At 49.6% G+C, this 50,925-nt stretch overlaps 1 protein-coding gene and 1 pseudogene across 2 annotated transcripts; one reads left to right on the top strand and one right to left on the bottom strand.

The window, feature by feature from the left end:
- Positions 1–296: 296 nt before the first annotated feature.
- On the bottom strand, positions 297–35,430 carry LMO1 (LIM domain only 1). Its single transcript, XM_080913623.1, has 4 exons — positions 35,284–35,430; positions 4,975–5,188; positions 2,164–2,289; positions 297–702 (listed from the first exon to the last, which is right to left on the bottom strand). The coding sequence occupies exons 1-4, from the start codon at positions 35,303–35,305 to the stop codon at positions 597–599; spliced, it is 468 nt and encodes a 155-aa protein (XP_080769749.1). The 5' UTR covers positions 35,306–35,430; the 3' UTR covers positions 297–596.
- A 5,859-nt stretch (positions 35,431–41,289) lies between these two features.
- LOC308417691 (large ribosomal subunit protein eL8-like) lies at positions 41,290–43,818 on the top strand (annotated as a pseudogene). Its single transcript has 2 exons — positions 41,290–41,313; positions 42,999–43,818. The product of its transcript is annotated as a large ribosomal subunit protein eL8-like (transcript).
- The last annotated feature ends 7,107 nt before the right edge of the window (positions 43,819–50,925 follow it).

Below are 50,925 nucleotides of genomic sequence, written 5' to 3'. Positions count from 1 at the left end.
GACAGAGGGGGTGGGCTAAAAGTACACATAGTATCACAGCACCCCTCTACTTGGGGCTTTGCATAGGGCCAGAGTGTATGCTTTGCAGGGAGAGAGGGACACCCCACTTCTCATGCATGGCTAGGACACTCGAAGTTATTCCCTTCTTCTGATCCCCAAAGCCATGCTTGTGTGTCCCTGGTTGGCAAGAGCATATGGTGGAGGTTGGAGGTTGCGTCTCCATGCCTTGCCCACCAGAGGCAGAAGGTGGGGGAGGTGCAGTACTGTGTCAGTAATGTGAACCATGTAGTCATGTCCCCGGAAACATTCATAAGTTTAATCCACGCCAGTAATAAAATCGCATTACATTTCTCATAAAATAAATGTTCCCATTTATATACAGAAGACAGACTGTACAGGCCGAGCCTGGCCCCAGGAGGGGTCCCACAGAAATGGGGGGTGGTGGTGGAGAAAAGCCACCTTCCCATTGAGGATGAAGTTCTAACTTGTAGGACAGCGGCTGGCCAGCCCACGCAGGCAGAGTGGCCGGCCGGCCTGCCAGGCAGATGGTCAGGTAGGCAGACGGACAGGTGGATCTGGAGGCCAGATGTTGGGCGTTACTGAACCTGGGATTCAAAGGTGCCATTGAGATGTCCCTCCTCATAGTCCATCTGGCACAAGATCATGTTGTTCTTCAGGAAGAATTTGTCTCCCACGCAAAATCTAGAAGAAAAATCAAGAGAAAAGGGGCTATAGGTGAGGTCCCAGCTGGACCAGGAAGTGGGACGTGCACGGGAGATGATGATGCTGACAAACTGGCTTCTGGAACCTCTCAGGGCCACTGCAAGCCTGGTTAATTACTCTCAGCAGACCCCTGCAGCCTGGGGTGGTGAGACAGACTGTCAAGCCACAGGCCACCCACCAGCAGGTCATGCAGATGCCTTAGCTCAGTCCCAGAGAGGGTGCAAGAGACAGTTGGGACCCAGACTAGACAGAGTGGAGGGATGGAGAACGAGAAGGGAGCGGAGGTGGGGGAAGGAGAACATGGGTACTTCCATCTCTCTGCCCTCTTAGCTTAGGGATCATTTCCTCTAAAGAGTGTGACCCCAGTTCACAATTTATTCTCTAACCCAGGAAGATCACATTTGGGTCTCTTAGTCCTCTGGACAGACTGAGGAATTTTCAAGCTTCCCCTCAAAGATGTCCCCTGGTGGTCCAGACTTTAAGTCCCTGGGTCACAAACTCAGTCCTAGTAGTAGATCTCAGTCTGACCACCAGGTGGCGATGGAACTTCACAGAGCCCTGCTGGTAGGCAGTCTAGCCAGAGCACTCAGCCAGCCTAGTGTTCCCTGCAGGTCCCTCTGGACCTCAGCCTGGGAACATTATATGAATTCCTACCTGACCTGAGGGCTCCTGAGAAGATTTCCTGCTTTTTGGTGGTAGGTTCCAAGCTTGGGGGAAAATGCCTTAAATCCCCCAAGTTATCCCTCAGGACTGGGATAATGAATAGGGCCCAGAAATTCATGGGGGTAAGGGAGCCAGACTCGTGGGTAGAGTCAGGGAAGGAGGCGGGAATGATATTTCCTGAAGAGATCTCTTACCCTATGGGTCTGGGAACCCCTTCTCTCAAGACAGAACACAAAACCACATGCACACCGATACAGTATACTCGGTATACACAGTTAAAACATGCACAAAATTCTCATCTCATCATGTTCATATAGTATGCACAAACTCTTACGCATGCATGATTACAGTTACATGCACAACTAAACAGTCTCATGTACTAATATTCACATGCACACAAACATTTAAAATATAAATGCATATATACTGGACATGTAGCATAATCCCAGCAACCATGGCTACATATCAAGTTTAGGGGTGACCTGGGGCACATGAGATCCTTATGCAAGCTCCTTCGTCAAATGTACAAATACTTTTACCCTATGTATAATACACACACACACACACACACACACACACACACACACACACACATCCAACCATCAGATGTAGACACACGCATACACACACGTATGGTAAGGACAGCATACATACGCAGGGGCATACATAGAAGTCGTTACACTTGTACGAATGCCTCTTCAGCACTTCTGGCCTAACCAGAGGGCCTCAGGCTAGGGTCTGGCAGTGTGCTGAGCCGGCTGAGGGTGTGGCACTCACCTCTGATTGCAGAGCTGGCAGGCAAAGCAGTCGAGGTGGTACACATTGTCTCGGGCCCGCATCACCATCTCGAAAGCTGGGATCAGCTTGCTGCAGGCAGCACAGTTTCCTGTGGTACCAAAAAGCCTGCCAGGGGAAGGGCACAGAGGACGTAAGGGCCTGACCAGGAGCTGCCTCCACCCAGAAGCTAGCCCATTCCCTAGCTCGTGGAATAGTGAGTGGGCCTGGTCAAGAACTAACTACCGTATCTAGATCCTTCCAGATTAAGCTTTAAAACCCTGGCATCTCACTTCTTGGGGAGGCCATGTAACTTACAGTTAAGTGTTAGACATCATCACTCTATGCCACCAGAGTCCCTAGAGCACCTGGATGGCCCCTTAGCAAAGGCTCCAGACCCACACAAGACTAAATTTCAGAGGCAGTCTAGTCTGCCCGTGGGCTGTGTGTTCCCATGCAGTCTCTTGGAGCCTCCCAGAGCCCCAATTATCTCAATGCCAAAGACCAAACCACATCCCTCACTGGACAATGCTCTTAGCAATGCCTAACCTTAGCCCCAGCCGAACCAGTGGCTCACGGGCACGCTAAGAGCTCACAAAAATCACCTCATCGGATCCCAAGGCAGTCTTTCGAGGTCAACTCTTATCTCATCCCCATGCAAAAAAAGAATGAGTCACAGAGAGATAAACAAGTCACCAGGGGGACATGTCTGGCTCCTCTGGGAGAGTGATCTATGCCACTGGTGAGGTTTCTTGCTTTTAAAATTACAGCGCTTTCTGGGGCTGCAGCTCAGTTAGTAGAGTACACGCATGGGGCTCTGGGTACATGAGCACCCACGTGGTTGTCCGTGTCTGAAACCCTAGCACTTATGAAGTAGAGGCCGGAGGAATAGGAACTGAAGGTAATCCACGTCGACATGGGGAGTTCGAGGCTGGCCTGCCTGTCCCAAAATTAGATAAAATTAGTGTTTTATGAAATCGTATTCTGCTATAATTTCACTGTGCCATTCACCTGTGTCTCCTTTTCCTTCTTGGGATCTCAGCTTATCTTTTTGGAAAATGAAGCTGCCAGGGAAATGCAGCCTGCCTAAAGATGCTTCTCACCCAGAACTGATCCCCAAAACAAGTTCCAAGGGGACCGGACACAATGGTCTCTTTGAGAGGGCATCCCTCTCTCAGCTGCTGGCTACAAAGCTCTCGGGACAGGAGGACGGGAAGTTCACTCCCTCCCCATTCATGGCAATTCTTGGCTACGTGCTCTAATGGTCTGAGCTGACCAAGCTTCTCCTTGCTGCCTTTCTGCTGAGCAAGCTCCGAAAGAGCCGGGTGGTGGGGGCCTCTAATCCCCGATTTGTCTGATGCAGGCTCAGACACCTGCAGACCAGCTTGGCTCCATTATTCATTGCCCTGAGCTGCCTGGTGACTCAGATAAAGGCAGACAAAGGCTGGGCCACAGCATCTGCCTGCCAATGGGGGCCTTTTCTGCCACCAGCAGTTGTTGTAAAGGCCCAGACTCTGGGCAGCCACCCTCTTTCTAACCTACTGGCCTACCTGGCTCCAGAAGTCATTCAGTACCTCTCCCAGAGTAATGGGGGGGGGGGCAGAATGGCAAACTTCCAGCCCCTGTGGCTGGCAGGGCCCAGAAGTGGGTGCTTGGAGTTCCCGACAAGGCCACAATTCACCATGGTGCTCCTCCCAGCCCTGATGGCAGGCCATTTGTTAGTCACCTCTCCCTAGCCTGATAATTCAACTACCCAGGTAGATATCATAAACCTTTAGACTTAAAAGCCCCTTTCTAGGTCCTCAAGGGGTGACTTCCCAAGAGCATCCTTAACCCTTCCTCCCAGCCTCAGTTTCTCTCTCTACCGTACAAGCACTGAATACCAACACTTTTTAAAAGATCTGATGTTAAAGTTAAAGACAACAGTTGAAAGGAAAGGTCCAAACAGGTAAATCTCAGGGTCTCTGGGGAAGGTGGGAGTTGCCAGCTAAACCTGCCCCCTTTGACTTGTCCTGACTTGAGCTCAAATCCCACCAGCTCTCACCCCCATCCTGCTAATTAATGCAATGGGTCTTTCTGCCCCATAAGGCTGTCCAGCCACCATCCAGCAGCTAGTGACAGAGCCAAATGCAGGTGCTGGGCCTCAGCCAAGGCCCCTGCTTCATGGCCTCCTTCCAGCCTTGCTGATGTCATAAATGGCCTAAGGGAGGGTTAATTGGGGGAAGGCAGCCCCAGGGGATGAGATCCAGGTTGTGGGGGAGATTCGAAGCTCTGAAGAATGCAAGGTGGACTATAGGGGTTAAACAGAGAGAGGTTCAAAAACTAAAGACTGGGGGCTGGTTCAAACCCAGATCTTTTAAAAGCACTGGCAGTCCTTGTCCTAGGGTATGGCTCCCTGCCAAAAAGGCAAATGAGAGCCTAATCCCAGTGCACCTGGAGAGGACTCCAGGGGGAGGTGGGCAGGAGACTCCACTGGGAAGAAGGCCCAGGCAAGTCTAGACTACCTCATCTGCTCCTCCGGGCCTCCCCGCTTTGAGATGTCCCCTCCTGGATGTCTATAGGAGATGGGTGAGGCTGAAGCCCAGGCTGGTGGGAAGATTACCTTTGTGTCCAATACTTTACTAGTGCCTCAGTAGATACTGTGGGGCCAAGTCCGAGGAGGTGAAGACATAACCCTGCTTTCGGGTGGCTCTCAGGGCTGACATAAGGCAGCGAGGAAGGAGCAGTCAGACAGTGCACACAGGCTGCCTGGTTTAGAGCTGGGGGCCGAGAAGGATGGAGGCTGTTCAAAGAGGGCAGAGCAGCAGTACCCACCTCAGGTAGTCTCGCCGGCACAGGATGAGGTTGGCCTTGGTGTAGAGAGTGGAGCCCACCTCACCCAGGCGACAGTCACAGCAGGCACACTTGAGGCAGTCCTCATGCCAGTACTTGTCCAGAGCCTTCAGCAGGTACCGGTCCTTGATCTTGCGGTTGCAGCCTGCACAGCCCTTCTGCTTCCCCTTAGGTTGGACAGAGAGCATCGGCACACCTGTGGAGGGGGGAATGAGACGGATGAGTATGGGACTGCCCTGGAGCCCTGGGTACCACCCCTTCCAGGGAAGGGGGCAAGTATGACTTTCTCTTCACTGTTTCCTCTAAGTAAAGGTTCCCAGAGCCCTCGTTTCTATTTCTTCTCCAGGCCCCAAGCCTGGCCTATTGGGCAGCATGTCATAGCCTATGCCTTGGTCCTGTCAACACCCCACCAGAAGCTGTTGGGCTTGCTGGACTCTTCTTCCTAGTCATTGTCCCCTGTGTGATCTCATGTGGGCAGACCCATGTTCTCCTGACACAGCTACAGCTGGCCACCATAGGTCTAAGAACGAGGTTCATTGCGATTCCAGACCATTCTCATCCTCCTCACTCTTTCTTGAAGTGAACAGTCACTATGCATTGGACCACCCATGACAGACAGAATGGTGGTGCTGGGAGGAAAGTGACTCGGGGTAGTGGCTGGGAAGCCACACGAGAACTCTGCTCAGGAATGCTTTGCTCAAAGCCAGACTTCCATGTGGCCTGGTCTGAGAGAAAGAGGGAGGATCCAGAGCTTGTGAAGTCTGGTCCAACCCCCCAGTTTAGGAATCTGCCTGCACCATCTCCCTTTCGGCCCGTGCAAACTTCTCAATATATAAGAAGCAACAAGTCACAGGCAAGACTCGGTGTGCAGTTATTGAGGGCAGAGCCTGCTGGTCGGTCACATGTTCCTGGCCTTTTCACCTGGAATCACTGTGCAGGGCGGCTGAGGAGGAAACAGGCGGGGGGGGGGGGCATAGTGGCCAGGGGCAAGGAAACTGGAAATGCTGGGCAGGTGGCACAGAAACCCAGTCTGTGGTCTTACAAAGAGGCCTGCAGGAGAGCACGCCTCTTGAGAAAACACAGGGTGGGTTAGAGGCAGTTTTTATCCACAACCAAGGCACAGCCAGCAAAGTCCACCCTTCCTGGATAGCCAGCTTCCAAAAGACCTAGCTAGAGTCTCTGCCTCCACCTGCCTTATCCTGACCCAAAGACCCAACTATGTTCTTTCCAGGCATAGCATCAGTTCCATCCTTGGGTATCTCTCCCAGCCCCAGCTCAGACTCTGTGCCTACCCGAAGCCCCAGCTGCTGATATGCATCCCTCCCTTTCCCTTCCCTCTTCAGGAAGGAGTATGCCCATTGGCTTCACGGGAAACCTTGGATTCATCGATATCAGTGTTCCAGCCCTCAGTGTTCCAGGCAAATGCTCTCCTCCTACAGATGGGGAAACTGAGGTTCAGTCGTTAGAGGGATGGTTAAACTACCAGACCACTGATGGGGATGACTTGAGAATTTGTTTCTCAACCCAGCCACCCGCTCTGACCTCTACCGGAAAGGAGAACAGCCCCTAGGACAGGGAAGCCCTCTCTGCAAGGAGAGAGATCAGACCTACGACAGCACAAGACCAAAGGGACAGGTGAGGGCACGGAGGAGGAGATCCCGTAGATGCCCCTGGCAGACAAAGGTCGGCTCCCTTTTCCCTCCCTCCTTCCATCACCATCGGACCATCTGTTAGCTGGGAAGCTCACTGCCTAATTTCCTTAATGCAGCTCTAAAGGTTAATTGGTCTGAATGAGAGATAGTATTCAGGATGGCGGCTGTCCCAGGGTCAGCCTGTGTCTCCTCTGACAGAGCCCAGATCCACCCATGAAGCCGCCGACCTCAAGAGAAGTTCCTTCTAAGGCCTGGCCCATGGCGAGGGATAAAGTGTAGAAAAATAAAGGAAGGCCTGGGTTCCAAGGATGGGAACACTGTCCCTTGGGGCCTGTGGAGGGGCACCTGTCCAGGGGAGCTGTCCATGTAAACAGTAACTCAGACCCCAAGCCAGAGTGCCTCAGTGAGACTGCAGTCCTCATTCACCTGCTATGCAGAGGGAGGGCTTGGTCCATCTAGGGCTCAGTACTTGGGCTCTCAACTCCTGTCTCCCCAACCCCCTCTAGCCTGCCAGCCAGCCAGCCCCCTGCAGACCTTCCTACCCCTCCTCTGCTGGCTCTGGGAGCAGAGCCTGGGGCCATGCACTTTCCATTAGGGAGATAGCAGCCCTCTGCTGAAGTCCATTTGGGATCCATTTTAGCGTTATCTAAAAATCAAATCTACATGGTAATCCTTTTAACGTACTCCCGACTTCAGGGGGGAAAACAGCTTTGCACGCCTTCAGGAAAGGCTTTAAAGCATTACCCAGTAATTACTACTCACGAATGAAACCGCCCATCTTTAACAATGGAGACTGCTTGTGCCCACACACATGCCCAGGCACATGCTCAGGTACATAGACTAGGCCTGGCAAAATAATCAGTTCACTCAGCCCACGTGCCACCCTCAGTCCCGGGGAATACAGGGAATGATATGTGGCTGGAGACAGGCTGAACTCCTGACTCTCCATGGCATGAAGACAGGTAGCAGGCCTGATGCCGTGAGAGAAGTCTTTCAGGTGAAGTCTCCGGGTCCAGTTCATCAGCATCTAGTTACCTAAGGGGTCTGTGCAAGGCTCCGGGGCAGTACAAACTCCGATTCCTGGGCTCTGCAGAACTCTGACATTTACACTCAGCTCTACAATGCAGGGCAAAGTCGGACACCTCAGTAATGAGGTAGGACTCACAGAGGTCATCAGTCCTTCCCCTTACCTCTCCCCTTGCCCTGGAGAGAGGCCCTCTGCACAAGAAGCTGCCTGCCAACCAGACCCACAGCCTCGGCGACCCCTACCTATGCAGCCCAACCTAGGCTCTCTCCCCAGTGGGATGCAGGCTTCTCCAAACAGCAAAGCGTGTGGGCTCCACTATGACAGGCCCGGGTCACAGGAGAGCATCCTGCCCACCCCAGCTGCCTTCTGCAAGGTCAGCTTTGCATCCTAGTGTGTGCACTTCCCCCTGAGGCAGGTCACTGGAGGCCACACCTCAGGAATGCCCCCCACTGGGCTGTACTATTGTCGGTGACTGAGACTGCACCAGCTCCGGACAGAATCCTGGTATCTTTCTCCTACTAGCCCACCAGGGGACCTTCCTTAATCCTGCTCCAAGGGTGGTACTCACCACTACTCTGGGAGAAATACCATTGTCCAGGCTATGCTTTTTATCCCCTAAAGAACAGAGTCAACAGTGGGCTCTAGACTGGGGGTTAGGAGGGCAGACCTTGGGGAAGCAGGCCCCTCCTTTCTGACCTGCACCTGAAACACGGGGCCATGAGGTCTTGTTCAAAGACCGTGGTGGATCAAGATGAAGCTATGAATCTAAGGCCATAGCCCAGAAGCTAGAATGGGGTAAAGGACAGCATGCACTCCATGAGAATGCTATTCCTTTGGGCACTCATTTCTTTTAAACTTTTTATCATTTTGAGCTTCACACCTTTTAAAATCAATCTTAATCTTGTTCTGTGTGTGATATGTGGATATGTGCATGGGGACACTGGTGCCTACGGAGACCAGAAGCACTGAACCCTCTGGAGCTTGGAAGCAGTTGTGAGCCATCAGACATGGGTGGCCAGGATATGACCCGAGGGGACACTGGATCCCCTGGAGCTAGAGTTGCAGGCTGTTAGGCGCTGCCCAACACAGGTAGGGAACTGAGCTCAGGTCTTCCTTAAAACCCTTTCTTAAAAACCCTACCACTGAGCCATCACTCCAGATCCTTGTTGGCTTTTCATGTAGCCCATACTGACCTCAAACTTACTATGTCATTAAGGACAACCTTGTTCCTCCCACCTTTGCCTCCCAAGTGCTCAGACCACAGGCTTGTGCCACCATGCCTGGCTTTCTTTTTGACTTAAAATAATCTTTCAGCTCCCAGAAAAACTGCAATAACAGGAATAATCCCCAAGTGCCCATCTCCTGTATCCTCTTCCTTTTATTTATACTTACAACTTTTTCCCCATGAATCATCTAAGAGTCGATTTCAGACATAAAGTCTCTAAACTCAAGATGCTCTGGGTGCATAAAATACCAGTTGCTAAAAACAAGGGTAAAAACAGCCACAGCGCTAGGAGATGGTCACTGGAATCCTGTTTTCCAGTCTGCGCATCTATCTAGATTTCACCAGTACTCCCAACAACACCTTTTATGGCAATGTCATTGCGCAGTGGCAGTGCACACCTTTAATCCCAGCACTCGGGAGGCAGAGGCAGGGGAATCTCTGAATTTGAGGCCAACTTGGTATACAGAGCAGGTACCAAGACTACACAGAGAAACCTTGCCTCAAAGACAAACAAACAAAACAAAACAAAACAAATGGACAATGTCCCGGGTCACTTGTCACATTCCCTCCTGTGCTGACTAGTTTTATGTCATCAACTCAACACAAGCTAGAGTCACGGGAGAGGAAGGAACCTGAGAAAAGGCTTCCATAAGACTTGGCAAGCATGTAGGGCATTTTCTCAATTGGTGATCAATGTGGAAGGGCCCAGCCCATTGTGAGTGGGGTCATCCCTGGGCTAGTGGTGCAGGGTTCTAAGAAAACAGGTTGAACAAGTCATGGGGAGCAAGCCAGCAAGCAGCATGCCTCCGTGGCTTCTACATGAGCTCCTGCCTCCGGGTTCTTGCCTTGAGTTCCTGTCCTGACTTCTTTAGATGATAAATAGTGGTGTGGAAGTGTAAGCAAATTAAACCCTTTCCTTCCCAAGTTGCCTTGGTCATTATGTTTCACCACAGTGATCATAACCCTAGCTAAGACATTCCTTCACTTGAATCTAAAGGAATTCCTGAGTCTGAAGGCATCAGCACTTCTGAGACAGAAAGGGCATCTATTTCTGGAGTACCTCTGATTTGGATTTATCTGATACCAGTCCCTACAGATTTCATTAACCCTGGGCCTTAGTTTTCTTTCCTCTTCGTAAAATGGGTACAAAAACCACGTCTTGTCAGGCATAATGGTGCATGCCTTTATTCTCAGCACTTGGGAGGCAGAGGCAGGTGGATCTCTGTGAGTTTGAGACCAGTCTGGTCTACAAAGTGAGTTCCAGGACAGCCAGAAACTGTTTTGAAAGAAACCAAGAAGAGAAAGATGGGAGTGGGGTGGGGGAAGACTTCTCAGAGAGTGCCAATGAGTAGTAAAGGAGTCTTTAGGACTAGCTGAGCCTGGCAGTCAAGTTAGATGAGTGTAGCTGACTCAGCACGCAGCAAAGTTCACCTGTCATAGCCCCACCTCAGGGTCCTGCAGTAGGGAGAGACACTTCCTTTGCAGAGCAGCTAATGGATAGGAACTTGCCACTGTCGTCAGAGTCACATGGGATCTAGCCAGAGTTCAGTGCCACCCAGAAGCCAGTCAAGGAGTCGGAGCAAGCATGTCCAGGAGGCAGCCAGCTTCATTTATTTGTCCAAAAGGCAGCTCCAGCAGCCAGATAAGTGGGAGAGGATGGCCGTGGGGCTCAGAGGAAGTCCCTCAGAGGTGCTGAGCAGTGTTCTGGGGGCCCTAGGTATAGCCTGGGCACGACTCATAATCCCTCAGCGGATGTCTGTGTTGGTTCCACAGTAGGTCAGAGACGTAGGAAACTCACTTGCAGGTCCTGCCAAGACCATCATAGCACAAGGATGCCTCTTGCCTTCTAGGCTCCCCTTTGTTACCATAAGCACCCATGTCCCTGTGACAGGCAGGGACTCTGGGATGGGCAGTCTGACCTAGCACCTTCCGATAGTTACACGCTGCTGTGTAGCTGCCATCATTTCTCCCGTTCTAAAACGTGGCGTGCAGAAAAGGTTGCCAACTTGTCTGTCAGTGGGAGAGAGAGCTGGGATTTGAACCTTGGGAGTCTGTCTCTGGGGCCCAAGTATGTGACGTCTCTGATCCAAGGCATAGGAGACTTCATGAAGACTGGAAAAGACTGCCAAGTATAAAGACACGCTCAGGCACAGGCCACATGGGGAGGGCATACAAATACTCCTCCACAGAAATGGAATCACACAGGCCCACAGGGCCACACACGAGGGCTTGTGTCTGTTTCATTCCCCCCACGTCAAATCTGTCAGTGACACACACCAGGTGTTCAGCAACACACCTGAAAACACAACTCACGCTTGCAAGTGTGCATACGCATGGTTGGGGCCAGACACATGTTGGCAAACTGATGTCAATATACGTCGAGGCACAGGTGCACACGGATATAGGCTGTCACAACCGTCACTCTAAAAACAAACTCCGATTGGAACAAAACCGGGCACCTTAGAGACGGGAGGAAGCAGAAGTCACATGGATCCTTGTAGAACATGACAGCCGACTCAGCCCTGTCTTCCCCTCCCACCCTAGCTGCTGAGACCAGGGCTCAGAGGGCTTCCCAGACTGGGGCTCTTGCCATCCACCTGGGCATCCCAGATGTGGAGCTGCAGAGAAGTACCCCAGCAGAGCCAGTCTGTGCCCCTCCTAAGGCATCAAGCCCCTTGCATAAGGCAATTTGAAAGTGTAATCTAATTCTGCCGCATCTCCCCCAATCTCGTTTTCTCAGAAGTAACTATTCTGCACAGGCACGCGCAGTCTGCGAGAAGGCTTCCATTTCACACTGGTTTTATCTCCACAATTTCTCGTCTCAGTGAACTCCTATCCTGGGCCCCGCCACGTGGCAGGTGAGGCCAGAACTAATAGCATTTCCTACTCATTTGGAATCAAAAGCCAAGGGGAACGACTGTTGGACACCTAGTCTACCGGCTCATGATGACCTCTCTGTGAGTTCATTTGCAGCATGGTGTTTACCAGGTCAAGGAAGGGATGGAAACTGAGGCTCCCTTAGCCTCCAGCTCCCTACTGGGGCAGGGAAAGTAAGGCTAGGAGGCAGGACTTGACTAATGAAATGGCGGTTAGCTCAGCGGAGGGACTGGCACCTCTGAAGTCAGAGAGAGGGTAGATAGGGAGAAGGCATTTGAAGACTCATAGCTTAGGCATGTATTCTGGTTGTCATTTTTCCAGTTTTACCTCAGTTTACTCAGTGACTAAATGAGGAGAGACTATGTTACATCCTGCTGCAGAGGCAGAGCTGCTGGGGAGAGGGCTGAGCTCCAGCACAGGGTAACAGAGATGGAGGGGAAGGCTTGACTCACAGCTGAGGGCTTGTGTGTGGATGATGACGGAAGGGCCCAGGAAGGTTGGGGGGAGGGGAGAGCTGGCACAGGACAAGACACTGAAAAGTAGCCCTATAACACATGCCTTCTCTAACTTGCCAAGCCCCGCCCCCAGTAGTCTACAACAGAAAGGGCTGTCTGGCAGTTTCCCTAGCACCTGCTGCCAGCCGGGGGCTCACACCCCATCCCTTCCTGAGTGCTACAGGGTCACTGTGAGCCAGTGGCCAGAGGTCCCATGCAATCTGCCCCATGACAAAGCCGGGAGTGACCACATGGGGCAGGGACACAAGCTGCTGTCAGGAAGCATCCATTCCTAGCCAGCTCTGTCCTGGAGCCCTTGTGGACCTCCGCTTAGAAAGAAAGCTCTGGGGCACACTGCGGGGACAGCTAGGGACAGGGTGGGCACTTGGTAGCTGAGTGCTAAGACTCAGCAGAGTGGAGACCCCTGGGAAGCAAAATCCAGTAGAATAAGAGCAGGAGGCACTTATGCAACGGGCTTTGGGGGAGGCCAACTGGCCTTAGCATCTTGCATCCGAACCCCCAAACCACTGTGACCTGGTGTGTCTAGAGGTGGAAAGCTCTGAGGCCCTTGTTGGGAAAGGAAGCTAGGCCCTGCATGGCCTGAGTGTGGACTAAGAGCCCTGTGGCCTTCATCCACCTGGGCACTTCTGACAGAGCATCAAATTAGTGGCTTGGAAACAACAGGTTAATTTTCCCACACTAGGGCCTGGGAGGGTCAGAGCCAAGGCACTGACCTGTTTATTGTCCGATGAGGGCCTGTGTCTCCTATCTGCACTTCTGGGGAGCTTGGGATTAAGGTCAGGGATTTGGAGGAGACCCATACATTCCAGGAGCTGCCGGCTGAGAACTTTCAGACACTCCCTAGGTCTTCTTTGGTCCCTAACCAGGACCCGGATGCACAGAAAGCTGTGCACACTCACTGAAGTTCATTGACTGGAATGGCATGAGAATCCAGTGTGGCCTCTCCCTCTCTGTGACAGGAATGGGTATCTTTTTGTTTATCTCCCCGCAGTCTCAAACATAGCTTAAAAGCTATAGATCTAGGAAAGGCGGTGATGGTGGGACAGGCCTTTAATCCTAGTTCTTGGGAGGCAGACAGGTGGATCTCTGAGTTCAAGGTCAGCCTGGTCTACAAAGCAAGTTACAGGACAGCCAGGGCTACACAGAGAAACCCTGTCTTGAATACAAACAAGCCAAAACTAAGCTAGGAGCCCTGATTACCAGGCCTCAGTGCCCTTCCCTCACCTCTCCTTCATAGAACACATATAACACACACACACACACACACACACACACACACACTCACATCACACACTCACACACACCCCACACACACACACACCCCACACATACACTCACACACATACACATACACCACACTCACACACACTCACCACACATACACACATCACTCACATACACCACACACACTCACACCCCACACATACACACTCACACCCCACACATACACACTCACACACACACCACACACACTCACATCACACACACGCACACCCACACATACACTCACACACATACACCACACACACTCACACCACACTCACACACACTCACACCACACACACCACACACACTCACACCCCACATACCACACACACACACACCACATACACAGCACACACACTCACACACATATCTCCTGCTCCCTATCCTAACCTAGCTTGTTCTTATAGCTCTTTCCATTTACAGAGCCGAGCCACAGATTTTTTTTTCTTTTTCTTTCTTTATTTTTTATTTTTTTTATTTTTATTTTTTGGCCAGTGTCTCCTATAGCCCGGAATGGCCTGGAACTCACTATGTAGCCGAGGATGACGTTGAATTTCTAATCCTTCTGCTTCTACCTCTAGAGTGCTGGAATTAAAGGCATGTATGACCAATACCCATCTAATATAGTGCTAGGCATCGAACTCAGGCCTTGACTCTGAAGTTCACCCTGAGCCCTCAATTCCCACCCTTCACTGTACTTTGCACACAGGTCCCACAAGCCTACTGTTCCACAACTCCCTCTCCACTCGGCAGTGGGAGAAGCTTTTCCAAATAAGCCAGGCTGGTGGCTGCACCCCTTGGAACCTCTCCACGCCTTTCGGTGCAGTGAGCACAGCACACCTGCTCTGCATCCAGCCTTAAGAGCTTCGTGTGGTATGGCCCCCGCCTCCTCACCCCACACTGAGCTCCACCACACTCCAGATCTACCTCCTGCCTCGGGGTCTTTGCACACACAGGCTCTTCAGGGCTCGTTGCCTTCCCATCTTGCAGCTTAAATATCAACAGAGAGGACTTTTCCACCCGCCACACCCTTTTCCTTATGTAAACCACCCACCCTCCGCCCATGGTTTCCTTTTGAGTTTTCAATAGCAACTGGTCATTGCTTCTTGCCTTCCTTCGGAAGGTGTACTTCTTGAGGCCTGTCTTCTCTGCTGCTGTTCTCCTAGCACTGAACCCGACAGAAGTCCTAGGCATTGCTTCAATAAATGAATGAGGAGACTTAATGGCAGCTATCCAGATGTTACTGGCAAGCATCTCTGGCTGGAGTGGGCAGATTTATGCAAGCAGATCCCCAGAGATGGAGGGGGGGACCCTGATGGCATACTGCTGTCCCTCTGCCACATAGCCCAAGACACTTGTGGCTCTGTGGTCCGAAGGGACAAGAAGAGACGCCTAAGCTATAGTAAATAGTATTCAGTCCTGCCTGCCATGAACATTGTCTCTCTCATATGTGTGTATGCATGCATGCATGTGTTTTTAATGGGGGCCAGGGAGCAAACATGGGACCTCGAGTTCATGTTCCTACTTTACTAACTGAGCTCTTTTGATGTGGATTTTTGAGAGGCGAATCCCAGGGCTCCACTCCACTATGACTTTACACATAAATACCCTGACCTGCTCAGGGGGTGGCAGGCAGAGCTGCAGGGGGTCGTGGGTCTGTGGGAGGCCCTTTCCTCTTCAGTTCTGTCCTGAACCCCTGGCTCCTTGCTTTTCTCTGGGTGTATAAACATGGCCACTTTCCCCTTGTAGCCTAGGCTGGTGGGGAGAAAAGGCTCCTGAAATTCCCTAGAGAACTCCAGACCCAAGCCTTTTTCTGTCCGGAGTCTCCCAATCCTATCGGAGCTGCAGGAGCCAGGCCCCGTGTTGCCTGGAGCCACACATCTGTGAGAGACCAGGATGTGTCTGGAAGCTGTGCTCCCCAGACGGTGACTCAGCTACACCGTGGGCACCTGTAAAGCCAGTGTCACCCACCCATCTAATGAAACGGAGCTCCCAAGAGACCTACAACCTCCACAGAGGAGGAGGAGGAGGCCCCAGACTCTCAGGCGAGTCTCAATTTCACAGCATCAGGAACATGAGCACCAACTCGCTGAACCAGAAAACGAGAGTCTGGCAGGAGCCGCAGACACACCGTGAGCGTTGGGGATCAGAGATTAGGGTCCTTCAAAATCAATTTTGAATTCAAAGTTTTAAATGTGTTCTCCAGGCACAAAGAGGGGACCCTACAGTCTGGCTCAGTCTACCAACTGCTGGGCTCTGCTTCCTTCTTAAAGCAGCAGAGCAGGGCACCCCCTAGCTACTATGAGATGAACACTAGAGAAAAAAAAAAAAAAAAAAAAAAAAAAACAGAACCGCTGACACCCCAGGACCTGCTATATCCCTTCTCTGTAGCAGTGGGAGGGACCCAACCTTCTAGGAAGCAATTTAGATGCTGGAGTCTGAGGTAGGGGAGCTATGGATTCTAGACCAGTCATGGGTTCAAAGGGGAAGGTCCTTCCTTGTTTAGAATAAATGACCCTTCTAGCAAAATGGAGGAAGTAGACCTGGAGCACAGCCCCGGGAAGCAGGGGTGGTGGGGGTGGGGTGGGGTGGGGAGGTGGAGCGTAGCCACTCTGTGGCAGTGAGTAGCATGAACTGTTGCTGATGCAGTTACCGCTGAACCATATGATATCTGTAGCTGGGAGCTGCCTGTTGGTCAAGCTGTCTGTCCTCTGTCAGGTCATGTCTGGGAAGACTGTGAAGTCACCCCAATACACAGGGCAAAAGGCCTCACCGGGAACCTTGGGCAGAGTAGACTATTCCAGCCAAACCCTGGGATCCAGATCATCAGAGCGTGCTCCAGGCATCCCACCTTGGTCCTGTGCTCCAAACTGGGGCCGCTTTCACCTATAGTCAACCCGCAGCTGATGTCCTCTCAGACTCTGGGTAGGGAAGCTACCTTCTAACAAGCTTCCGATCCCACTGTTTCTGCAAACCCAGCCTCCCCCACTTCTAAACCTCAGGCCTTCTTTATTCCAAGGTGGTCCTAAGACATAAACCTCAATAACCATGAAGCATTCGGCAGGGGATAAACAGCCACAGGAGCATCGGGGTCTTGTACCCGCTTCATGGGGGACTCCTTATTTTAAAGGGAACACCGAAGAGCAGCTGGGGTTCCCAGACCACATAGGGGTGAGGAGGCAGGGACCCCCTAGCTTGGGAGTGGGCTGCTGGCTTTCCAAGGAAATGACAGCGAAAGCCAGGGTAATGCTCCTTTTAGTTACAGCATAAACTGCGGCGATAAAGCGTACCTGGGGAATGTTTAGAGAAAGCACTAATGATTTCTTCCCCAGTGGTTAATAAATTCACTTCTAGATCAATTTGTTCGCGATAGAGCCCGGCGAGCGGAACCCGCGCGGCGGGCACAGCCGAGTGTGTCTTTTTCAGTATAAATGATTTATTACGATGATTAGCGGCACATAAACAATTTAAAATACAACGCTAATTAGTTTGGGGAAGAAAGGAGGGGAAAAGCCACCCTGCCTCTCTACCCATTATGTTCTACTTCTCTAAGTATGTACTTTTTAATTAAATCCAAACGTCACAATAAATTTAAAGTGTTTTATTACTGCTCAGGCTAACTAAGGCAGTCAGGCAAGCCCCCCCAACCCCCAAGGCATCAGCAGGCAGGGGTGGGGGTGAGGATCAGGAGCACCCAAGGGGCCTGCTCACATCTTTCCTCCAGGGTGAGATCTCCACAGGCTCCTGCAAACCCCTCCAGGATTCTGGCGGCTCTGGATTGGCAAACACCAGACTGGCCCAGGTCTGAGGCCAATCTCTTCCTTCAAGCTTGATCTGAGCAGTCTAGAAGACAGTCACTCCTCCATGATGGTCCCACACTGTCCTCTACCTACTTCAACCGCTCTCCCAGAGAACTTTACCCAAAGGCACATCCTGTGTGTCCCCTGGAAGGGTGATGATCTACTACGGGCACCGCAGCTTCTGGGGTGGGGGAATGCAGCACAGGGAAATCAGTCAGCTTAGGGGTTCTGACATGCCTGGGTTCGAGTTGAGGCTCTAACACTGGCTAACAAGGTAGACTGGTTCTTTAGTCTCTCCGAGAACTTCAGCTTTTGCATAAGCAAAACAGGAGCAGCCGTACCCAATTTACAGGGCAAAAAGAATGCAAACAATTAAAGCAATAACACCCTGTAATTCTTCATATGCCTCATGAGTAACAATTACTTTTCAAAGCCCTTGGGGTGAGCTCAAAGAGTACTAGCTTTGTCACAGACCAGAAAACTGAGGCTAGCCAGGTTACAGTGATTCCCAGCAGCCAGCAAGGACCAGATGGTAGATAACCTCACTTGGGGAAGCTCAGACAACCCAGGGAATTTTCCTCATCAACGGCCCTGAGCCCTGTTCATTTAACGTCTTAGGCTGAGGGGATGGATTAGTGGTTAAAACACTTGTCACCAGAACCCACATAAAAGCTGAAAGCTGTGAATCTGTAATTCCTGTCCTACAGCAAGAACACAAGAGGTAAGGATGGAGGAATCTCCATCTAGCCTGGTGAGCACACGGGGACCCTGCCTCAAATAAGCGAAGAGGCAAAGACCAGTACCTCAGGTAGTCCTCGGACCTCCAGACATGTGCCACGGCACGTGCACATCCTGTCATAGGCACACATGCGCACACACAACATACAGACACCAACCACAAATATCTGTAAGCACAAAAAAACATGTAAGAGTTTTCATGACCCAGAAATTCTACCCCAAAGTACGTGTCCAGGTCCTCTTGGAAATGTTGGTCTGAACAACATGTTGAACCGTCAAGGAGTAGAAATAATCCAAATGTCTATCATCATTTGATGAATGGATAAGTAAAAAATATATGTACGCACAGTAGAATATTATTGAGTAACGGAAAATGACATACTGATTATATTAGTTTTTCTTCCCAGGGCTTTGTTAAAGGAGTGTTAAGTCTTAACCCCTGGACCACCAGGGATGGGCTCTCTGTTGAAGCATCTGTGTCCTTTCTTATCCAAAAGGAAGGCCTGCCTGTGGGGAACCTTGAACCTATTCTATGTGGGGTAGTTTGACCATGCACGGTGATATGTGAGCATGCTCTCTATGGGTCATCAGAGGTAGATAATGACACACACACAATGATGAGGTCACAGTGGGGGCTGGGGAGCGATAGTGCCCTTCCCTGGGGCCTGTGAGCCTCACTTTGGGCAGGGTTCAAGTTTGAGTGAAAGCTCAAATCCCAAGCACATGGGCAGGAGGGAAGGAGATGCCCTTGGAGAGGTTGTTCTAAAAGGGTCAAAATGATAAGCATTCAGGCTAGCAGAGGTGCCAAGCATACACAGTGGCAGGAAAAGGTCCCCTGCCCCTGAGTCTGGGCTAAGGGCTGTCTCCACAGAGGCAGGCTAGCTTCCATGTCTCTCAGCTGTGGAAACGGACTCACAGAGGAGACGTCACAGCTTTGGTTTATGGGAGAGATATCTGAGCCTTCATATCAACGGGTATTTGTTCATTTTCTAAGTATGAGCCTGGCTCCTAGGGTCTCATTGGGGGCTATCTCATAACACCGTACCTTCCAGAATTCTTCTCCGGTTCTGAGGAGCCGAGGACCGAGGAGATGTCAGAGGCAAGGTGGCCGGAGTTATGGTAGGTACTCCTGGCTTCCCGAAACCACCAACAGATCCTCAATCCTGGAATTTGTGCAGCAAACACTGAGCACGCTCCAGGCCCTAATTTATTTGTAAGGGAAACCAAGGGTCCGAAAAGTTAAGTGGTATGCCCAGGGTCACCCTACAGTAGGCAAAAGAACAACTTCCTCACAAACAGGCTGGCAGAGCAGGCACAGGACAAAAGCTGTGCCTGTCACCTCCTAAGCCAGCAAACCACCTCTGCAGTAATGAGTCAGGCCTGCATGGAGCTGTTCTTTCTTTTAAGGAATTTTACAGATTCCAAATCTGTAGTGTCTGGGCCCATGACCTCGGAGATTCGTCCGCAGAGCTAAGAGAGGACCCCTTTCCTCTCACTGCAAGCTCTTTCTTCTGCTTTCAGCTTCATCCCTTCCAGTTTATTCTGAGTGGCCCAAGTGATTTGATAGAGCATCTTGATTCTGCCCAAAAAGCCCTTCAGAGGATTCCCATTGACCTCCACATGCATCTTCAACCCTAACGAAGGCACAGCTCACAATAGTTCTGTCAATGATTACCGCTGCAGTCATACCCATGATGCTTTGAGCTCTCTGGCCACCACCTCCTCCTCACTCTGGGACAAACAAATTTATGACTTGCATTGCCTGTCCCCTCTGGACCCCCTTTACCTGTTGGCACTCGCCCAGATGGATTCACCAAACCCCTTTATTAGGATCCTGTTCTTGATTCCTGTATCTTGAGAATAACTACACCAGTGGTGGTGGTTTTAATTAAGAAAGTGATTCTTAATAAGCTTTACTGGGTCAACTGGATTTCATGATCAACTTTTCTGCTCAACACCATGAAGCCAGCCATGCCCCCAATTTATTTGTATTATTCTCATCAAGATCAATTATTTAATTTTTTTTTTTTTTTTTTTTTTAGTGACTGTTTGGTCCATTTTTTTTTTTTTTCTCATATCAAATCTTATAGGTTGGAGTGTTTGTCACTGTTGGGACTTCTTTTGTGACAATCCTTTTTTTCCCGGAAAATATTTCCGGAGCCAGCTTCTGCAGATCTAAATTTTGTCAGGAAGATCGGATTCTTCTGTCAATTCTTAGTCAATAACACATTTTACCAGGTGCAGGCCTGACTGTTGCCAGCTTAACTCTGTGTTAATTATTTCAACCCATTTTCATTTTTTTTTCTTCCTGGATTCTTTTCTTTACTTTGCATTTTCAATAATACTAATGAGATATTATTCTTGTGGGTAAGACACCCTTTGCCATGAATTTGATAAACCCCGCCTGAGATCAAAGAGTAGCATGAAGACATCCTTGGGGCAAACAGGCAGGTGAAAACATCACGCTCTATACTTGAGCTGATGCCAGGTCGCAACCAGGTGTCCCAGGGAGCCCTGCCCCCTGCCCAATGCTCCCCAGGGTCCTGGCCCCTGCCAAGAAGAGGCCTCACAGATGGGAAATGGCTTCTGGGTAGGGGAGGCAGGTGTGCAGCTGCCTGGAAGAGGCGGCCTCCCATCAACAAGCCAAGAGCCCAACTGTCCGGCCACCCTGCCAATGTAAATGGGGATAGGATGTGCCCACAAACATTCTATTAGGCAATGGGCCAGGATGGGGACATTGGAGTTCTGACTCTCAGCTCTATGTCTGTGTCCCTTAGGCACCTGTGGGAGTGCTCCGGCCTATAGGAGCCCTGTTCCCTCACAGGGAACTGTAAAGCCATCTCTCCCTAAGCTGCCTTACAAGTCTGACTTCATCTCACCTAGCAAAGCCATTAGAGATGGGAGTTCTCAGCTGACAGTTACAGGTAGGCTGGCTCAGAAGGGACCACTCTTACCTATTCCAAGATGCTGAGAGAGAGCACAGGCTCTAGGCAACTGAGTCCTACCAGACATCTGCTCTGCAGGCCCCTAACTGAACTTAGCATATTTACCACCTATTAAAAACAAAACAAAACAAAACCCTCACTATCCTGACAGAATGCCTATGCATGTGCACATTAGGCAGGTAGGTAGGTAGGTGTGTGTGTATGTGTGTGTTCGCCATCAATTCATAACACTAGAGCCAGTCATTTTCCCCATGCTCCTGACAGGCAGGGACCTCATTCCAGCCCTGCCTTTACCCACTTTCTGGGATATGCATTTCCTACTCTGGGAGCAAAATGCAGCAGTAGAAGGAGGAGGGATCAGGAAGGAGTTCAAGGTTAGCCTGGGCTATATGAGCCCTTGGCTTTCTCTGGTTGGTTGGTCTTTAGACATTGTGGCTTCCAGACAGAAGGTGAGCTTCCTATGATTGGGAAAAGCTCAGGTAGCCAATGGACACCTGAGCCCTAAGGTACAGTGGCAGAACCTGGCTGTGACTTTCTCCTTAGTCTCTACCAGTGGCCTTTAGAAAGCAAGCTGGATGGTGCAGAGGCTGCTGTGCGGTGCTGAGGCCCACAGAAATGGAGCTGTAGGCAGCCAGAGAGGCCTCTAGCTCAAACCACCCATGAACTGAATCTTTCTAGGCAAATAGCTGAAAAGTGATCATTTCCCCAGGTGGATCTGAGAAGAGTCTGCACCTCTGACTGACAGGTACCATCATTACCACCTCTGAGAGGCTCTGCGGATTCAGTCAGACTGCCCCAGCTCCCTGTCCCACAGAACTGAGATGACAGTTGTGTACTGTGTCAAAGAGCAAGGTTCCAAGCTATCTGTCACACGGTGGTGACTAATCTACCCCACTCAGGCCACTGAGGGGTCTGCAGACATACCCTACCCTGCGGGCTAGCAGCTATGAGCTTTCTTCAGGAGGACAGGCCTGGCAAGAAAGTGTGGAGAGGCCAGACTTGAACCTAGTCTGACTCCAAACCTGCGTGAGATCCACTTGGTTTTCAAGATAAAACAGTGATCAGAGTTCAAGCATTCCCTGGCATTCACAGGCAACCCTTCTCGTCTGACATCAGGGATGGCCATCTAGTTATATATCCAAGAAAGAATGGAATTTGGTTTGGATCAGGCTATAGGTCCTGGGCGTTCAGCCTAGCCCTGTCCTGAATCCTCTGGAAAGCATAGGTTTCCCCATCCACCCACCCACACATCTTTCAATGGAGTCGCAGAACGCCAACCAGCAAGGTTGAATTATTAAAACTCCTTTCTGGGGTACCATGTGGATTTCTCTCCACGGAGACTAAGAGCAGAGGGGTGGCTGCTCCCGCCACACGATATTAAAATGTCACGAGTTTAAGGCCTGCGTTGGTTGAGTCGTAAGTTATCAGCACCCAGTGAGGGCCGACAGAAAGCCTTCCTTAAATTATTAAGCAGAGAGCGTCAGACTGTAATATTTTGCTAAACCAAAGTACAGACACAGACAGAGATGTCATTTCAATATCTGAAACCAGCAAGTTTAATTTAAAATAAGAGCAAACCAATAAGCTCAGAACATTGTGGTGCATGAGAGGAAAATTATACTGTGGGGGGCGGGGGGAAAAAGTGGAAGGACTTAAGAAATTTATAAAAGTAATCTCCAAGTAGAAATTAGAAATCAAGGCCTAGAAACAGAATAACACAAAAGAAATATTACTGTCCACTTTCTAAATCAATATAACACCGCTCCACGCCGGAATTACCATGGTAACTCAAGTAAAAAGAATCAAGCAATTCTTATTATTTCAAAATAAAATCACAGCCTGAAGCCTGGGTTTTATTACAACCACTGATAGATCGCTGGCTTGTATTTATCTGAAATATTGCTTTTCAATCAGCTGGTTTATGAATGTACACAGGCCTCTCACCAGCCCACTTACTGCCCTGTTTTGAGGCCAGGGGCCAACGGATGACTTTGATGTGTCCTGTATCTGCATATGTGCTCCAGTTAAGGCTAGCCATGGATTTTCATCCCCCTTCCAGGCTGTCCTGTGACTTTGCAGGACAGAGGGGAGGCAGGAAAAAGCCGTGAAGATGGACTCATGACACCCCTACCCCAAATTTTGTCCTTGGAGGAGCAGGCCCAGGGTTCCAAAGTGCACACACGCACACACACACACACACACACACACACACACACAGTGGCATGCACACAGAGGCATACACACACAATGCACACAAACACAGGCACACACCTGCAGTCCACCTACACAACTTTCCCACCCCAGGTCTCCCCCAAACAGGCTCCACTAGGACTTCTCCTCGACCCCAAGAGTGGCAGATAGAAAAAGAAGTGGGAGAATGAGCTCAGGGCTCCACCATCAGACCTCCTGGTTTCACAACCCAGTTCTGACACTGGAAGGCTGTGCTGTGCGGTCCAGGTCCAGTCCACCAGGCGGGCTCTTGTCTGTCTTCTCATCTGTGAAATGAGGATAAGAAGAGTGGCTTCTTCCTAAGGTTGTGATGGGCACTGGATGAGGCAACACAGGGAAGATGCTTGAGATGGATGGAAGATTGGTTCCAAGGCTGTCTGATCTCCACACCTCTTTGCTGCAACATCCTTCTTGACATAAGCTGCAGCCTCCTACCTTCAAGAGTAGAACCTGTTTCCCAACCTCTTCACACCGGGATAATTGTGATTTGTTTTTGCCAGTGGAATGTGTCATAAGAGGACACTATCCCCATGCCAAACAGTGGCCTCAAGAAAGCTAGGTATGTATCCATTCTTTCTATATCCATCTCTGTCATGATAACTAGCCAGGTGACATGGCTAGATGGTGAGGGTCCTGAGTCCTGTTACCCCAGCAACTAACTGAGCAGCCAACCTCCAGGTTTGAGTGAGCCCAGCCGAGACCAGAAAAAATGTCCCAGACAAACCCAGCCTAAATCTCCAACCCAACAATCTGTAAGGCACACAAGTGCTTACTGTTTCAAGCTGCTCAATTTTGGTTGGCTATGTAGCAATCACTGATACATATGCACTGGGCAATGCCTAGTGTTTAGGGTTCAATGAAATGAGAGCTGCTATATGTTTATGCTACCTAAGGACCAAGAAAAGCCAAGAAAATCACATTGCAGAGAGGACTTGTTCCCACAGGCATGAGGCTTCCTGGTGTATTGTATCTGTGGACAGTAGATACCAGGTACAGTTCAGTAGAGACAAGAAAACTGATACCCAGTAAGTTATCTGAAGTCACTAGGACCACAGCTCAGGTCTTCTGAACCATGCTAGACTGTACTGAAATCATCAGATCCCTCAGTAAAACCCAGCTGATTCCTAGAGGAAGGGGTGAGAGGAAGGGGCTAGTGATGTCACCCAGTAGGCCATCACACTGGGCATCTGTCCCTGAAACCTGGCTCAGCCTGACTAGTGCTCTCACCACCTGCTTTTATTTGTCTCTGGCTGTATCAGTCCCAGTGGGCTCCTCCCTTAGAACATAAGCACAAGCCAAGCAATGAGACAAGCTTGTTGATAGGTGGATGCTGCCTCGGAGCATGGCCAAGCACATGGAATGGTGTGTGGGGCAAGGAGAACAACAGGAGCAAAGGGATGGAGGCAAACACTGGAACTACATGGAACATGTCAGTGTGTATGCAATGGTTGGGGTGGTAGTCAGTCAGCCTTAGGCAGAATGAATGCCAGGGTGACAGAGGTCAGCTCTCTCTGACTGTAATAAGCACCAGGAGACAGATGGTACATGGGACAGAAGATGGTGGCAGCAGAAAAGGGTAGGTTCAAAATCCCACTGACATGTAACCTAGACATGTGCGGAGAAGCCCAGCCATCGGCACTCCAGGAAAAGGACCTGCTTCCCGAGTACAGCTATGTGCACTGTGGTCCATTCCAAGCTGTTGATGTCATGTTACTGAGCTCAGAGTTGGAAGCAATGCACAAAGTCAGCTTCTGCAACCATTCCAAGGTGCCATTATGTTACGGTTGTATCTTGAGGCCTCATTTTTGAAAGAACTAGTAAGTCTGGTGCTAGGAGGATTCCTGCATGCCTCAGTGTAACTGATCTCCATGAAACTCAGATAGTCAGGAAGGAAGGATAGGCTCTGTCATACACACATGTGGGACTTCTCAGCTCAAAAAATCCAGGACAGATGTGTGCCATTGGCACCTTCTAGGAGGCCTTACATCTGAGAACAGTAGCCTGGGAGGTCTATAACTTGCCTAGGGCTATGACCTGGATACCCAGTCCATCTGAGGGTCTGCTCCCAAATTCATCATGACTTGGGACCAGAACAGTGGCACATTGGCTGGACGTGGAAACCAGAAAGACGCTGGAGCTCTGGGTTCTATCCCTCCATATAACCTTTCGCTTTCTCTGACCCCTAGTCTATGCCCCGCCCCCATATAAATGGAAGAGTATTCTTGAAGGCTTTTCCCATGGTGACACTTCTCTTGAGGATCCAGACACCAGTAAAAAATAAAGGCAGTTTGTAGGGAGGGTCCAGTTCTCATTAATGAACATGCCACTGGACCAGGCCCACGCCTTGTTTCGGACTGTACTGAAACTGAGCGGGGGGCAGGGAGTTTTCTGTTGGTGGAGCGTGTACACTGACAGTCCCTCATTTAATCTGGTGACAATCTAGGCAGATGGAGCTGTTCTCATTGTAGAGGTGAGAAGGTATGGAGGAAAAGCAGCCTCAACATTGGACAGAAGACGGCCTACAGTGCAGACAGTGCCCTATCAGAGCTCAGCAGAATGGCAGAGGTTGCAGCTGGTCTAATGACCTTGCGTAACGCCCCATCATCTGTCCTAACCAACCCTCGGTCTGTTGAATACCTTCATCAGAATGTACTGGGATCCCTGGGAACCTGGAGTACTTGATCTGAGCAAAAAGTTTGACTCCTTTGTACATAGAGGAAGAGACAGGTTTGCCATGTGTGGGGCACCGTTCGGGGGGAGGAGGGGGACATCAGATCTTTGAACTGACATTTGCTTAGAACTCCAGCATGGCCCAAGGCATTCATGGGTACCACTTTCCCCATTTCTATCACCACAGCTTTGTCTTCTATTGAAAGAGGGACTAACCATGCAGCCACAGTCATTTCCCAACACATGCTGCCTTGAGCTTGCAGCCCAGAGGAGGCTGAATCTCATGAGCCTCTCTCCCAGGACCACAGAGGCTCTGCCACCGATGTTCACCAGTGATCGCCCTTCTGAGAGACCGACGAAAACCACGTCTAAGTCTTGTTCACAAATGCTGAGGGGCTCTTTAAAGAAGGTGGTGGCACTGGACTGTAACCGGGTCTGATTCCTTTGGGAGAGGGCATGAGGGAGGAAACGCATTCTCAGAAGAGGTGAGAGGCAGACCCCGGCATATTTCCATGCACTAAAAGTATGTCTGTGAGGAATGGTTAGAAAGAGGAGGACAGGCAGCGCCCATAGCCACAGAGGCCAAGCAGGTGGCCATGCCAGCACGGAGCCCCGGCACGCAAAGGGTGAAGCTTTTAGGCGAGCAGCAGCTAGTGATCTCAGCTTCCCTTGGTCTTAATGCTCCTGAAAGGCTCCCTGTAATTGGGCATCAGTAGTTAATGCAGTATTGACTGCATTACACGCTCCCGTGCCTCCCCTCGCTAATGCCAATTGCATCACCTTGTACAGTCACCGGCTTGCTTAGCCAATAGCCGTTAAAAGCAATCCAAATCATGAATCATATGGGAAACTTTTAGCAAGACACTGCCATCCGAGGAGACAATTTACAGTTGAGTTAATCTGGGTACATTAGTGAGACATGGATTCTGGACGACAGACCAATTTATGTTGTTTCCCTGTCCCCCATCCCCCTTAGTCCTCTGTGTGGGCAAATGAATGGGAGAGCAGGGGAGCTGAGCTGAACACCTGCCTCTTTGCTCAGTGTTCCAGGAGGGGTGGGGGAGCCTCATCTTTACAGACTCTCAGGCTGGCTGAGTTTGCGCAGGAAGGGGCAGTGACTGTCCTGTCCTGCTGGCTCAGGATGTGTAATACCTCCCTCCCAGCAGAGAGTGGGGGCTGCTGAAGCTGGTTATGGCAGGTGTGGATGAAGCCCTCCTGACAGGCACTAGGTGAGTGCCAGGAGCACACCCCCCCCATCCATGCCAGGCCCTTACTAGCCTTTAGCAGGCTGTAGTACCCACTGGGCTGTCTTTCCCCCAATGGGGTAGGGTCTCTGCCAGGGCCAGGAAGGCCAAGGCCACACTACTCTCCAAGGTCTAAGGCATGATGTGACAGACCAAGAGGTCTTGCTGGCAGCAACTTCACAGACAGACAAAACGCTGCGGAGGCCGTGTTCCTAGCAGTCATTAACAATTGAAGACTCTGCTGTCTGGTCCTCCCCAACCCAGCTACACCTCTCCTTAAGCATTTCTTTAACTTATTAAAAAATGCTCTGGGAATCCTGTCTGCTGTTTAGTTCCACAATGTGCCTGCTGCTTCCTGTGGTCACCGGAGCCATCCTGCTGGGCTTGTACAGTGGCCAGTTAGACCCAGACCAGCCCTGCTCCAGCATGCATTTGGGAACCTGCTGGCACTCCCAGCTGGGTGCCCTCAGCATCCTCTCTGGCCCAGGCCCCCACAGCTCAATTCTTACTCTTCAGTCTGGTCTCCACTCAGGGGGGGCGGGGGCTCTTCTCCATCAGTGAAGGTCAAATTTGATTTGCAGGGTTCAGGGCAGGAGTTTCTTTGCTCCCCTGGGACATCTGTCTCCCCTGTCCACACTCAAAGTCCGTAGTCTGGTGCCAGCCCAGGCTGCAGGTGCCAGGGGGAAGGGCTACTTTTCCAGGAGAGTTGGAGGAGCTCACCACCCCTTTTGCTGACAGGGAGACCCACAGCATTTGGAAAGCCCGAGTTCCAGTAAAGTGGCGATTGCTAGGCCAAGAGCAAGCATCCAAATGAAAGCAATTAATCTTAAAACCCGAAGTTTAACCATTTGCAAGGCAGATCTTTCTGTCTCTGTGATGACCCTTCACTGCTTGACCTAATGGGTCACTTTATTAATAATGCACTGTGCTTAAAAGCAAAAAAAAAAAAAAAAAAAAATTTTTTTCCTGAGGATTCAATACTTCAGAAAGTCTCTTAAACCCGTTGCTAGGGCAAAACGATTGATATTTTATTATCTTTCAGAAGTGCAACATGAAAGCCCTGCAGCCCAGCAGAGGGAGGGCTTTGGTCCTCTGCAGCTGGCAGACCCGACTTCAACCAGAGGAGCCCAGCCTCTCTCAACCAGATGCTGCCGGGTACAAAAAGGGTGTTTTGGAGACTAATAGGAGTCCTGAGGGCCTGCTGCTGCCAGACAATGGGTGCTCTGTGCAGCAGAGGAGCACACCCCTAGGGCCCAGGGCACCACATCTGCCATACAGTTCTGGTGGTTACATCCTGGGAGGGCAGAAGTGTGTGTGAAGTTAGGCAGTAGGTGTGGAGAGGCTAGTGAGTGTATCCACAGCTTTTCTTCACTCCCCAGTGAAGATACCACCTCCGGGAACCCAGCCTACCCGCTTTCCTTATGTTGTCATGGACCCCAGAGACCAGCAGTACCAATGGCGAAGGGCCACCATATTATTTGTACAAGTAGGAGGTGAAGTGGTCTCCTGAGCTCCATTCTGTAGTGGGGGGGGGGGGGTCACAGGAATCATGTGCCCAAGATATCCAGTCACACAGCAAGACTGAAGGTCTCTGGACATCCAGTCCCTTTAGCATTACCCCCAGAGCTAGAACCACTCTAGGGCAGACCCTGGGCAGAGGCGGAAATGCCATCTTGCCAAGATACAGTTAGTCTTCCTAGACTGAGGGCACCCTCATACAAAACTCAGGTCTTCTTGGCTTAAACTTGAGAAGCTGAGCATAAGGAATAACTTTGGTTAAAGGTGCACCCTGCTTCCCACATGCTTCTCACAGTGACAGTCCCTGTAGACAACCAAGAGGGAACTCTGTAGCTGGTCACGACTGATCTGAAGTAAGACGGGATAAAGAGTTACTGATGAGAACAGTCAAACTGAGGGCTCTCCCTGGCTGACCTGACCCGGACTACTTCTCCTTGCAGCCTATATATAAAACAGCCATTCTGATGGCCTCCTCCTGGAGCTCCAGGGTCTGTGAATAGAGGGGATTGTAAGAAGATGCTGTTGTCCTCCAGCCAGCCCCTAATCATCTAGATCCCCTCTTTTTATCTCTTCCTTCACTCATGCTGAGCACCTGCCTTTGGAGACTTAGCAGCCTGATGTCTCCCCTGCATACATCTACCCAGGCTGGACATTTTAAAGGCCATCTCTGCCTATACCTCAGAAGGAACAGTTAGTCTGGGACAGTTGGATGAGACAGCAATCAACTGAACAGCGGTATGGCGATATGACCTTGAACAAGTCACTTAACTTTTAGTTTCCAGCAGTAGTCATGGCAACCACACCTCAGTGGACAGAAGGCACAAACCCAATGGAGGTTTTCTGGGGATGTCCCATTACTCCTAGCCTTTCCAGTCCCCACCCAAATGGTACTAACAGTGGGCTTGCCAACCATCTTGCCCACCTTTCCCTTCAGCACCTACAGAACACACAGAGGACCCAAGGCATCCGGGGGACCGCCACCCCCTAGACTTGGTGCCTGTCTTAGGTCACAGGACAGACACAGGTTCTATTTTACCTTCCAGACAATTGGGATCCCCACTGACTGCAAGGCACTCCCAGCCAAAAAGACTTCAGGGTCTATGAGACCACCTGCTAGTGGTCCACAGTCATGTGACCTCTCAGCTCCGAAGCCCTCTTGACCATACCACCCTCAAACCACTCCCTCTGGAGTGCTACTGGCCCATGGCGGGACAATTCCCCAGGCACAAACTCCCGCCTTTACATTCAAGGGGACATGAAATAGAGGCCATCCCAGGAGACATCCCCCTCACCAAGTCATGCTTGTGGGCAGCCCCCCCCCCCCGACCCAGTTGGCCTTCCCCTCTTGGGTTTGCATCCCGGCTTTTCGCAGTCCTCCCGCGCTCTCGCTCGCCCCCAAGCTCTCTAGTTCCTTTCTCCCTTGAAGCTGCTGATTTGCTGGGCACTCAGCGCCTCTCGGGTTACGCGGCGGTCGCGGGGGTGATGGCTGCGGTGAGCGGTGAGCGAGGAGCAGCCGCAGAGACCAAACGCTCCGCGCCAAGCGCCAGGGCGCAGAGACCAGAGGGCACTCTGAACCTCCACGCCGCCCCGCGGCGAATCGCCTCGCCCCGCCCGCCAGTCCGGACACCCGGAGACCTAGGGGGCGCGAAGCCAGGAGCTCGCCCACCCGACCCGAGTCTGTCCTCCGGCCCCGGGCCGCGGGCTGGCTCCACAACCCGGCGTGGCCCCGTGTCTGTGTCCCTGAGTCCCGGTGCGTGGCATCCCACGCGCCGCGGTGAAGGCGTTGGGGGCGTCGGGACCCCTGCCCGCCACCTACCGTCCTCCTTGTCCAGCACCATCATCTCGGGAGCTCCGTGTCCAGCCGCTGCTCGGCTCGGCCGGGAAAAAGGCGCCGACTCCGGGCGCGTTTCGGCTGGGCGGCCGGTGCTCCGGCAGCAAGCGGGCTCTAATTACCCGCTTGTCCGGCTCTTAACCTAGATTGCACTCAGCTAGAATTACAGTCAGGAGTGAAGCACTTCGCAGATACAAAAGCAGTCTCACCTACTTTTGTGCCTCAGAATTGCAAGGAACTACGAACTGCAATTTAGAGAGAAAGAGAGGGAGAGGGAGAGAGAAGGGGGAAGAGAGGATCAGAGCCGTTTCTTTGATTCTCACCTTCTAAATGGCTCAATTTGCCCAGTATAATCTGTCTTAATGTAATTGCATTTGATAGCTCATAACCCTGGCTCTGGCAACGACACAGCTTTCAGCCTCATAAAGTGTTTTCCCCTCGGATTTAATCTGAATCTCAATCTGAAATTATATTCAAAGAGATGGGGGAATCTCGGCGGCCGACTCCCGCTGCCTTTCTCCCTCAATGTATGAGGTTTGCACTCCTGCTACTGAATAAATGCACACATTTCCCGAGGCCCCCCTCCCTGCCGGGTTAATGGGGAGTGGAGACGCGCGGTTGCCCGGCTCTGCAGCGCCACCTGGAGTCCTCTGCGCTCCAGCTCGGTGAATGACTTCGCTTGGGTACCAGGGTTTCTTCCTGATCTCGGGTGTCTGGTGGACCCTGCCTGTCCCAAGCCCTTCAACCTTGCTTTCTCTTTCCTCATAGGAAGGCTATTTCTCTAATCACGACTTCTCTTTACCAGCTCTGCCTAGGGCTTCTAGTCGATTCTATAGTTGTTAGGCAAAGTTAATTCCTCTGCAGAGCACAAAATTCCTGTGAATCCTACAGTGACTGTCCCTGTCAGTATGCTGGCCTCATTCCCACCACCCATCAACATCCTGATTCTGTGCAGAGGGGGAATCCTGTTTCAGCTTCTCTCTGAAAAGACATAATTGTTTGAAGACGTTTTCTCCCCTTCTGCAAATATTTACTGAGCACTTACTATGTACCACACACTATTCTAAGGGACTGGGTGTAGCAGAAAAGATTCTGTTGTGGAGCTGACAACCCTTGCTCACACAGCAGGAAGAAAGACAGGTCCAGTGCCTTTCCTCTTAGACTCTGCTTCCCTGAGAAACCCTGTCCAGGCTGCCTACTCCAGGAAGGCCACCTGCCTTTAAACCCCCAAGGGTGCCCCACCCTCATCCCAGATATTCTAGAGCTCCAAAATGGGAGTGGAGTTGATGACGTTCAGCTCAAGAAGGGCTCCAGCAGACATGGGAGGAGCTTGGTCCTGGCAGTTACTGAGGACTTGATTCTGGCCAGGTGTGGGAAACTGAGGCTCCAGGGGAGCTATCAGCTGGGAGCCCATCCTTTTGTTGCCAATTAACAAATAGCAGACTGAAAAGTCGCTTCTCTTTCTTCATTTTTTGGGGGGGTTGTTTTGGGGTTTTTGTTTTGGTTGGTTTTGTTTTGTCTTATTTTTGAAACAAGGTTTCTCTGTGCAGCCCTAGCTGTCCTGGAATTCACCCTGTAGACCAGGCTGGCCTTGAACTCACAAAGAATCGCCTACATCTGCTTCCCAAGTTCCCAAGTGCCGGGATTAAAGGCACACTCCCAGCTCACTTTCCCTGCTTCTGAACTAGTCACATCTGTTCTGGCTCTAAAGGTGCCCCAGAAGGATAACGGGTGCTCCAGCCAATGTGGGGTGAGGCTCTATTTCACACACAGGAGACCAAAAGGCAAGCTCCGCCCTTTCCATCCTGCCCCCCCCCCCACACACTTTACAGGAGGATGGGGTGGGGAGCACAGCCCATCCTCACTCCTAGGCTGGGAAGTCAGGCTTTGAGGAAACCGAAGAGCAGCTGTTTCTAATGAGATGCCTCATCCGCAGCTCAGAGGGTTTCGCTTTCCCCTTCATCTTGAATACTTAATCTTAATAGTCCTTGAGTATATTTGATGTTAAATATATCGTTTTGCTCAGGCTCCCTGTCCCTCAGGACTGCAAGCTTGATCTCTCCCCTGTCACTGCAGCCAGAGCTGTGCCCTCAAGGTGGGAGAGGAAGCTTCATTGTTGCTGCCACCCCCCCTTCCACCAGCTGGTGTAGCCCCCCCTGCTCTGACCCAGGGCCAACCAATGTAGCAAGTGCGGAGCCTGGCAAAGGCAGTGTCTTGAAGATTTGTCTCTGGGTTATCTGGAGTCATAAGGTCTGTAGTCTCGCTCCTGATCTCCAGAGGTCTACGTCTTGCTTTGGGGTCTTGACCCTGACCTACGAGTCAGGACTCATCAGCTTAAACCACATTCCCACTCTCTTGTCTGAACCTCCGCTCATGCCAAATTCCAAGGTACCCAATGGGCAGCCCCTTGGCCAAAATTCCTTTGGGGGGGGTCAGGACTCCTGCTCCCCGAGCTCTGAGGTATAAGGCAGTAAGCTACAGAAGCAGGTAGGGTGCTGTGTGTGAAGGTTGCTTGTCCCTACAGGTGGCTGCCTCTACACCCTGGCTATGAGCAAGGTCCCCCAATTCGTTCTGAAAGGAGAACCCAGAAAAAAGTGGCCTTGATGCCCAGCAAGTGTCAGGCGGCTTAGGAAGGAGCCAGATGTGAGCTTCACCTGTAGGTGGCCTATCTTAAACTCACAGGTGGCCCCCACCCTCCTGTCCTCTGAGTCCTGGTCTGCTTCCAGGACCTGGGACATGCCAACGATGTCTGAGTGGAATCCTAAGATGCCCTGGGGCTGGAAGAGGCAGTTTTAGCCCCACGCATCCCACAGGTGGTGAGCCAGCTCTCTCAACACAACACAACAAGAGTGTTCAAAAATGCCCTTCAAAGCAGGGGACACCAGTTGATCAGTCCCCGGAGTTCCTCGGAAGAGAATGGGGATGGCTCCTGGTCTCTAGCTAGCTGCCTTGCACATTTCTGAACAGGCCCCAGCAGTTCATCTTTGTGGCTGTCAGGAACATCCCCAAAAACAAGGGTTCCTGCATTAGGGGTGGGGGACAGTTTTACTTGATGCCTAAGGGCCCAGGCCGACTAGATCATCCAGAACTCTTCAGAGGCCGGCCAACGTGTCGGAGCCTGAAGGCTCTTAAGTCCCAGCACAGCAAAGTTATCTCCAAGATGGGGTTACACACCGTCCAGGAAAGCATTCAGGGTGACAAGGACCCTTTCCCTGTGCACATTTGGCAGTTATAGGACAGAGTAAGCCAGTGCCACCAGGAGGCCTGCTGGCCAAGTTCTGATGCCCTGCTTCTTCCCTACACACGCAAAAGCAGCTAGTGCGCAGGAATTTGCAACCAGCTTATAGAGGAGAAGTACACTGTCGGCAAACTCCCTCTTTGGGATTCTAGAGAGCCTAGAGAGGACTCCTCAGGAACTGCAGTCATAAACTGTTAGGCTTTAGAAAGGCCTAAGCCAAATCTGCACAAATCTACCCTGCCCCTCCAGGAAAGCCAGCCCATCCCTGTACAAGAGCCCCTAAATAGCTGGTTTGGGAGGACCCAGATCGGCCCCAAAACTTTTTATGTTACCAGACTTTCTATGCTAAAACAGAATGCCCCGGAAAAGCCAGGACAATTGGTCACCAAAGGGGATATGGTAGGATAAGACAGGTAATTAATGGGACCAAAGAGGAGACCAGACAGACAGACAGACCCTCTTCCTAGTGATTAGCAACTCACAGCTCTAAATTTCTGAGTCTCCTATCGTACTATGTCATACTCTAGGCATGACTGTCCCACTGTCCTCAGCCCTGAGGATGGCACCAAGGTGACTTCTCGAGATACCTACATTGCAGGTGTGGGGGACAGGGGAGGGAACAGTTAGACCTAAGGGTAGATTTATATTTTATGAGGCCCAAAGTTTACAGCAGTCTTGGGATGGGGGCTCCTTAAGAAAAGGAATAAGATGCAGACCAGCTTGGGCTCTCTCTCAACTATCCCGAGTCCCTCACCCCACCCACACCCACACCCCACAACCCACTGGCCAAAAATGAGATTCCTAATTCAAACAGATCACCGGAGATCTGGTAACAGGAGACTCCAAAGACCCCAAACTTCCCTTGGCTAGTCCACCCATCTATCCTAATCAGCAGGACACTCACTAAAGTAGTCTGGGTGAGCTGATGTCAGGCCACCTTCCAGCCCTGCAGGGGGCCAAGATAATGCCACCCACTAAGTAGGCCCTAAAGTCCCAGACCCCAGGTGCAAGGCTGAGAGAACCCAAGGACCAAAGCTACTTAGAATACATACACCCGCCAAGTTCTCTGAGCACCCCCTGGGGGTCCCTTTCACACCGTGGTAGGGAAAAATGAAAATACTCAAGGAGGCCCAAAGAGTGGCTGGTGGTGGGTACAATCACAAGCGGGAAGCCCACACTCCCACCTGTCTCTGTAAGCTCTGGATGCCTCCAGTGGGGCAGGAACGAGAAAGTTCCTGGCTGCAGTGTGCCCAGATAACAGGCTCCAGGATGCACGCGGGGCGGGGGTGAGGGGGGGAGACTTCCTCATCCCGCGAGGAACACGGGGCGGCGCAGAGCCTGGCACCCTCGACACACACCCTCACAGACACAGGGCACAGGTCCAGCTTCCGAGCTTCCGGGAAGCCGCCAACCGGCTCCAAGCAGCGGTCGAGACCGGTGCCTGGGCCTCTGTCGCGGAGATGGAGGTAGCCTCGGCAGAGCCGGCGCTGTTTCCCAAGTGTCCCCCGGCACCTACCGTCCTCTTGGTCCAAAACCATAGTCCCCAGGCGGCTCCAGCCGGGTGCTGGCGGAGGATGCAGAGGGACTTGGCGGCTCGGACTGTCGCCAAAGGGGCGCCTGCGCTGCTTTCCGCGGTCGCGCGTGGGCCCCGCGCCCCGCGGCCGCCGACGAGGGCGGACGGAGCGGCGCCCGGAGCGCAGCGCCGCGGGCGGGCAGGGCGCGCGGGAGGAGCGAGCGAGGGCGCGGCGCGTTCGGGGGCGGGCGCCGGGCGGGGCCGCGGCCGCGTGGGCTGAGCAGCTGGGACCCGGCCCGAGCCAAGCGGGAGCCTGAACCCGAGCTAGGGCCGGAGCCCGGGGCCGAAGCAGCCGCCGCAGCCGCACTCTCGGGTTCCCTCTTGCAGTCTGCTGCGCTCGCTCTCACCAGAGTGCAGCTTGCATTTCCCAGGGCCCCTCAGACTCCCCTGTTAATTAAATCAATTCATTATGCTCAGATCTGATTAGCGGCCCTTCCCCCCCTTTGAATCAATTATTCAATACACAAACATAATTGCTTGGGCCAGAGGTGCCCGCCATTAGCTTATTTAACTCCAAGGACACTAATTACCCGCAGGGCACGGGAACTTTTCTCATTAATTCTGACAAAACACAAAAGCACAGCCAGAGTGTGTGCATGTGAGGGACTCTGTGCATGTGTGTGTGCCTGTGTGACCGCATGCCTGAGTGAGGGATGTGTGGGGCGGTGGGCCGCTGGGACAGCTTATGACCAGTGGAGAGGGTGGTATTCGTGCCATCGCGTGTGAGGGTGTGCAGTTTTCCACCGAAGAACATTCTGGTGTGAGTGTGGGACTCCAACTCCCTGTTTGAGTTGAGCTAGGTGTGGCTTTGGGTCTGGGACTATAGACTAAGGTTGGGGACCCAGCACAGGAATGCAGAGTGCTTCTGCTTATGACTTTGGGAATGTGACTCCCTGCCATACTACCTCTTCCTTTTTCATTATACCCCTGCGACTGCAGCTACAAACGGGGGAAACACAGACTACAAAAGAGAAACCAGGCGGGGGTGGGGGTTTGGGGATGGCAGGGGGCAGCGAGAATGGAGTGGGTGAAGCTGGAGCCAGTCTAGTCCACAATATCTACCCCAGTCACCTGCTCTCCTGCACTGAGCTTTGCCACATGCACCCTGAGCTCCCACCCCACCTCACCTCTTACTCCTTCCCTCTTCCCACCCAGTAACACTACCCTCGATCTTCTATGTGACATAAAAGCCCCCACCCCACACACATATGCTTCACACTGGGGCAACTCTACCCACCCTATCCTAGTTTTCCTCTGGTCTCTAAGCTGGAGCTTAGAGATGGACCAACTCTACATTTTACCTCCCAGGAAATCTCTATTGAGGGAGCCAGGGAGAGAGCCCACAGAGGCAGGGACACAGAGGGTAATTGATTCCCCCAAATTAGGTTTCTGCTTTCCAAAGACTGGTATTGTTCGAGTTCTCAATGTGCACAGAGGTATTGAAGATTTCCTTTTTGTTTCCTCGGGCAATGAATGAGCTTAATCCATTTGGCTTTTTATAAATCAGGAAACTAATATTCACTCCTTCCATGGAGGCTTAAAAAATTTAATTGGTGGAGGGGGCGGGGCTTAGTAGCCCTTATGCTGTGCTCAAGCTCCCACTTATCAAAACACATTCTGATGGAGGGGTGGGGGAAAATAGGGAGAGTCACACGGGTCCCCCTCCCCCCATCCTTACACATGCTCTCAAAGTCTCTGGGAAAGTTTCTGAAATTATTGCACAAATTATGTTCAATTTAGTGATGAAAAGAAGGCTGTTCAGAGGGTGCCTCCAAATTGGCTGCTTAGATACTGGGTAGTGCTGAGCCCCTGGGTATACCCCATGGCATGGCAGGTTTGCCAATTCCTTTCTCTCTCCGTCCTAAACAGTTCCAAATTATCATCTTCCTGATGCCAAATGTTTGTTACCTTGTGCCTTTCCGGCTCTGATGATCTTGGGGTGCGAGGGGGGGTAGTGCATAGAGAGTTGGCTCAGCAAGTTAAGACATTTGCAGCCAAGCCTGGCAACTGGAGTTGGATCCTGGGGACCCATATGGCTGAAGAAGAAAATGAACTCTTGTTGCCGGTCCTTTGACCTCCATGGCCTGTGTTCTCTGCTCTACCAACTAACTAAATAAATGTGATTTAAATTTTTAAACAATCTTTCCTCATGCATATGTGTGTTCCTGTGTGTTGGTGTGCACACCTGCAGGTGTGTGAGTGAGTGTGTGCAGGTGCAGTGTGTATGTCAGTGGGCACACACATCTGAAGACCAGAGGACAGTCTCAGACATTGTGATGGTTTGAGTAGGACTCATGTATTTGAATGCTTGCCCCCACAGGGAGTAGCACCATTAGGGGGTGTGGCTATATGCGAGTAGGTGTGGCTTTATTGGAGAAAGTGTGCCGCTATGAGGGTGGACTTTGAGGTCTCATATGCTCAAGCTACATTCAGTGTGGCTCTCAGTCACTCCTGCTGCCTGAGAATCAAGATGCAGAACCCTCAGCTCCTTCTCCAGCACTTACTGTGTCTGCCTGCACGGTCCCATGACTACAGTAGACTGAACCTCTAAAACCGTAAGCCAGCCTCAATTAAATGTCTTCCTTTATAAGAGTTACTGTGATCATGGTGCCTCTTCACAGCAACAAAACCCTAAGGAAGACAGATGTCATCCCCAAGAGCGCTGTCCACCTGCACTAACACAAAGTCTCCACAATTAGACTAGACTGGCTGGCCAGTGAACCCCAGGGATTCTGTCTCTGATTCCTAGAGCTCGGGTCCTTAGGCTTGGACTTCAATTCCAGGCCCTGCTCAGGCTCCCCATGTGTGTCAGCAGGTAAACCTATATGGTGCCATCTACTTACACTCCTGCCTTGGTGACTCTTCAGACAGATCCCTCTCCACAAAGGCTCCTCCCTGATTCTCACAGTCCTGCAAAGGCACCTTTCTCTACATTCCCACAAGCGGCTGTGTACACCAAGGTTGAATGATTTGTGCCTGAGTCTGGAGACGTGGGGGATGAGGTCAACCCTGAGGTCAGAGTTCAGCTCGCGGTTCTGATATTTTGAGCTGCATATTTCAAAATGGAGTCTCAGAGGCAGAATGCTAAGTTTTCCCAGGATGTCACGGGGATAGACTGGGACCAGAGCCCAGCAGTGTATTTATTCTACAGGCCCAACATGTAAGACTCTCTTATGTGTACTCTCTGTGATCAGGCAGGGCCACTGCCTAAAACTGATACTAGCTAGTCTTTATACTTGGACACCTGGTGAATGGGGGCAATTGGGATCTGAAACTCTGCCTGGCGTAGGCTTCACCTACTCCAAGAAAATATATCTTTTGATAATTTATACAAAATACCACATGGGCTAGCATAGGGGCCTCTGCATGAAGCCCTGGCCTCTTCACAGCCACCTTGACTCTGGAAAGAGCCTGTATGAACCTTAAGGGGGCAGCTGAGAGGGAAGAGAGAGAGACAGAGACACAGAAAAAGACCCAAATACTACAGAATGCCAACTAACACTGCATGTTGATGACACACATAGCCAGCCCAATCTCCTATTTGTGTGGGGCCCTGAATCCTGACGAAAGATTCTGAACTTAGTTCACAGCCGGGACTGTGATTTTAGTGGACCTGCAGTAACAGCTGAGGTTCCCATAGCAATGAGGAGAGGCAACGTACTAGATCAGGCTTCAAGGGCCTCGCCTGGTGGAAGAAATGGTTTCGGAGGTGCTGCTAGGCTGAGAAAGGGACAGTGGTAAAAATAAGAAATTGGGTTACTAGGGACTGTCATGTTGCTTTGTAAACCCCTCATAATACAGCTGTCCCTATAGCTAAGGTGTCACTTTGCAGGGCCAAGGTAGAAAAGAGAAGGAAGGGGTAGCATCGTGGTGGCACTGGCTGCTCGAACTGCAGGGAAACATCAATCCTCCTGGCCCATCAGCCCTACCTCTCAGCCCTTGGACGATTAGGAACTTACTCTCTGAAACTTGAAATCTAGTGGTGTCCAGAGGGGACTTGAGCTGTGCACATAAGCATTTTTAAACGTCGTGTGCACTGTGGAGGAGACTGTTCTGAAAAGGAGAACTGGAGCAACAGACTCTGGGGTAAATGATTGTCACTGTGTACAACTGGTTCTTGGCATTTATATGTCTTTATGTTCCAATCTGCTTTACTTGCATAACAGGCACGAGGGGAAAGGTGCTGTCTATAAGCATGGACCAGAACAATAGCAAGAGAGCAGGCCCACTGCCCACTGCTCCCGGTGGCAATGGAGCTGCCTGTATCTGTATGTTACAGAGAAGAGAGTGAGCAACGTGCATTTCCCTACTGAAAAACAGATTGTCTGAGTAAGTTAAAAAATAAAATACAGCCAAATGCTGTTTACAAGAAATTCTCCCAAAACAAGGTGGCAAAAAAAAAAAAAAAAAGGCCGAAAATAAAGCAAGGGGCGTAAAAATCTATGCAAGCAAATGAAAGCAGAGAGGGAGTAGGAACAGCAATATTAATGTCAAACAAAGCAAACTCCAAGGCTAACGGCATAAACGGCTCGAAAATGAAGGCATACACTCTGCAGTTACTTCTGAATCAGAAATAAGATCAAACCCAAAATAGAAATTGTCTAATAATGGAAATGCAACAGCGTACCCATGCAGAACCTGTGAGAAACAGTTGTAGTCAGAGGGGAAATCTAGACCCTTAAATGCTTTTAATATCACAAAGAAAATAGGAAACAGAGGGGGAAAGACTTAAAATGAAAGCTCTATATACATAAGAAATTAGAAAAAAGACAGACAAAAGCCTTCCACATAAGTCAGCTAGTCAAGGTGTTAGCTTCCAAGCCCGAGGACCTGAGTCCATTGCCTGGTTCAGAGTGACTCTGGCCTCTACACATGCACCAAAGCATGCACTTCCCTCCACTGCCGGCAACAAATGCAATTAAATATTTTATAAAAGAAAAAGTGCGAGTAAATCCATGAAAACCAGAAGGTAATCAGTGAAGTTAATCAAGTTGGAAAGTTATTTTTAACAATTAAAATAATAGTTAAGAAAAAAAATTAGAAACCAAGTATACTTTGTATAAAATATTCTTTTTAAAAAATAAGCAAACTTGACGAAGACATAAAGGAAAAATGTGCAGTGTTAGATACAAACAGAAGATCAAGAGAACAAGAGAATGAGACAGGTATGAGGAGAGAGAGCATCACTAGGTACCAAACAGGCTTGAGGGTGGTAAGAGCTGTCTGTATTGACCTGTAACAGTCAAAGTGAACAGCTAGATAAATGATGTCAAGCAACATAGAAAATTACAAAAGCCAAACACAGAAATCAAAATCCACATTCAATCAATAGACAGAAGAGACTTAAAAGGAACTCTACACTGTGTCATTCAAACAGCGATATTCCATGCGCTCCAGCAACTCCACTTTTGGATATACACCCCTGTCATAGTTTGGGTTTTAGTGCTGTGAAGAGACCCCAGGACCAAGGCAGCTCTTATAAGGACAACATTTAATTGGATCTGGCTTACAGTTTCAGAGGTTCAGTCCATTATCATCATGGTGGGAAACATGGCAGCATCCAAACAGACATGGTGCTGAAGGAGTGGAAAGTTCTACATCTTGATCCAAGGCAGCCAGGAGGGGACTGACTGCCACACTGGGCTGAGCCTGAGCGTAGGAAACCTCCAGGCCCACCTGCACAGTGACCCACTTCCTGCAATAAGGTCACACTTGCTCCAACTAGGCCACACCTCCTAATAGTGCTACTTCCCATGGGCCAAACATATTTGAACCACCACAACCCCCAGACAACTGAAAGTAACTTTCCTCAGCAGCGTTTGTTTACAACAGTCAAAAAGGTGGAAGCAATCCCAGAGTCCATCGAGAGTTAAGTGGGTGAACTAGGTATGATAAATCCATACAGTTGGGTAAGCTAGTCAACCTTAAGAAGAAGGAATGTGTTACAACATGGATGACCGTGAGGATGTGACGGTTAGTGAAATAAGCAGGGTACAAGAAGGTGAAAACTGGTTGGCATTACAGTACGGAGAGCATGGGGTGGCTGGTGCACGCAGATATATAGAAGCAGAATAATTCTGTCAGGGGCTGGGAGGAGGGAACAGTGTACAGCTGTTTTTAATAGGCATATCATATCTGACTTTCAAGACAAAAAGATTAGTTGCACAACAATATAAATATGAATGACCAACCTGTATACCCAGTGGGTATAAGGGCAGTGAACACGCACACACACACACAAACACACAAACACACACAATCACAATTAAAACATTTTAAAGCTCAAAGCAAAGATTATATTACGGCAAGTTTTACACACTTTTAAAGCCCAATTTAATGCTATTTAAACCATCCCAGGCAATATAAAAAGTTGGAGAGCTTCCTGGTTTGTTTTATGAGCTAGCAATTTCTTAATTCCCTAACCTTATAAAGATTGATTTTTAAAGGGAAGGGGGGGAAATCGCAGAACAGCTTAATAGGAGTATAAAGTCTGAAATAAGATATTAACCAACTGGAGATGGGAAAATACCAACATAATAGCACACTATAAAAGAGGCAGGTTTATTGTAACACTACAAACCTGAGTCAGCATCAGAAAATCTACCTACATGAATACCCACATCAGCAACTAAAGGAAACAGATGTCAAAAGAAATCAGATCCAGCATTCTGCTACATGCCTCTCATCCCAGCACTAGAGAGATGGAGGTGGGAGTATCAGAAGTTCAAGGCTAACCTTGGCTACATAAATAGTCTGGGGCCAGCCTGGGCACCGTAGGGTCTGTCTCAAAATAGCCAAAACAAAAGCCAAGAATCACCATATTCAGCATGTGTTGCTAACAAATGTTTAGTGATAAGAAATCAAAGAAAACTACTTTGTTATGCAATGCCAGGGTTCAAACTCAGGGACTCGTATGTGTTGGGTAAGTTCTCTACCACAGAACATGAACTAATGAGAATAAATAGCAGGCTTTAAAAAAAGACGAAATATGTTTATTTACAAGTTACGTCATTGAAGACCAAGAAAATCCAATAAAATTTAGCTTAAAAGCTACTCTAATTAATTCACTAATGGAGAAGGCACTAAACACACAAGTAAGCAGAAATCTGTAGGCTTTTCCAAATGCAAATGTAAAATACGAAAAGAAATAAAGAGATAGATTATTTGTGACAAAGCGATCAAATATCTAGGAATGGTTTACAAACAAGAACCCCCGTGACAAATGTAAAGGTCTTTTTTTGGAGAAAGTGACAAGATAATATTAAAGGTGTATGACAAGGTCTAAGCATATAAAAGTCATAGCCACACATGAGGAAGAAAAAAAGGGGGAGGGGTGGACTGGTGAGATGATTCAGTGGTTGAGAGCACTGGCTGTTCTTCCAGAGGTCCTGAGTTCAATTCCCAGCAACCACGTGGTAGCTCACAGCCATCTGTAAAGGTAGCTAATGCCCTCTCCTGGCACTGCACACAGACCACTCTGCCCACTCAGGTACACAGAGTACTCTTATCTTAAATAAATAAACAAACAAACAAACAAATAAATAAATCTTTTTTTTAATGTAAGGAGGAAAGAAGAGTATGAAAAGCCAGTCCTCCGTAAATTACTAAATAGATTTGACCCATTTTTTTTTCTTTACAATTTCCAATTCAAAACTTAGAGAGCTCTCCCCCAGCCGAGCAAGATACCCAAAGGAAAGAAGGCTAAGGGGAAGAAGGTGGCCCCGGCCCCCGCCGTCGTCAAGAAGCAGGAGGCTAAAAAGGTGGTCAATCCTTTGTTTGAGAAAAGGCCCAAGAACCTTGGCATTGGGCAGGACATCCAGCCCAAAAGAGATCTAACACGCTTCGTCAAATGGCCACGCTACATCAGGCTGTGGCCGCAAAGAGCCATACTCTATAAGCGGCTCAAAGCACCTCCTGCCATTAACCAGTTCACCCAGGCCCTGGATAGGCAAACAGCTACCCAGCTGCTTAAGCTTGTCCACAAGTACGGGCCAGAGACAAAGCAAGAGAAGAAGCCAAGGCTACTGGCCCGTGCTGAGAAGAAAGCTGCTGGCAAAGGTCCCAACTAAGAGACCACCTGTCCTCCGAGCAGGAGTCAATAAAGTCGCCGCCTTGGTGGAGAACAAGAAGGCTCAGCTGGTGGTGATTGCCCACGATGTAGACCCCGTTGAGCTGGTGGTTTTTCTGCCTGCCCTGTGTGGAAAGATGGGGGTGCCCTACTGCATCATCAAGGGAAAGGCCAGGCTGGGGTGCCTGGTCCACAGGAAGACATGCACCACTGTTGCCTTCACGCAGGTTAACTCAGAAGACAAGGGTGCTCTGGCTAAGCTGGTGGAAGCTATTAGGACCAATTATAATGACAGATATGATGAGATCTGCAGCCACTGGGGAGGCAACGTCCTGGGTCCTAAGTCTGTGGTTCGCATTGCCAAGCTGGAAAAGGCAAAGGCTAAAGAACTCGCCACTAAACTGGGTTAAATGAACACTAAGTTTTCTGTACATAAACATAATTACAAAATTATTTTCCAAAAAAGCCTTATAGAACTAAAAATTTCATGTTAGTGTTTGTGTGTGTGTGTGTGTGTGTGTGTGTGTGTACTGTATACATGATCCTATGGGTGTGTGAATGTGTGTGTGTGTACTGTATACATGATCCTATGGGTGTGTGAATGTGTGTGTGTGTGTGTGTGTGCACGCGCACAGGTCAAAGATTGACATCTTGTCTTTTCCTCAGTCACTCTCCACCCTATTTTCTGAGACACCGACTCTCACTGAACCTGGAGCTCACCCACACAGCAGGCCAATAGGCCAGCAAGCTCCAAAGACCCACCAGTCCTTGCCTCCCCAGTGCTGGGATCACGGACATGCCCAGTGTTCCCAGTGCACTTGATTTTTTTATACGGACTCTTGGAATCCAAACTCGGGTCCTAATGCTTGTGCATCAAGCACTTTACCTACTGATCCATCACGCCAGCCCTCACTTGCAGTGCATTTGAAAAGAATACATTTCTGAGGTTAGTTGTGAAAACATATCTAAGGAAGACCTGTGTAAGGAACTTGTATTATCAGGTAATAAACGTGCACAAAGCCACCCATAATCTAATGGTATAGGTCAGAAGAGTGGACTCAGTCAGAGAACTGAGAGCTGATTCATGAATCCAGTTACAGAAAGAAATTTAAGCTATGACAAAACATTCACGTCAACTCATTAGATGGGGGAAAAAAATCAATGACGTTGTCATTTGCAAAGATGTCTCCAAGGAAGAAATATATAATAAAACCAACAAATACCTGAAAAGTCTCAACCTCAGCAGTCATCAGGGAAATGCTCTCAAAAGCCAGTGACCTTCTATCTCAGCCTTGATTCAAACTCAGATCGGATTTGGAGAGATGGTCCACCAGTCAAGAGTTGGAGCTCTGGTACGTTCCCATCATTCACATAGGGGCTCACAACTCTCTATAACTGCAGTTCCAGAGAATCCAATGCCTTCTCAAGGCTTCTGTGTGCACTGCATGTACTTACATATATGCAGGACAAATACTCACACACGGATAGAGAACAGCTCTGGAGAATTCCAAAGAATTCAGAACCTCTCAGACCAGCAATCTCACTCCATCATATATTCCCGGCACTGACAATGTGTGTCTGTGTAAAATTTTGCTCAGTAATGTATATGGCAGCGTTCCTCACAAAAGGCTGAAGATGGAGGGAAATCGAATACCTGTCAACTAAAAATGAATGCTATTTGGTCATAAAAAGCTATGCCCTAAGATGGGCGGATGCTACAGACACGATATGAAGAAAGGTAGATAGTTACACAGACCGTAAGAATGATTCCATCTCTACGAAATGCCCAGGGATGTTGACAGTGTCGGGAGGTCAGGCTGGTGGTTGCCAGGGACTGAGAGTCACGACTGGGTGACAGCTACAGATGGAAAGTTCCCTTTTGAGGGCACAGGAATATCTGAAAACAGACTGATGATCATCTCTCGGTGAAGTGTGTACTTTAAAAGGGTGGGGGTATGATGAGAAATGTGAGTTACATCTCAGTTTGTGTCAAACACAGTGCTAATAAATGACTATGTATCTAAATGACTGTATCTTTGCTCTTTTCTTCTTTCTTTCTTTCTTTCTTTCTTTCTTTCTTTCTTTCTTCTTCTTCTTTTTTTGGGGGAGGTATCAAGCAGCCCAGTCAAGGATAATCTCCAACTACTGATTCTCCTACCTAGCCACCTAGCCTCCCAAGCGTGCATTGTTATGCCTAGCTCCATCCACCTTTAGAAATATGGGATTCCTGATCCCTGAAATATAAAAATCTTATGTTTCAAGTGATATAGATACTTTAAGAATAAAACACACACACACACACACACACACACACACACACACACACACACACAAAACATTTTGAAAAAAAAAGTTAAGAGAAAAAAATGAATTCAAAAATTAAAAGCACAAATAATTTGTTGAGACTAACAAAGGGGAAAGAAGAGCATCCTACACATATTTTTGGTTGTTACTTAATTTGGAAACAGTTTTGCTGTAAAGCTCAGGTTGGCCTTGAACCCCTCAATCCTAGTGCCTGAGCCTCCAGATTTCTTGAACTATAGGCATGTGCTGCCACCATAGGCACCTGATATTTTAAGACTTGCATGCCAAACAGTAAACATAAACAAAGGAAAAATACAAGGAGTTCTCCGAGACAATACTTGCCAAACTTGTGGGAATAAAAGAAAAACATTGCCATCCACACAAAGACTCTGCAATTCGCAATGGAGGAAAGCCCCAAAGAAAGTTGAGCAGGGCACAAAGGAGTCTCTCACAGCAGGGGGTTTCAGAGGCCGGGCAAATCCTTATCCTCATTCTTCACTGGGAAAATGCAAGTTAAAATAAAGTGAGTTTTCATTATTCAAATTAATCAATTTTGGGGAAAAATGTAAAAGAGTAAAATGTTCATGTTTACTAAAACATTGTTGCTGAATAAGGCATCTGGCATGATTTCTTACAGTCTGGGGCAAACGTGTCTGGGTGTGGTATAATCTTCCTGTAATCCCACACTTGGGAGGTAAAGAGGTTGGGGTTGATCAGGAATTCAAGGTCATTCTTGGCTACAAAGGGAGCTCCAGGGTAGCCAGACTACAAAGTAAAACCATGACTCAAAACACAAACAAAAACCTGAAAACATTATCCTTGGGGTAGAGTATCCTGTGGTAGAGTATCCCTTACCACTGAACCATGATGGGGTCACTGAATCTGTGACGTTTTACAGTGGGTAGTTGCTTTCAGAGGTATTACCTATTCATAGGTAGTATTGTCCCATTGGGAAAACATGAGAGAGGACGGAAGTCTCTGGCCACACTGTCAAAACTGGAGGCCTTAGTGGGGTAGAGATCAAAGATGGAGGAGACAGGCCTGCTTAGATTATTTGTATTTATAACGGCTAGAAGATTTATCATTTTGACTAAAAACAATTTGAGATGTTCTGTTGTTTTGTTTTGTTTTGTTTGGGTATTTTGAGGCACGATTGGAACTGGTCTGAAATTCATTATGTAAGCAAGGATATCCTTAAATCTTAAATGATCTCCTGCCTCCACCTCCTGAGTACTGAAATTACAGACAGATGAGACTGTGTCCAGTTTATGCAACCCTGAGGACTGAACCCAGGGCTTCGAGAATGTACTCTATCAACTAAACTGTGCCCTCTGCCCGTCAGAAGGGCTTCGTGACGCTCTTAATTCTGGTCACTGCTACTGCCCTAGTTCAGGGACCATGACTTCTCCCACATGACTGCAAGACCTGCTATTGGCACCTTGAATTCACTTTGAGCCACTTTGAGGTTATACCTCAGCACACGACCAGGAGATACTTTAAAACCAGAATTTGTCAACCTTCAAACCTGTAGTGGCTTCCTGTTGTACTTTGGAGCAAGCAACCCCCACCCCTAACCTCTGCAGGTCCTACTTGATTTCTGACATGTTCTCGCCACCACTGCCACCCCCTCCTTCCTTCCATGATGCAATTTATTGCTCTGTGTCAGGTTGTTCGAAGCGCTGCCTGGCTAGCTCCAGGCTTGCAGAAATTTCTGGACCGGAATGCACTTCTTCTTCTCCTCATTTGGACAACCTCTTGCTCACCCCTGAGGTCTGGGATTTAACAACAGGGTGGCCTGTCTCTGCAAGACTAAGGTAGATCTCCCTGGTACAACCATTTTTCCACAGTGCTTATCACAATGATCTAGTTAATTGCATCGTTATTTGTATAATCATTTGTGTGACCAGAATAGATGAAAGGAAAACTATTAAGCTAGAAGCATGCACAGCATCTCTCCCGAGCCCCTGACTTGGAGGAGCAATGGATCAGAGAGGTCAGATGAGGGCTCTGCAGTCCGACTGTGTCCGAGATTCTGAACTTGACTTTGCCTTCCATGCATTGCCGCCTTTGCCCTCCACTGATTCCCCACTGCTCTTTGATGTATCTAGTCAACTAGCTTGTTCTGAGAATTGATTACAACCAAGGTCTCTAAGTTGCTGAGGGGGAGCTAATGGGCTTCTTAAAAGCTGAGGTGATGTCCAGTCTTCAAATGGATGCATTCATGTAGCTTCTATTCTTCAGAGCTTCTCACCGAAGGTCACTGGAACCCCAACGGTCACCTCTGAGACTCTAAACACCAAGCCACTGAGCTCCTGCATCACCTGATGCTGTAGAGACTTGCCCTAAACTCCCCTTCTGCACCATGAGAAGTTGCCTTTTCTTGTTCCTGCCACCCTGTCCATTGATGACTGGAGCCCTCCAGTGATCCTGGGCTGGGTCTGAGAGGCCAGATGTTGCCAAATGCTCCTGAGGCTAGAGCTGGTCCACGAGCTGCATAGACTCCCATGGACTGGTCCATGGAGTAAGCACCGTGACTCACTCCCGGAGAACAGACGTTTGCCTGACAAGCTCACCAGAGTGAACACACCCACACACAGGTGGTCCCCTCCAAGCTACAGCCACATGTCCCAACAGCACTCACATCTCAGAAACAGTCCTCCCCAGTGCTGCAGGCAGGGGCTGCGGTATGTGGGGCCAGCAGGCTCCAAGGCACACCCACCTAACTTATTCCTTCCTTCCCTAGTTTCTGGTAGGGTCTTCTTGTCCTATCTCTGACTCGTGATGCAAGAGACCAAAGGGATTCCTTTCACCCAACACCCAAGCTTTCTGAGGGGCTCTGCCAAATCCTAAGTGATACAAATTTTGGGAAAAGAGCCATCATTCTAGAAGCCCACATTTCTCTGTCGTTGGTGCTACCCAGGGCTTGTCTGGGCCCCTCCAAGTCAGGCTTTGTGTCCCTGTATTTGGGCCACCTCTTATGATGAGTCACAGAGCTATCTGAGTCCTGTTAGGGCTGGAGGTCATGATCAGCTACCACTCAGAGCCTGCACTAGACATGCCCAAACCAAGCCGACGGATCCACCTGGAGGACAGGCTGCTGATTCAGTGTCAGCCAGAAAGGGCAACTAAGGGGCATGCATCTTGGTGACAGTGGCTAAAGTCTATGTCCCAATTCTCATTCTCTCTGCAGATCTAAGGTTGATTGCCTCCTTCTGGGGAATCCTGCCTGCTAGTAGTACCTCTGACCCAGGTCTTGCCCTTTCTCCTGCACATGGCTACTTAGCCCATTTTCAAAGGGCAGAGGTAGGTTAATGACTCGTGGGTAAGCAGAAAAGATCGTATAGTTCCATCTCCATGCATAAAAAAAAAATTGCTTGTCCAGGGCTTACTGTCCTCTCCTCTTCCCACAGCTGGGATCTTGTGTCCCATGGAGATAAGTAGAACACTGTAAGAAATGCAGAGAAAGAAGATGGAAGAAGGATGCTGGGCTCTTGAGTGACCTTGTGAAGCAGCCCTGTCCATTTGGATTTTTATAAAGACAGTTTCATGTATCCCCGAACTTGCTCTGAAACTGGAGCTGGTCTCGAACTCCTGATCCTCCTGCTTCTGGACTTAAATCTCTAAAAAGAAGACAAATAAAGCTCCAATTCCTACCGCTGTGGCTTGGGACATCACTATCAAAAATCCTTTTGCATAAGGAATAAGCTGACCCTGATGCCCCACTAATAAAATCATCTGGATATTTTCTCTTTATTTCGAAATTTTCAGATTCTGTTCTAAGAAACGTCCTAAACTTTACCTGGTACAGAAATTCAGCCTCAGCCAGGAGCCAAGGCTGAACCTTAACATAACAACTCCCTACATACACCTCTGCCTGGCTCCTTCCTTATTTCAAGAAATTCTAATGTTTGTTCATGAGCCTCACCCTTGGAGAGATATAGGTTGACCTGCAGGAGACCGAAGAGCTTTTGTTGTGGGATGGGCACAGCTGACGCAGGGAGCCAAGGCCAAGGAGATTAGTGTAAACCATACCTCTGTCTAAGATTGCTTTGGCACTTTTATCTTGCTTGTATTGACTACAGAGCCTTTGGCAGGGCCTGCCTTTCACCTTCTCTTTCAGTTGCTATAGATCAGACTGCTGTATTAAAGACAGAGCCAAGGCCTCAGACACAGACAAATCAAGGGACCATGCATCTCGAGCCTTCCCTCAAAACCTGAGCTCATTCTTCATCAGGCTGTCTCAATAACTCCTAGAACAATATAGCAGTGCACAACCTGGGCTGGAGAGACAACTCAGAGGTTAAGAGCACTGGCTGCTCTGCCAGAGGTCTCAAGTTCAATTCCCAGCAACCACATGATGGCCCACAACCATCTGTAATGACATCTGGTGCCCTCTTCTGGCCTGCAGACATACGTGCAGGCAGAATGCTGTATACATAATAAATAAACCAATCTTAAAACAACAACAACAACAAAACAAAACAAAAAACAGTGCACAAGCCATGCCCAAGAAGGATTAGTCTTGACCTTGAATATTTATCTAGAGGTGATCCAAGTGACCCTGTTAAGAGGACTGGAAGCAACTGACCTAATGGCCTAGGATAACCCAGCCCTGTCTAGGCCAGTCAAATGAACAAGCAGAAGTGGTGCTGAGGCTGAGATTTCTGCTGGCTGGCATGATGGCACCTCATCCTTCTTCATGTTTCTCTTGAAGGTAGCCAACAGTGTCACGTGCTTCTTTTGGCATCTTTATACTTGATGCCAAGGTTCACAGTCACTACAATAAGCAAATGCAGTTTCCCTTCTCTCCCTCTCTGACTACACCTCTCCCATCCATCACTCAGGTTATTCATGTGCTCATGTGGAGGACAGCCAGTTCTTATGCAATTCTACTCCTCATGGCACGGTGGCTCCAGGAGCAGTGACCCAAGCAAGGTCAAAGAGTCTCCCTAATAGCAATGTTGGGCTGAAGACCAAAAGTTGGGTTAGTTCTTTGAGCTGAAGCTGTTAAGACTTAAAAGTCAAAACCCATATTGTCTGCATACGGACGGGCCTATTCTGCGACGTCAAAGGGCAGGTTCACAAGAAGAGACGAGTAGAGATGGAGCGAGAGACACAGGCCCAACGGTATTCTATTCCCTAACTCTTTGTTTTCAGAAACAAGCCCCGTTCTTGCTTTCCCCTTCACTCGGGTTTCCTAAAAATAAGCTGGA

Source organism: Micromys minutus, assembly GCF_963924665.1.
Source record: "Micromys minutus genome assembly, chromosome: 2".
NCBI classification, from domain to species: Eukaryota; Metazoa; Chordata; class Mammalia; order Rodentia; family Muridae; genus Micromys; species Micromys minutus.
This window is presented reverse-complemented; position numbering and strand designations above follow the sequence as displayed.

Excerpts from the sequence above, each read along its gene's own strand:
- LMO1 (XM_080913623.1), bottom strand. The coding sequence starts at position 35,305 with ATGGTTTTGGACCAAGAGGACG. Across the intron at positions 2,290-4,974 it reads TGCCGGCGAGACTACCTGAG|GCTTTTTGGTACCACAGGAA; the intron begins GTGGGTACTGCT and ends TTCCCCTGGCAG. Across the intron at positions 703-2,163 it reads TGCCAGCTCTGCAATCAGAG|ATTTTGCGTGGGAGACAAAT; the intron begins GTGAGTGCCACA and ends TTTTTCTTCTAG.